Source organism: Aquila chrysaetos, chromosome 7, assembly GCF_900496995.4.
Source record: "Aquila chrysaetos chrysaetos chromosome 7, bAquChr1.4, whole genome shotgun sequence".
NCBI classification, from domain to species: Eukaryota; Metazoa; Chordata; class Aves; order Accipitriformes; family Accipitridae; genus Aquila; species Aquila chrysaetos.
The window spans coordinates 17,217,388-17,289,476 of NC_044010.1; the positions used below are offsets into that span (position 1 = coordinate 17,217,388).

Below are 72,089 nucleotides of genomic sequence, written 5' to 3' on the forward strand. Positions count from 1 at the left end.
AATTAAGTGTGACTGCCTAGCAGCCCATGCTGTTTCTGTCTCAAGCTCAAACACGCAACTTGTGGTGATTTGCAAGTTGTCATATTAATAGTCCTACTGTGATAACTGCCCATGCACCTGTTCTTGCTCCGTTGGCTCCCTTTGCGTACACAACCTCCGCTAGCTTGAAGATCTTATGCACCACATGGCATTAAAAGCTTGCATCTCTGCTGCAGAGATGTCTAGCAAATGTGCTGGGGGGCTGAGGAGATGTTCTTTGTTCAGAAAGGTGTAAGGACCCCATGGGAAATGCTGCTTATGTGTGCTACAGCACTGTGCTGACCGCTGCCAGTCAACGTGGACCTGCTGGTTGAAGCAGGTCAGCTTTGACAAACAGGCGACTGGGAGCCCCGGGAAGGGGGCAGTGGTGGCAACGGAGTTTGGCCCTTTGCTAGCCCCCAGTGAGGGGGGTGTGCATGGGAGAGGGGGCCTTGAGGATCATATTGCTATCTAAGTAATTACTTGTAAGTCCTGGCTTGGTGTTGCCAGCCCGTTTCAGGAACTAATCTCATTGTCTTCTGCATAACATGTACTTTCGCACAGTACAATAATTATCAGCTATCTCCTGGCAATTAATAATTTTAAACCCTGTAGAGCCTGTGCCATTTGCTGCTTGAGCAGCAATCTGATGACTTGTGAAGTGGGAACTGGGTGTGGGTGAGGTCCGAGGCCTCCTGTGGCAACCACAGGGAAGGGGAGACATTTAAATGACCCATGTGAGGACCTGCAGGTCAGATGCTTGAAGGAGACTTGCCATAGCAGGGTGGTTTTATTGAAGGCCACAAAGTCTGTGCTGTCTGGTCCTGCTCCACACTACTGTACATGCCTGCCTTTTGCCCCTAACTGGCACAAAATTAATTTTCAGGTGGATTCAGCTGGATATGTGCGTATGAGTTCGTGCAGCAGTTCTGCAAGGGGACCTGCAGACCTCCTCTCTGCATGGGTATAGGGACAGGGCACACACAGGGTTCCCTCTGCCTTTTTTTTTTTTTTTTTTCTTCTTTTGTCCTCCCTCCAGTTCTTGAAAGGGTTGTTTTCCACTTCTCTCTCCTCCCCTGTTGAGGTCTGTGTCGACTGGAGGCAGGGCAGGTGACGCCTTGGCCTTCAGCTTTGTTTCTTTCAAGGCATTATAACAAATGTCTATTCCCTTCCCTGATGAAAAATGGGTTGAGTTATAGCTAGCGTTGCCTGTTGTTAAGGCTGTCCAGCCCTTTGTCTGATTGTGTGTTGCTAGTGGTTATTTATAGCTGTCAGGCTTTGGCAAATCAGGATGAAATTTTTCATGCTTAGTGGGAGCCTCAGATGAATTTTTATGGACAGTTTCACCAATTCCACTTTTTGCAAGAGAAGAGCAAGGGAAATTACTTCAATCATGTTTTAAAAAAACACCAAAACAAACAAAACCCCCTCTCTTAAATTGTGTCTATTTCTTCCTCATGCTTAAAATTTGGAATATGGAGACGTGTTTTAACATCCCTTTGAAAATTGGCCTGTGCTTCGTCAATGAAATAGCATTGAAAAACTAACTTGCTCCAAAACAGCAAAAGATTTCTGGAGGTTAAAAGGATGCCATAATGAACATTTATGAATCTTTCCTCTTGAAGAATGTGATGAGCAGTGATGATAAGCTGGATGTATGGGGATAAATATGAGATAGGGGCAGACTAGAGAAGGCAGGACAAAAAGGGGTCAAACATATAAAGAATCAGCAGTGAAGACCATGTAAGTTTGTGCCACTAAAGCTTTCTCCAGGATATGTTTATTTTGAAGAGGTTCGATGAAGGCATCCTTCATTTTGAGATATCTCCATTCTGAGTATTTGACTTTGCAGATAGGGTGTGTGCCTAGGCTAGAGCAGATAGTTGTTTTGATCTGCTTGTAACTAGTAGGTCTATGGTAGTCAATAGAAGTTGACCTGTTAATATGTCAGAAAAGTTTCTCTGAAGATAGGACTTACAATTTTTTCTTAAATGTTTTTACTCTTTTACAATACAATCAATACCACAAAGATTACCATTCTGCCCAGAAGAAAATGCAGGTGCATATGAAGAACTATACACTGGAGTGTGCACAGCCCCAGCAGAGCTGGAGGTCAGAGGCTGTATATTAATACGACTGCATCATGTTAGAGTAGTATCTTTCACAGTGGCCGGTGCTTTAGCAGAGACCATAGACCCCTTACACTCCTTGCTGCTTTGCAACTAAGGAACATGTACAACTATAAAATGTTTCAGGTCTGACATATGGCATTGACTTTGGATAGACACTGAATATGTTATTTGAAGGAGGAGGTGGGGAACTGAAAGGAAAGGGTAAGGAAGACCTTGCTGTTGGCCACAGGAGAATGTTATGCACTCACACCTGTATTTTAAGGGTCCATGGGGAGGCAAATCTCTCTCTCCTTTGCTGAATGCAGATGAGGAACTTTTGAAAGCAGTCTAAATAGCTACTACTGAAAGCCTAAAGCTTTCAAAGATTATGCCTTAGTGCCCCCTAACAGCTGTAGCTCACCAGCGCAATACAGTCATCCTCAGACTCCAGTCCCAGGTCTCTAAGCTCTGAATATAAATGGCCCAATTTTAAAAGCTATGGTGCAATGAATGAGACTGCTGAGACCAGAAAGGTGATGCTCTTAGCAGCTCGCTTGTGACTCTGGGGCTGCCCTTGGAGCACGCTGGAACAGCTACCAATTTCTCAGCTTTCAGAACAAATCAACTGCTCCAGGCATGGGCATTATGTACGCTCCTGGCTTGATAGGTAGGAGAAAAGGCATACATTTTTGATCTTTCTTAAATAACAACTCACTTGAAATTAAAATCAAAGCTTTTCACCCTAAGATCAGAAAAATGAACAGAGACCATACTTCACTTTTTTAGGATGGCAAAGCCCACCGTGGTGAGCGGCACTGCACAAGGGCAGCGGTGGTATGGTTTAGTCTTACTCACTCGTGACGTGTAACTTAATGCACATCTCTGCTGTCAGGGGTGAGGTCCAAATCAGGAGCTGCTGCCCCTGGTGAAGCAGGTGAACTTAAGCTATGTCAACAAGCCTCTTAGCTATGAACTAGTAGCACAAGTTCTGCTTTCTAAGAAGTGGATCTGCATATTATGAGAGAGGTATTCAGACAGACTAGCTTAAGTGTGTGTGATGTTGGGAAAGAAAAGGTATGGGACACTTGCTAAGGCAAGATGTCAAGTGTTGAGTGATCTGAGTTTCCATTTCTGACAACTACTCGTTATTTTGTGAATCCTGACCTAAATTCTATAGAGAAACTTGCAACAACTCTTGGGTACCAATTCTTCAAATTGTGAGGTCAGTAGGTGCTAGCACAGCACAAAGAATTTGTTGCTTCTGCCTGAAATGTTAAGCTGACATAAAATTGAAAGAGAAGACAGTGAGATCGACCTGTAATTAAGTTTTATGGTATCTGATTGAGTTTGAGCACTGAAAACTTGCCAAATTATTTTATCACCTGTTATTCTAAAATGAAAAGAGTAATGGTGCAAATGTACACCTTGAATCTCTGTGGGGCAATTTTTCTGGCCCTCTATAGAAAAACTAGATGAAGACTGCATAGAATTGAACTTCGGATTGACAATGAGGGGGTTGATTTATCCACTGTGCTTCAGTTTGAATATAGATATAAAATGCCTGCTGAAACAAAGAAACGTTACTTTTGATTTTTGATGTGCCAAAAATTCAAGCTAATGCTATGGAAAGAGTACAATGTAGAGATTTATGTAGAGTGTAGAGATCAGCTTTTCCTAATTGGTGTCTTTGTAACGCTCAATTCACTTTTATGTTAATTTTTTCTATAGAAAACATTCGGTGTGTTGTAAAATCTGGCATTCAAGACATACTGAATGCTGCCAGCTACTTCTTTTCATGAAAGATGAATCTCAAATCAGTTTTATTGCTCCTTAATTTTTCAATTACTAAAAAAAGTATAAAATCCAAGCAATTCCTTTTTATTAATGTTTCACTTTACTTCATTTAACCCTAATTCCCAAGTTTTTCCTTATGTATTTGATATGAAGGTTTATCTGTTACGTGTCCACGTCTGTACTCTCTCTAGAGGTGATCTTGACACTGCAGCATCTGAGCATCTTCCTGTATTTGATTGACCACTGTGGCTGACTGGTGTTGTTAATGGTGATCGTGTTTGTAACTAATTCATTAAAAAAAAAAAAAAAGTCTTGCAACTATTTAAGGTGTGGAAGAGTGTTTTTGAGGAGCTAAGAGAAAGCTTAAATGTATGAGTGAGTTAGTGAGAGTTGTGATCATTCTGTGTTGAACCAGTTGCTAAGGAAGTTCTGTATGTTACACAAATAACCTTTATTCCTCGGTGAATTTCATTCAAAGGTTATACTCAGAGATCACATTGAACCTCAACTCTTGGTGATTTTTTTTTAAAGGATATTTTGAGGTATTGTATTTAAAGTATGCAATAGCTCTCACTACCAGAGAACACAAAATTATTGGCTTAAATCCATATTCATGAACATACTCTTACATCACTTTTTACTTCCCAAATTTCAATTGAGAAGGTTGCTGCAATTAGACATTCTCAATAAAAACAGACAAAAGCTCAGAAATGGGCATGTGCTTTTTAAAAAAAAAAAAAGGCCTTCATTAAACTTTTTCCTCCCTGTAGGAATTCAGGTTGGCAGCTGAGGAAAGCGGAACTAGCTGTTACGTTAGAACAGACCCATAGTCCAGCTTTCTTCCAGTTATGGAAAGGGAGGGTAATTCTTTTCTTGTTTATATACAGGTTTCAGTGTTAACTTTCCAAAAGTGACCTGTTTGCAGGATGGTGTTTAGGCATGCATGAAGTTTGGAATAGAAGCTCTAAAATCCCCAAACCAACTTGCTAAAGGGCAGAAAACTTTCGAAATGGAAGTTTTTAAACAATATATTCTCTGAAAACAGTAGTGAAAATCATTATTTCAAATAGTATTCCAGATTAAATTTGCATCAGTGTAAGAACAGTGAAAAAAAACTTGCGTGACAGTTAAGCACAAATAGATATTTATATTCTCTACCAGTTATCATACTGCCTTGACATGCCCTGGTATCTCAGTGCTCTCAATACTTTTCAGTCCTGTGCTTAATGATATGACCACAATGTGTCAAAGCATTTTATTTTATTACTCCTACTATGCCTTTTTTGCTACTATTTTGGTTTCTTCAACTTTTCTCAAAATGGCTAATATTCATGAAAACTATGAAATTATTTGTTCGGAGTGTCCTTTCATGGAATTAACAAATATCTTAATTTTGAAAGAGGCTGTATGGATATTAAACAGCTTCTTTATTTCAACTATATTTGTGATGTAAGCACACAATCAGCTCTATCTCTCTGTCCATAGCAAAGCTGTGAAGTATGTGTACATATTTGTACATAAACACATGTACGTTGTTAACTTTTACCATTTTTGCCCATGTATTTCCTATGCTTACAGGATGATTCTTGATCATGGAAAAATTCTGATCTTGTAGAAGTTACCTTCTGAGAGTTGACAGGCCCTCAGTGAGAGCCAAGCATGCTGCCAAAACTACTGTCAGAATAGTAGCCTTATTTATAACATGTAGTTTAATGTAAGAACATGGAAAATCTTACTGGATTATTTATGTGTTTAAATACAAACTCACACTAAAATGGTGTCTTGCCTACCTCTTTCATGCCAAGTATTTTGTGTCAGCATATACCTCCTTTCTAATATCGCTCTAATATCTTTCACTACAAAGGCGATACTTTTGAAACAGACATCACCTAATGTGGTATTTTACTGGTTTATGTCATTCTTAACCATTGAGCAAATAGTGAAAATTAAATAAGCAATCTTTACCTAAGAATGATTATTTAAAGCTAAGCTATTAATAAAATCCTCTGACAGGTGGAGGCTCTTAGTAATATCAATTAGTTCTCTCTTTAGATATGAAGTATTCATTTTATAAATTTATTTATTCTCTATATAAAGTTTGTTGCCTCTTGAAAAATGGCTTGCTATTGGGAATACGTCATGCTATTCATTTAGAAGAATATTCTGTAGATGATATGGACATGCTTTCAACAGTTTGGGGAAAAAAGAACAAGTGGCTATGTTTTGCAAACATGAAGATGAGTCTGAGTGTTGGATTAAGAAAAAGATTAAAAGATGGCTTTGTGGAAATCTTCTGCTCAGGTACCGCATTTGCTATGTGGAGATGATAGGTTCTCATAGGCATTACTAGCAACATATGTGTTTTCTATAATGCCATATTTCTTAGTTAGCTTTCTCTTTTAAAGCTTTTGTGAACTCAAAGGTAATTTGTCTCAGGCTAGTATAAAACAGCCACTGAGTGGTAGAATTTCATTGTAAGGATTTAATTCATCATTTGGATTGCTCAGCTGATGATCTGTATGAAAGCTGTATAGCAGAATAAATAACAATAGCTGTGAATCACATCAGCATGGGGATGTTAAAAAAAATCAAATGTGTTTTTTCTCAGGCATTTGGAAAAGTCATTATGCTCTCAGTGCACTGAAATAGAGACGAGCGATCTGATTTTGCGTTCCTTTCGCTCTGTGTTGGGGTGCACAGTGCAAACAGGGGGGCAGATGCCTGCGTGCTCTCTGGGAAGGAGCAGTCAGGTCGTTCACCAGCTTTTTTTAAACGGCTCCAACAAGACTGAAAATCAAAAGCTGGTGTTTATTCAGATCTAATGAAGCCTCTCTCCTGTGGGGAGGGTAGCTATTTAGTCAGTCTGAGACAATCCAAACGGAAGTTCTGGAAGAAATCAACTTATTGTTTATAAAACTTTTAAATAAAAGTAATTGGGATATGGTGGTATTACTATGATCTGCTTCTAGTAAATGCCAGCTGGCAGAGAAGATGGTGGTGGTTTTCACCTTTACTGTAGCTTTGTGACAGGGGATGTGCTGGGGTTTTCATTACTTTCTTATTTTCATTACTTTCTTATTTTCATTGAGGAAACTGTAATATACCTCCCAAATTAACTTCCAGTTAAATATAAAAAGGTTAGACTGTAACTAATCTCTGAACAATTGTGCTAGAACTGGCTTTCTTTCAGACATGCCAGCTCTTTTTTTAATATATTGTATATTTTTGTTCAACTTGTAGTTTTAAGTTTTACTGGACAACAAGAAAAAGGTGGCGTCCTCTAATGCAAGTGATTTTGCACCATGTGATTGAGTCAACTGAGTAGCTGGAGAGAGCTTAGAAAAGGGAATCGGAGCCGGTTCTGAGCTGGGGGGAAGCAGGGTATGAGAGAAGTAACAAGGTGGCAGAAAAGGAAAAAAATTTCCTTATCTGTTTAGTCAACCAAAGGGTGTTGGGAAGATGCACTCAACTAGATTACATTTTGCAGGGTAACATGTTTCACATAGATGCTTGACTTGAGGTTTTTCTTGTGGTTTATAATGGATTGTGTTATGGAAAGGTTAGTAAAAGTGGCCTTTTCCTTTTCTTTTCTTTTCTTTTTTTTTTTTTATTCTTCACTTGAACTGTTGAAGTCCACAGCTGTAAATATATTTCATAGTGCAGTGGTGGGGATATGGCACCACTATCAGTGCAGATCTCGAGACCATGATGAACTCTAAGACACTGTTTGCCAATCATCTCCCTGTGCTTGCTTCCCCTTTTCTTCTGAAAAGACTCATTCACACTGATCTGAACCAGGGAGGGTGAACGGGGAGCTGAATTCTGTTAGTGTTCTTCCTAGACAGTGTTATGTGGACAAGGAATTCCTTTTATTTCTGTATATTCACACCCCTTGTCCCAGTAGCACGTGTAGGAAGGGGGAGTATTTCCTTGTGTATAACCCTTTTAGAGTATGTAGTCTGCACAGAATCCTCTGTATTACTGACTTGTTATTCAGCATCACACATGGATAATTATTATTCTTGTGAAAGAAACCCAATAGTCTGACAGTGACTTAAGAAGAACACTATTCGTGTTTCTTGGTGTTAAGTTACTGCGATGGTTGGTTTATGTCTTCCTTGCAATAACTTCCTTACTTCCCCTCATCCACTGCAATATCGTGGTAAATGGTGTAAAAGTTGTAGAGAACGGTGGTCAGCTTAGGCGCCCTGTTCCTACCCTACCCCATTCTTGCTATGCAGAGGAGGCTGCAATGGTGAATAGTGGAATTTCATTGCGGTAAAATCCTTCCCCTCATAGGAAGGAGTGCGGGGAGAAAAATAATGTTTTAAGTCCCTAGGCTGTGTGTATTGTGCTCAGTACTATTGGAGTCCCCTGACTTAATGCATCTTTTGCAAGAGTGTCCTAATGGAGACTTCCTTAAAAGCCCAGCACCTGAGATGCTGTGCAGTCCCAAGATGGGCATGGCCTGGCAGGTGAAGGAAAAGGGCATCACTTGGGAGGATCCTTTAGGTTCCTTGCGGGGCTTTTGCAGGCATTGAGGAATAACAAGCTGATGAGTGTTTGACTGCTCTGGAGGGGAAGAAATCCCCCTCCAAAAGGGAATTCCTACAAAGTTATCTGACCGCTACACCTCGCACGTGAAATGTAAGAGTTCGTTGGTGGCCTTGTCTCATGCTGATGCTCCCCAGCTGCCTGCTGGCTCCACAGGCTGGCCGACAGCACTGGGAGGAGGTGGAGACTGGCCAACTGCCTCTTCCTGATGGTGGTGGAACAGGATGAAGGCCACCATGTTGCATGACAGCTTCAGGTATGGTGTGAAACAGAGGAGGTCACCCATAATTCAGCCATGCTGAGAGTCATGCTCCTTACCCACAGCCTACTGCTGCTTTCCTTGTAGGGCTTCACTGCATGGGAAGAAAGAGGGGATTTCAAAGGTCTAAATGCTGTTGAGCTAAACTTAGGATTTCATTTACACGGGGTGATTCTCTGTAAAGACACAGAAGGGCTCCCCTCTTCTGCTTCCCCCCTCTCACATACATGTTTGAGTTGTGCTTGTTTGTTTTAACACCTGGAAAATGGCATAGTATTTTATTTAAATATCAGCTCCTTCAGGCCAGCACACCTGCTGGTACAGTTAGAAGCTTCTCACCATGTGTTACATGTGTATGCTGTCAGATTAAAATGCAGTGCTGTGATTTAAAAGGAAATTTCAAAGCCCTGTTGCGCCTGCCTCCCAGCATGGTTTCCATAAGCACAGTACCTGTGTGGCAGGGCTTTTAAAAAGGACAGTGAGGCCCTAGTTAGCAGAGCAGTGATGTTGTGAAAGGGCTGTAGATGCAGTTCCAGCAAGGAGCATTAAAATACTTGCCCCGGGGAGAAAGGAACACATCCAAGTGCTTTCAAACAATAAGTACTTCTTATGGTCTCCTGCAAATTGTTTATGAAAATCTCTCCATCATTATTGTTTAAGTTTAGCTGTGTTTTGCTTTGGGAAGGTTTCCACTTTCCAACTTTTACCTGAGCAATATTTTAAGAGGGGTGCATATATGAATGAGGTCATTTTACTCTTCACCTTTAAAAAAATCAGAAAGCCCCCTCTCCCTAACCCCCATTCTCACTTGTATTTAACATGAGAGGATGGATCTCCCAGCTGTCAGCTTGTATTGAGACTGAAACAGCTCAGATCTTGGACAGTGGCTTCTGAATTTGGAGACTCGGCAAGTAAGGTGCTTTGCCCTTAGATGCACTCCAGATAGTGCAAGTGGAATTTTTTGAGTCCTTATGCTTTCCCCTATGGTATAGGAATAGATTTAAAAGCTGTATAGTTTTATAAGTAAAGCATTGATTAAAATGTCATTGATAGATCTGGCTGCATTCCATAGGTTGGCTACTGGTTTTGTATTCTCTTGGGCGAGCTACTTAACACATCAGTTTCCTCACCCATAAAATGGAAGCAATACGTTCAGGGACAACAACGAGGCCTTTAGGTGAAAGGAGATATTGAAGGGCAAAGTGGTGCTATACCATGATGATTATTCTTTTACCGAGAAGGTGCACTTTTCAGGTTTAACACTGCTTGGTAATGATTAATCGGGTTGTGTGGATTAAATTTTTAGTGAGAGTTATGAAATACTTTCCTAAAGAATAATGCATTTTAAATGTTATGTGAGATTTAAGAATTAAAATTTTGTCTTGTATTTCAAAGAATTTTAAATGACCTTCAGACTGAGCCAGTCAGTGGTTTGAATATGCTAATGAAATCACTTTGCTTGCAAGTTGTTTTGTTTGGTAATGAAACTCAAAACTACTGACCGTGTTGAGCTGATGATGTTTGTCTGTCTAATACACTAATATTCATCAATGTAGTGTGCGCAGGCAAAGTTCAGGTATGAATATAGATGACTAGGATTTTCTGGGAGCTCGTATAATAGTCTCTCTTAGGTTTTGATCCTTGTAGCCAGCTGATGACCTTTATTTTACACTGATAATGAAGGAAAACAGCATTATTTTATCACTTAGCTCCATGAATACAGAAATAATTGAGTTCTCATCACTAATCATTTTAGCAAATTAGAAAGCCCCATTTAGCCCACATCTTGCCAGCTGTACATGTACTGAGTAGTGTTTCTGAAGTATTTTGAGACTGTTTACTGCTTAACGTATTGCTTAGTGAGGATATCAAAGTCCGACCCTAATATTTTGAATGTATTTCAGAGTCCTGTTTTGGGGTTGTTTTTTTTGTAACTGGTTGTTGCTGTCATTTTCATTAGACTGAACCTAGATGAATATAGGTAATTTTTCAGTATGAAGAATAAACGTTACAGTTATCTTGGTAAGAAAGAGCAAAATGTATCTGTATAAGCTGTGATCTGAAGTATTAGAGTTGTTTAAAAAAATAAAAGACAGTAACCTCAGAAGATTCAAATTAAATTTAGAAAAATCCACAGATTTCTTTATCTGGTTCCTTTACTACTGTAAATCTTATTAAGTAACATTGTAATCCTATAATTATCACAAATTTGGATTAATCCCAAATGAGTGGATGTCTAATGTTGCAGTTTGTCTGGAAAGCTTTCCTCCCACCATTTATTCTATATAAGCTATCTGTACTATCTGCATTAAACAGCACTGGTAATGTTGCAGATCAAAAATCTTTGAATATCTTATCTAAAACAGCCTCCGGTAATTAAAAAAAAAAAGTATTTGATTTACTTTATGAAAGCTCATCAAAGATGCCCAGAGCATTAGGTGAGGCCTTTGATATAGTTTCTGAAATTCTGAATGACTTTTCATTAAAGGTGAAACTTTCCATTTAAATATGTTGATTTCACTTATTTTATGGCAAAATTGTTGAAACTGAAGATTTTGCTTTTAGTTTTGGAACAATTTTATAGCTGAAAAGTGTTCATCAGTTCCGCTGGTCAGATATTCAAATATAATTGGGAACATATCAACCTGTTCCTGTTTCCCGTGACACGCGATGAAGGAGCAGTGGGGAGTAGGGACAGGAGGCATGCAACAGAGGAGGGAAGCAGATGAGCACATCAGAGGGCGATTGTTATGCTAGAGGGAAAGGAAGTAAAAAAAAAAAAAAAAAAGAGGATTCTCATTATTCATTACATTTCCCATGAGTTTTAACTTACCCTTGTCCCAAGTTTCCAATAAAGTTGAGCAATGGGCAGAAGTATTAATCAGCCTCCCAGAATGCGATTTCAGTTGTTACCTGTCACATGCCTCTCATGCTTCCCTAGAGAGGCTTGGGCATACGAGGCATGCATTTGCCTCTGGCTGTGAATCATGTGAAATTGCTGACAGCTTATAGCAAGTATCTAGACTACCAAAGTTTCTTTGGTATTCATTGGAATTAAGTTAATTGTAAAGAGTTGGAGATGAGCTTACATAAAAAATATATGGTAAAACACGTTCTTTCACTATGTGGCATGAAGGTGGACAAGATGCTCATGAGGATTGTCTTGCTATAGCAGAAACTGCTGTGATCCACCAAGAGCTGGAGATGGGCCTAAACCCAGATTATGAAATTCATCTTCGCAGGAAAATACAGAAGGTGTACATTATTCAAAGAAGGCATGTGCAGTAATGCCAAAGGCATCTTGCTGTGATAAATGGCCATGGAGCAATGTTTTGAGCCTTTAAATGTACTCTGATCTTTTCAGGAAATTTCTGAAATCCTTTCAAAAGATAGTGAGGCTAGTATTCAATGCCCTCTCTGGGAACTAAAAAGAAATTTTAATTTTGGAGATATGTGAAGTGAAAGGTAATTTCAAGAAAAATATTTGAGGGTTTGTTCATTGTCATTGTTTAATACAATTGCTTAATTGTATAAGCCCAGTTTCTGAGAAAAAGTTGTGTGTGGTAGATTTTTGTACTTTGGATAGGAGAAAGCTTGTACTGCCAGTTTAGCTTCTGGCTTTTCTGACAGATCTTGCCATCTTTAATAGTCAATGGACTAATTCACAGTAAAGCTGCAGAGATTAGATGATGTGGTCTTAGGCTATATGTAATGTTGAAGAATTTCAGTATTACATCAGTAGATATTCAGATGACCTATCTGAGTAGTTCCAAGGCATTTTCTGGGGAGAGCTTTATGATCTCAGGGATCTGGGCTATCAGCTTTACCCTGGCAAGCTGTCTCTCTTAGGTCTGATTCATTTGCTGTACTTTCTTTGCCCTGGTGTGCTTACGCTCATTCCTTTACATTTTGTTTCCTTCCATCTTTGTGTCACTTCAGGGTATAAAGAGGCATTTCTGTAACATTTCAGACCTGGAGCCAGTCAATTCCTTTTCAATCAAATTATTTTTCTTTACTTGTTTTTTAAATAAACATGACTTTTTGATTGACTGCATTTGGGGAGAAACCATTTTGCTAATGAAAGTATAAACTGAGAAGCAGGGGATTTATATGTTTGCACCATTTGGGGGAATGTGAAGGGACCTTTAAAGTACAAGTGAATGTAAATCATTTCTATGCTATAGTAACTTTTAAATGTTAGAGTTTTCCAAATATTTCATGTTACTATCCAGGAGGCAAAAAAACCCATATCTAACCATTATTTGTTTGCTCAGGTACCATGTTGAGAGTTTTTCTCTTTTTAAGAAAGTACTGTGAAATCAAATCTTAGGAAGTGATACCATTTTACAATGTTTGACCCTTGCAAAACTACTCTGATTTTCTTGTTGTTTGTTTTAATTAAGTTTCAGTAAACATACACTATATGGTATGGATGAATGATCTGATCTTTTGAAAGTGGTTTTTTTGTAGTTGGGCACACTTTTGAATCTGAAAATATCAGGAACTTCTGACTGCAGTAGTTTGATTCATAATTGACAACTCAGATGCAGCTAGATAATGAAGTCAAGTACTTGTGAAGCTGCGACGACTTGCAAGATTCACAGTACCATTTACACTGTATTCAGTGTACGTGAATATTTACAAAAGCTTTGTGAAAGCTCTGTTTGCCTTGTAATATGAAAGGGAAAACTAGGAAAGAGTTAATGGTCTGGCTACTGTAGCAAAAGCACATGTTTGCATGATAAAAACTTCCTGGTGTTACAGACACCCTTTCTGAAATGACATAAGAAAAATTAAAAGAAGTCACTTGGACAGGAATAAGAGTGCTCACTGAAAAGTTAGGTTTTTAGAAATAGCACTGTGTGGATTTAGATTCATACCAGGAATATGAAAATCTTTTTCTGTGTGGAAAAGTTCCAATTTTCCAAATGAAAAATTGCATGGAAAAAATAGACTTTTGCCACTGAAAAGCACATTATGTGGTCCTGAACTAACTGAAAATGAGTCAATGATAACATATCTGAGTTTTAAACCTGGCCTTTAACAATTGTGAAATCATTAGTAGTATTTTGTAAATGTTTTAAAGATGTTAACTATAACTTTTCTTTCCACAGACTCAGCTAAATTCATGTCTGGTATAGGTGTCCACTGTCTGGGCCCAGTCATAACTGTTTGCAGCCTGATCCTACACTGCTTTTCACTGGAGTTACATTGGAATGAGCTTGGGCCACTGCCATGAAGTGTTGGGGTCTCTCTAGCAGTGCATGTGCAACGTGTAACATTTTGAGAAGCACCAGTCTGAGTGGGAGCATGGAGCAAACCAGTGGAACTTGTATATCTGTGTTATTTCAGTTTGTAGATTGTAGATCTTAAACATATTTTATGATGCTCCCTGTATGGGGAGCTGCTGACAACAAGGCTCGCGTTGTTCTTTGAGAGCCGTGGGAACAACACCTTTCCCTGCAGATAACAGATCATGTCTGTGCTGTACGTTCAGGGGCTTTTTTCTGCAGAGATGATCTAAAGTTAAGGACAGGTGGTTCGGGGAAACAAATAATCTTATGTTTTTTTGGTCTTTATCAACTAGTCCCACTTGGTCTAAATCAGGCTTTAAGGCTATTGTTTGCTCTAATGCAATTACACATGTTTTTTACTGAGACTCCAGCGAACCAGACTTTGGCAGCAAGACCAGATAAACCAGATAGGTTTTTAAAAGTGAATTGCATTGTGCTGGTCCCTGGGAAAGTGTCTTCCCTGAAAATGTTTAATCTGCCCTCCCTCCCCATCATTTGTGGATGAAACTATCCATGGCATACACTGACAGTTAGTCAATTTATGTCTTACCTAAGAAAGATTTTTTTTTTTTCCTGTGCACAGTGTAATGTACTTAGAGATGTCTTTTTCATTTACAGTGTGGGAAGTAAAACATAAATCTATGATATTCCTCTGTCTTTTTAGTATTTCGATAACATGGGCATAGCAATTTCAGTTAGATCTTTGTGGATAGTAAAAATAAGGGGAAGAATTGTGTAAACATGCAGATTTTTAGAGCAGTTGTGAACTACTGCAAGTATTAAAATGTTGCAAAAAATTACATAGCATGTGCAGTTATATCACTAGTGCTTATTTCTATCCAGGTCACTAGTTTTGTGTGGTAATATTGGCATATTTGATGCTTATATTCTGAGATGTGCTGAAATCTCTCTCAGCTTTGCCTCAGTACTTCCAATGCTCAGTACTTCCAGCTCCTATTGATGCCACCTACCACTGGGACTGCTCACTCTGTGAAGACAAGTCCTTGAAAAATAAAGTGCACTTGTGATACTGAAGATCAGTTCAAGCATGTGTGTTTAAGGGGCTACCCTCGCCATTACTGTGGGCTTCACAGACCAGCTTTCCGATGTAGCCTGTGCAGCAACGATAGAGTATTTCTGCCTGAGACATGGGGACAGGAGGAACTCTGCACTTGCTGTTCCAATAAGGATCTTTTGGAGTCTGTGCATCTGATATGGCCTCCACTATGTTTTGCAGATGCTCTTGTTAAACAGCATCGAGCAGGCAGAGCTTGGGTGCTTCATGTGAAACAGTTACAATGGACTCCTCAGCTTTGCATGATTGCTGAGCAATGCAGAGTGTGCCAGGAGTACAATGAATTAAGAAAATAACCTACACAGAAGAATGATACAACTGCAAGCCCTGGCAGAGCTGGGACTCTTTGGAAATCTGGAATGTAGTTGGAGCATGTTCAACCTGTTATTATTGTCTGTCTGCAAAAGATTGTTACTGGCAAAATAGAAACAAGTCAGAAGGTAGTTTTCTGTTTCCTTTCTATTTATTTTATAGTTTTTACACAACTTGGTAAAAACTAACCATGAAATTATGGAATTAAATCCTGGGAAGTTATGTATTCTGCATAAAAATGACTCATGTGACAGAGGAATTTTTACATACAAGTACATTGTGCAAAAACATACAGGGGTAACAGGATACAAATTGTAGTAGTATCAGAAAGAGAAAGAGTTGAAGATCTCCAACCCCACCCCATGTGCAGTAAAGGCAAAAGTGAAGCTTACTCTCCAAGGAACCAGTTGTTCTCTGAGATGCATTATTGGGAGAGAGGGATACATGGGTGTGTGTGTATCTTGGAGACCCAGGAGAAGGAATGAATGAATGAGTGATGCTGCCAAGACCTGCATTGTGCCTGGTTTCCTTTGCAATTATGTAGCACTTGGCAAAGGTGAGGCTGAAAATCCATGGGATCATCTCTTAGAAACAGAGATGCTGTGCTCCTGTGAGCAAAATGATGGTGTTTTCCCTGGCTGTCTTACAGCCAGTCCTGAGAGCCTACAATGAGAGGTTATATCTGAGCTGAGAAAACCATGTGAAGGGATCTTTCTGCCAAGAAAACAAATAGCTTAATTCTGTATAAACAAAAACTCAAAGGTTTTTTGAAGGGTCTCTTCAGTATTTTGGGATTCATTCAGAACAGTTTTAGGGGGAAAAGAATCAGTCTCCTGACATGAAGTAAAAATTGGAGATAACTTACGCGAAGAAATTAAAGTGAGCTCAATATTATCCCATAATGGACAGTGTAAAAAGGGGCTCAGTCATTAAAAAAAATCATAATTTTCCCAATTCTCCTTATAGAAGTAATAGCCACTTGGAAGGCCAGTTTCAACTGAGGATTCAGGAGAGTGCAGATGGGCTTTACTGTGACATGTACCAACATCACATCACCATCCAAGTGGAGAATGGGGTCTGTGTCTCAGGGCAGAAAACCCCCACTGAATTTTTGAGACCACTTGCAAGCGTAGGGAAGGGATGATCTCGTTCAGTTGGTGGCAGCAGGTCTGAAATTGCTGGCAGAAACCCTCAGCTGAACTGTTACTCTTTCATTTTTAACTGTTAGGAGACAATTCAGAAATAAAGGAAGAGAGGGCTCTCTGGGTGATAATAACTTCCATGCATATTTATTGGTCCACTTGGGTATGTCCAGTGAAGCCTTTCTCATTCATAAGGCCTTTCTCACCAGAAAATGACACATACATTTGGTTTCCATAAGCTGTCCAAAAATGGGGTGCTGAGTGTTGAGATTCAGATGGTGATTGGGATTTATTAGTACATAATTAGGACAGTCCTGCCTTTCTTTTTAAGATCTGTTCTTAGACTGCAGTTTGGAGGGAGGACAGATACAGGTCATATAACGAAGTGAGGGGGAATATTTATGCTCTAAGGCTGTAGATAAGCTGGCACATCTTGTTAATTTCTGAGGAGGAAAAAAGGACCTTGGGTAGCCTTTACAGTCCTGTAAGATTAAGACTTTTTTAAAAAAACAGCCAACCAACCTAAAAAACCCCCATCACTCCAGGTCTCCCATTTTTTTGTCTACCAGCCTGGAACAACTTGGGTCTTCTGTGGGTGTAGTCAGAAGAGAGAAACTGCTGTTAGTTCAACCTGACTTCTCCAGTCCCAAAGTCTGATTGCTTCTTGACACAGAAGACCACTGTATCATCCTTTTTGCTTATGATTAGCATGTTCTCATGGCCAGAACGGAGTGTCCTTGGACAAAGACCTGGCACAGGTTCCCAGGATGTCAGCATGGGAGTAAAGGAGGTGCTTCTTAGGTCCATGTGGCCCCAGGATCTCCCTAAACAAGCAGGAGAGTATCTATTACTGCAGATCTAGGTAGGAGCTGGGATAAGAAGAACAAATGTTGGCAAAATCCTTGTGAGTTTAAAATTGACCATGAAATTATTATCTACAGAGTCATAGGGTAACTTTAGGTAAGACACAGTCTGAAGCCCAGCCAAATTAGCTGAGCGTGGCTGGCATGTCAGGGCTTCAGCACCAAGGGATTCTTGGCAGAACAGAAATAGTAACAGATTAGCATCCACAGAGGGTTGTAACAAAGCTTTAGGAGAGGCACTATTCTCTTTAGAAAGGAGCTCCATTATTCTATCTGATGAATGGGAAATTTATTAAATACCTAGTATTGGTAACAGAGTCTAGCTATTCAGGATCCTCAGAAATGCAGCCAAATAACTTTATTTTAAACCAAATGCAACTAAAAACTCAGTCATAATCAAAACGAAAAGAAAAATATTGAAGTGGTTACCTGTAGTGAGAAGTAGGCAATGTGGCACAAACACATAAAAATAAAAATCCAAGTATGAAACACAACACTGAATAGCAGTGGCATGAAAAAATCATTTGAGGTGATGTCTGGGATGGTGTCACAGAACAACTTTTTACCATACCCAGAGGCAAAGTTCAATGCCTCGTGATTGCTGGCTGCATGTACTTTCCCAGTCTATCTTGGTCACAGCGTCTGCTGAGGACCAAGAGAGACTCTGTGAGCACCCTTCATGAACCTACTACAACATCCTATAATGAACTGTGTAAGTGTGGAAAGCTTGAGCACCTGGGCAAAGTTAGGTAAGTCTCCTGACCTCAGGAAAAATGGAAATCTGGAAGTGAGCTCCATCTTGCACTTGGGGACAGGTTACAAACTCTTTGCATCTAGCTATGAGTTTGCCGTAGAAATATTACCTGCTGGGATTTGAGAAAAAAAGAATTGTCAAGGACAAGGCTGTAAAGTTATTCTTAGTGTTTCTTTTTCTCCCGTGGCTTCAAGGCCCCAGTAGATAGGTGGACTGAAGCCCTTCATCGATGTATCATGCTCCTTGCTGAGGGAGAAAAGGTCACCAGAGGTGAAAATGCTTAAAATAATTGCTGAATTTCCACTTAGTTGAGTAACAGTTTATGCACTTTCTATTAGGTGTAGCACTCTGGCCAAGTGTGCTACACATCTGCCATTGGAGCTAACAAAATTTTTTCTGTCATAAGAAGGGTATACTATTTGAGAACTGATCATAGTCTGTAAGGTATTATAAGGCACTGCCATCATTGTTGACTTGTGTCCTAGTTTTCTTCAGTACCATGCTCTGGTCTGAGGGTTGTATGGGTTCCAAATACACCCTCAGCTGAATGAAATACAAGAGTTTAAGACTCAGTTCTCATTCATTAGTTAGAGTACTTAATGAGTCCGCAGACTTTAATATATATCAGACCAAGTCCAAAGTAATATAGGTGGCAGTTCATTTGATGACAGAATCTTCCATAATATTGCAAGGATTATTTTAAATTTTTTGTATATTTTGCAGTATGGAAGTGCATATATGGATAGTAGTTATGAGCATAGAGCCTCACCACTGTTAGAGCACATGTGCAATTTGCCATATGCAGTGCTTCTGAAATTTCTCAACAACCTCAGGCACAGCCATCCTCAAAACACATTTAAAGATAACATCAAGAATTCTACAGAATGCCTCAATCCAATACCACTTTTCTGCAATAATCTGTGAAAAAGGACAAAATAACATGTATGATTGCTCCCATATCGCATACCTGAAGTCAATGCTGTCAAAATCCTAATTCAGACATTTGAAACAGTTTGGAATACCAAACACACAGAAAGTATCATCATCTTTGAATAAAATAAATAAAAGGTCCAACCCAACCATCTTTGGTCACAAACCACCAAAAAAACACCACCCCCAAACTCCCCAAAAACCAGACCACAAAAAAAACCCCTCCACATCAATACATTTTACCTCCTAAAAAATAAAAATAAATGAAATAGACCATCTGTGTCATTTTTTTCCTTTAAAATTTATGGCATATACATATAATATGTGACTGTGGTGTACTGCAATAATTTGCATCATTTTTAGGGTAACCTGTACATTCTTCAATGCTCCAAAGTAATTCCAATCTCATGCCAGCAAATCACTTAGTAAATTCTTTGAGAAAAGATCCTGCTTTTACTTAGCGTGTAGCACAATAAAGACCAGGACCTTCTGGATGAGATTGTAGATGCTGAGGTAGCATAAATCAGTAATAGGAACTGTGAATGAGTTTTACGTGACACTATGGCTCTTTCAAGAGTTTATCTTGGATAAACATTTAGTGCATCATGCTTATGTAAAGCTACCTGTTCAGAAACTTCCTCTTGGATACAGCTGCTCCATATTACACATCTGTGATTTATACTAGTATATGTTAAGACAAATGATCACTGTGCAACTGCTGGGAATTAGGTTAATTTAGATTATTTCGCTATAGGTTCTTGACTATTGCAGACTTTCGATTGAGCTCTCAGCTGGGTTGCCTTCCAGACAATTGCCCGTATGAGACTTTGGGGGCAGGTGTTAACTGTGGAAACCTACTTAGCATTAAACGTACCTGTCTTATTGCTACTGACTTTGGAGACGATACTTTTATATTTTTTTTTTCTGGTCATTGTTCTTCACAAAAGACCTAATTGAAAATATCTGTCAAATCATGTCTCTGGTTTCCCTCTTCTTCTCCCCCCATTAATTGGACACGTATTGTGTTTGTGTGGGAAGGAAGGAGGCTCTATAGCAGTATAGCAATATTGCTGGGAAAAGAACATTAAAATGGATAAAGGGATTTCCTAGTGGTATAAATACCTGCACACGACGTCCCTGTGCTCTGGAGCCCTCCTGTATACCTATATGCAGGTAAAAAGCCTGGAATAGAGTTTGAGCTGCTGTTAATCACACAGGATCTGTTCTGTTAAAAAACAGGGGCAAGTGGCTCTTTTGCCTGTTGGAGGGTATGACTTGCCAAGCATTTTCTTCATCTGACACCTTTGTGCCCTTGAATTCTGACTCTTCTCCCTCTCTGCCTCTGATAATGCATCACAGCGCCGCAGAGTGCCTGCCGGTTTCTAACCATGCCACCAATGTTGTGTCTACAGGTACTTTTTAAAAATAATCTTGCTCTTAGTATCTCATTTGTAATGCTTTTGGATGATACGTGTTCATTGAGTTCTGCAATACTGAAAGTGTTTGGTATCAATGCTATGTGTGATTGGGACTACATTTGAGTAGAAGCATTTTCACAAAACTTTGCATGATGAGTAAATCAGGAAAACCCCAACTGTTTGTGGTTTAGCTAAATTTGTAGCTTTAAGTTTGTTACAGGATTAAGATGAAGTATGCTACCAATGCATTAGCTTAGAACAGGCTCAAAAGCTGTCACTGTTGTTACGACTATACAGTCTTCAATAAAAAGTGTCATGTAAATTAATTGAAAGTTTATTTATTATGTAACCACAATTTAAAATAATATAAATTACTTTAAATAGGAGTTGTATTTAGAACAGGTCAGGTCTAAATACCATTTAGGGGAAAGTTTTTGGGGAAGTTTGGGGACCATTTGGGGAAGTTTTCAAGAAAGAAAAACACTGCTTTACAAAGCATATTGCATACTGAATCAAGACTAAGATTTACATGGGATGTTCAAAATTGGTGGCAGAGGTCTCATCAATATTTTTGAATTTTGTGTGTTTGTGTATATAATCCAATTAATTGTATTTAAATACTAGGACTATGTAATCATTGAACTCTCTGAGAGAGAGGCAGAGAAAGAAAGAGAGTTTTCTTGCAGCCTTAAACCTCCAGAAGTGGGATTCTGGAATACAGGAATTGTTGATGGAAAGCTTTCAGGAACAGAAAAAGAAATAGTTTTATTTGAAATTACATTAAGGTAAGAATTTTATTTGGAGTCTTAACAAGAAACTAGCCTTCTCCTGAAATGCATTGGTAATAAAACATCTTAGTAGTAAGGACAAGCATGTAAGTAATGAAAACTGAGCATTGGTGATCGATAACAGGATCTTATACATTAAGCAGGAGACTCAAAATATCCTAATATGGCTGTTGGTTAACAGTGGTAGTAGGCAATAGGAAAATTTAAATTTTGTATGAGGCCAAATTTATGTATCTGTATCATAGTAGTATTTTCTAGATTCATCTGATTCGTAATAAAAAGTATATGGTGACAGCCAGCCAAAAGCATTTGCTTATTTGCTTCAGCTTTGGGTTTTGATATTTTGTAGTTACCACCCAAGGACAAATGCCACTGTAGTCAGTGAGAATTTTGTTCGCAGGATCACATCTAGCAGGTGATGCTGTGAGAATGGAAGCAGTGACAGAGGGTGCTAACTATAATGAGCAAAGGTTTACAAATTTCATACATAGATTCAGAAATTGTAATGAACAATGCCATTCTGGTGAAAGCATCTAAGGAGAATTTGTGCACAAAGTAGACGTGAAAGAATTTTTAATAATGACTTATGTAAAATGTAAAAATTTTTTAAAGTGCATGCAACAATTCTGCATCACAAAATAAAAGTGAATATACTTCTGTTCAAATACTATACCATGTCATACAGCTGATGTTCTGCAGTATCCTTGACAATTTGATTGTTATTTAATTTAAATAGTATCATCCTCACTATTTAATTTAAAATCCTTACTAGCAAGTTGAAAATGCTATTTTTATGCATAAAAATTATAGTCCATGGATTATGAAAGAATAAAAAAAACCCCACCAGTAAACGCTTAGATCTTACCTCAACAGAAAAGTTGCATTGCTCTAAATGCATTAGTATTATTAATGAAATCTTTGTTTTGGGTGCATTTATACTAGTATAAGCATGCCTATTTAAGTAGGTTTTATATCTGTATAAGTGTATCTAAACAGGACATTTTACTGTTATGATTACAGTTGTAAAAAAGATTCTAATCTCTAATTAATTATATTGTTTTGAACAACTGGAATGTGTGCTCTAATGTGCAGTTTCACATATCTGAATGCTCATGAACATGAATTTTTAACATTATACTTTATAGTAGTTGTTAGAGGGGACAGTATATGCATTTCAGTGCCTACTTATGCATGAGAAACAGTCATATCTCTCATTTTGCATTCAGTAAAAAATTGACTGATTCTTCAGGCACTGGCAATTACTGAGCATGGATCTAAAACATCCCTGTGAAAACGCTAGAGATAAATTAATTGTGTGTTTGTTGGTGCTGATCATAGAAAATGTTGATTTAGGCCTAACTTTTTAGAAGAGCCTAGACTCTATCATTCTGTTTCCCTACCACCCTGCCAAAGCACTCTAAAATGTTTTTGGTGGCTTGGCACTTAAGAAAATGCGACTTCTGGATGCCTCAAAGCAAATGTCCCAAACTGCTGCTTTTGGAAACCCAGGTCTTAGGCATGCATAAAATATTGCCTTCCTTAATGTGGGGTTTGCACGGCAGTGAAGCCAATCAATTTTCTGGGAACATAGAGCAAATTTTTATGTAAGATTAAATGAAATGGTGTGTGGAAGTTGGGTGGGGAGAGGAACTGCTCTCCTCCTGGAGAATTCAATGCTTCCCTTGCTCAGCAGTGTATGTAAACTGGGTTATGCCCATAGATTATACTACAAATAATGCATCGAGACCACAGCTTGACAATTTCTGGTCTTGGCTCAGAGGGTATCTCACTATTTATACTGGCAGTTTTGTCTGGTGTCACCTGTCCAAGTGTCTGGACTTCCAGCAGCGTTAACCTGACAGTTATGGCCCAGAGTTAAACGCTTACTGAATGCACACAAAAACTACATACAAGGATGCTGTCTGTCTCTGAACTTAAAGGCTGTGTCTTGAATCCTCACACATTTTCTTACCAGTCCCGTCTGTTTTGTCTTTGATCCAAACTCCTACATGCTCCCATATCCGCTTTGCCATGACAACTCTGGGAAACGCTTCGGCAGGCCTTCATTACTCTGTGCCTTCCTGTCATTATGGAAATCAACCATCTACCTATGGGGTGATGGCAGGTAAGAGACATACGCTCAACTGTGCGAGCTATTAGCATGTTGATTTGGGTCAGTTTTCCTTTAGAGGGACCGATTCAAGACAGTTGCTTAAAGAAGACAGAACTGGGGTTAAGGCACTAGAAAAGGGGTTAGGAAATTAGGGGTCAGGGCCCAGAGTTTCCCCAAACCTCTGCATCTCTTTGGAAATCACTCTGTATCTTATTTCTCTTTACAAGACTGGGACAGTGCTGCTCTTTTTGCTTACCTATGTCAACTGCCCCTGGTGATCACCACTTTTTGAGGGACCAGGAGTGATGTACCCAATATACCTGTATATTACCAGTACCTGGGGTGATGGAGCCCTGACTGGAGCTATAAAATAAAATGGTGACATGGTGGAAGGGTAGGCAGATCATACAGATGATCGTGGATTTTTACACTTGTGAATGTATGCTAGCATCCTGCTCAGTTTTCCATGTCCCAGGCTGAGTAAGAAAGAGGAATTGTTACTCTATGCAAGTTCAGGTAGCAGTCAATGAGATAATGCCAGGAACCAAATTAATACAACCCCCAGGAAATTATCATGACTCAGAGATAATCCAAAATCAAACTCAGGATTTTATTTCACTTAAGAATGAAGGAAATATTAGAGTAAGTCAGCACAGATGAATACATCTGTATAGGGACTTTTTAGGGACAGAGTGTAGACTTCCTTCACGGCGTGCAAATGTCCAAATGCTCCTATTTCATTGTGCATCTATGTGTCTGTAGCAACCTTTCCTGGCATTGTTCACATCACCAGGAAAAGTTAATAGGTATTAAATGAAAAGTATTGCTCAGAAGTTCATTTTGTTTCATTCCAAAATAAATACATATTAATTTTTCTCCTTTTTTTACCCCTACTTTTTTTTTTAGGCATCAAGCCTGCAACTCCAGAGATGCTATCAGCAAGTCTCTCCCAGAGTCGCATCTTACAGACATGCAGCATGCCACATCCCAATGTGGTAAACGGTGTCAGCACCTTGCAAAGCAAGTCCTTCTCTTTTTTAGTCTTTTCCTTTATTCTTTGAGAAAATCTTTTTTTTGTTGTTATTCTGTATGAATATACATAAAATATTCCTATGGGGTTAGAACCTCCAATGCTGGTGAGAGCAATCGGGGCAGTGAAGACAAGAAAAGTAAATGGAGAAAGGTGTGGGAGGTTAATGAAGTTCTGAGTTCTGCCACAAAGTTTTATGTAATTTAGAAAACTGGGAAGATTGTTCTAAGAACCTGGAATTTACTGGCTGCTCCAGATACACTGAAGAGTGTTAATATTTCTACAATGATTCCCGCTCCCCCCCATTCAGGTCAGAGACTCTTTAGCTCTATGTACAGTATCTAACAAAAAACCAGCTTTCACTCGTAACTGAATTTCCTTGTTAAGTCTGATATTTGTGAACAAAAGGTAGTATGAGATAGTTTTGGTTTGTCCTTCAGCAATTTCTTTTTAAGCCAGAATGATCACTCTGAATGTGTTCTGGGTTTTGGTTTTTTTCCTTTGAGCTCTTACCTGTGTACTTTCCTCAGACAAATTTTATGCTGAAGCTAAACCAAGATATTATCTTGTCTGAGCATCAAATGGTATTTACATGGAAATATACTTTGTACCAGAAAATAGAGACTGGCACATTTTATGTGGCTCAAAATGACATACATCCATCAATCTTGTTGTGCCACTTAATTCCAGCTGAGACATTGGATTGTTATTTGTTTAAGTTTGGACCATTTACCATCTTATTTAAGTGCACCACAGTTTGCTAAGAAATAGGATGGCTGTGGCCTGTGAAAGTGGCTGTTGGTCATTTTTCATGTATTGGGATGAGAGAGACCATATCTCCTAGGAGATTCTCACTCTTGGATACTTTTCCATATGTTATATAATAAATATTACAGACATGGATTATGAGATGATGAAGGCACGTTTTCATTGTGTAGCAGTAGAGAATGACTATACTGAGTTTTCTTCTTGGTGTTGCTCAGGTAGCCTGACCCCTTGCCTTTACAAATTCCCGGAGCATGCCCTGAGCGCCAGCTCCTGTGCCCTTGGCCACGGCTTCACACCCATGCACCAGTCCCTCCTCACGGACGATCCCACTGCCGCAGACTTCAAGCAGGAGTTCCGCAGAAAAAGCAAGTCTGTCGAAGAGCCCGTTGACATGGACTCCCCTGAAATCAGGGAACTGGAGAAATTTGCTAACGAATTTAAGCTGCGGAGAATTAAGCTGGGTATGTGCTTCATGACTGGGAACAAAAGGCTGAAAAATTCCTGTGAAAGACCAATTATTTCTGAATGTTTTATGATCTAGCCTCTGCAGTTGTCTAATCATAACTCTAATCCTGCCTTGCACTGCCAAACTTTCTCCATTCCTAGAAGACTTGTGCGGACTTAATGAACTTCAGCTTTTTGCAACTTAGTACACAGAAAATTACTTTAAACTTTCCTGCCCTTAAATTATTTGTCTTAAGTGCAGAGAAAAATATTGCTTTTCATTAAAGCACATTCAGTAACAGGTACGTTATTTTGCACAGCTCCAAATTTTCTGCAACTTAGGGCGGCACATGCTCTAACTTCTCATACCCATCCTCTTCCCCACAAAGTGCTTCATCTGACGGTGCAATGTCATTTCAGTATACAAGATGGGTGACATCCATGGCAAATCTTTCATACTAGTAGGAAGCTTCTCTTCCTGGTTTATTTTCTTGTGCCAAGACACAGGTACAGCAGCAACTGATATTTTTGTTGCTGTCTGATAACTATTGAGGCTGATGCGAGATGGATTGCATTAGAGGGTCTCCAGTGAGGTGCTTGTCTTTCACTGGACAATCATAGCTGAGGACAAAAGTAGACTGAGCCCTGTCTTTCTCACCTGTAGGGGATAGAGGTACATTGCAAAGTAAAAGCCTGTCTCACCCTTGTTTGAACTGTACTGAAAAAAAATAACATCCAGTGCTGCAGTTTCAGCCCACTTTATGAATATTGGGTACTCCGAATGAAGAGTTGCAATTTTGACATTATCACTTATAACATTACATTGTATCATTACAGAATAGGGCATCCTTCTAGCTTTATAAATGTAAAAAAATTACAAGGTTATTACAGGTATCTCTGCATTACCTTAACAGCTAGAAAGCTAGTGTGTTCCATTTGCAGTGTAAAAATAAGGACTGAAACAAAAATTTAGGGTTTAAAATAGTTTTGCAACTTGGTCAGTTTTGCTGTATATTATGTATTTAATGTCAGTCACAGCAATGGAAATGTCTGCTAGGTCCCACGCTGTTAATCACTGTAATTATTACTTCACTTTCATCCTGAATTTGAGGGAACAAAACTTCCTCTGATGCAAACAAATGAGACAGAGCCTGTAAGACTGGGCTTAATGCTCTGATGGGAAAAATGCAATTTGCACAGGAAAACTAATCTGAGGTTAGGCTTTACAAGGGAAGACAGAGTTCATATGGGCTGTGTGTCTGAGACTGAGACACACAGAGTTAGTGCAATCAAAATGGAGGTAAAAAGCTGCCTCGTGAGACATTCAGCATCTAAAGAGATCCTGCCTGTTCTGATGCAAAGACAGAAAGCAAGGATGATGAGCCAGACCCGTGAACATGGCAGATACACATTCAGATCACTGAACGGGGAGCTGCTGTTACGAAGTCAGTGTCTGCATGGAAACTGCAACATTTCTCTGATCGCTTCAACTTAGTTGTTGTAACAAATAACAGGACACCAGCGGTGCTGCCAGGGATTAGCTTATTGCCATTGCACCATCTATAGAAAGAAAGATATGGGGTGTCTGGATCCTTGGGATGTCTAAAATCCCTAATCTTGGAGTTTAAAACTCCACTAAATCAGGGTAAAACTCCACTGAAACCAACAGGAGACTGAACATGTCTCTGAGGCGAGCTCAGAGTCAGCCACAAAGACATCTGCAGAAAGCCCATCCTGAAGACACTGCAGGCACACACTGTTCATAAGAGTCAGCAGTGAAAGGCTAAGTGTCTCAAGGAAAGTAACCCTTTCTAGAAAGCTCCAAAGTGACTTTTTTATCTTTGTTTTTGACAGGTTATACACAAACCAACGTTGGAGAAGCACTGGCTGCTGTGCATGGCTCAGAATTCAGCCAAACTACTATTTGCCGGTTTGAAAACTTGCAGCTGAGTTTCAAGAACGCATGCAAACTGAAATCAATACTGTCCAAGTGGCTGGAGGAAGCAGAACAAGTAGGAGGTAGAGAATTGAAATCCTCTAAATATTGATTTGCATTTAAACCAGAATCCTATATATATGTTGAAGGACTAATACACATCTTCCATAGACTAAAGTTTTTGGTTTACCAGCTTTAAATACTAAGGTGTGCTTATATTAAATTTTGGTTATCGTTTTTGGGTGAGCAAGGAGGGGCAAACTGAAATGCATGGAGGGTACAGAATAGCAGAAACTTCACTTGGCCTACTGGAAGTAATTTCTTTCAGTCCCAACCCAGCAAACTAGCTCCAGTCCTGTAGCGTAAGTCAGATCCATTATTAGGATCTGCAGGACAGCCCATTTAGCAGTGTACAGGGGTTCTTCACTAGCAAAGGATTCTTCCTTCCAACCTCTGGCATATGAGATATGGCCATGGAGGAAAGGATCTGTGTTCAGCTGAGGCAGTGGTCTTTAAACCCTGAAGAAGAATAGCATGGCATAGAGGTTTTTGATGTGACATTTTGCTACTAGTGGATTCCCTTCCTTTTGCCCAGTTACTTTCCAGTTGCAGGAAGAGTCATGGGGTTCACTGGGTGAAGTCTACTTTAGAACAGGTTGGCTGGTTTAAAGGAAATGGGTTGCCTTAAAGAACAGCCTTTTCAGCTGGATGAATTGCAATGCTGGGAAGCAGTATGCCTGGAGGTGACATTGAAAACCAGGACTTCCACTGTGCAGCACTCACCTAGCATAGGAAGAAAGACAAGATGATCTTAATGCTACTTTTTGGATTTGCTGTTGCATTCATCATTGGGAAATGTTGTTAAACAGCTGCTTCTGCCACACACTTCAGTTTCCTTTGAACAAAAGGCGGAAAGCTTACTTCCCCTGTAACTGCACTAGAAACCGGAGGCTTACCTAATGTGGCCAGCACATTGCAAGAATCGCTTGTGAGGGGGTTGTGGTGGGTAGCAGCTGCTGACTGCCTGAGCAGAGTTACAGGCTTGAGCTGCAGGGTAAGATCGTGCATGCAGGCAGCGTCCTCTGAGAAGTGAGGGGGCAGTTGTCCATCACAAAGTGGGGTGGAAGAGGCAGATGAATAAATGGGGTTGGGAGCCAAGGCTGTATTTCTGAAGAAAGAGGGTGAGGTAGCCAAGGGGTATGGAAATGGACTCCATCTCCCTAGACTGCACGCTGCAGGGTAGGAGGAACAAGGTATGTCAAAGGAGGGGGCTGAAGTACAGCTCAGCAGGTACATAGGCACAGAGCCAGTGCTGTTTGCAGCTTTATTGGTGGCACACCATTTCTGCTTATAAGCATTTACAGGTGGAGGTAGAACAACGACCAACCATCCTAAAGAAAGAAGTGCTCCTATGTGGGGTGCTGCTCTTATTCAGCGGCATTAGCTGTTAGCTTTCTTCTGTCTTCAAAGAAAGGCACTTTTTTTCTGGAGATGATTCTGCTGCTTTTCCATTCTCTGTGGAAGGTAACTGCTGGGTTTTGTTTTGTTTTTAATACAGCTTTATACAATGAAAAAGTTGGAGTGAATGAGCGGAAGAGAAAGCGCAGAACCACCATAAGGTAATAAATATTTAGGGTGTTATATGTTAGAAACCACTTTGGCTAAGATGCTTCTTTTTGTTGGGTTCAAAATCAAAATGTTATTTTCTATTAATGAATCTCTATAGCTAGCATTTAAAAATATTTCACTATTTTGAAACGTTCCAGTGGAAAATAACAGCATAATTTTCCAAAACCCCAGTTTACCTCAAATATAATCTTTTTCCCAATTAAAGACTTTTTTCAACATATGACAACACACTTTAATACGAAAAAAAGAATTATTCCAATTCTGCCCAAATTTTATGGTATCTATATAGTGAATAAGGTATCAGAGCATTCTCATTTTCATTTTGGGAGGTTCTACGTTATACCAAAATAAATTACATTATTCTGCCAGAGAACTGAGGTCTGGGAAGTTTGAGGGCAAATTTTTACACGTAATACTACATCCCTGTCCCTATCCTCTGTCACTGGCTTCTTTGGAGTTCCCAGAGAAACACTTTAATAAGCTGAAGGGAAAAAACAGGGAGTTGTTCTGGGAACCTCCTTCTCCTGTTTCTCACATCTCAGGTGGCCAACATCTACCATCTATCTAGCCTCAACTCCCCATGGAAATCAAGTAGGCTGGTAAATCATATTACAAAAAAACAAATAGCAAATAGGCAAAATGAGAACATGGGGTATTTCCTTCTTCTTTAGATATCCCAGACTCTGATAACCTCTGGTGAAGAAGAATTCACTCAAGGGGGCCTCCAAGGAGCTGTAATATTCTTCCACAGGAAGGGAATTTGTCTGACTCCCGGCACACCCCTGGTGCTGTCAGGCCCTACCTGTTACAGTAAATTGCCTGTTCTTTGAACAGGGAACCTTCCCGGTGTGCAGTGCCACCTGCCAGAGATGTAAGCTGCTTTATAGTCCCACAGCCACAACATGTACCTTCTCCTCTCACATTCAACTTGAGACTTGTTTTTTGAGTTATATTGCCTTTAATATAAGGAATAAAATGAGGATGTTATTTCTCTCTGACTTTTTAAATAAGTATTCCTCTGAGGGGATGCTTCTCAATTAGGAGTGAAGGGGGGATGGGAGATGCTTCATAGCTCATTTGCTAATCACGGCACCTCAAAAGTGATGAAGCTTTACTCTTGGGAGGCCAGTTTCTCCTCTCAGCTTCTCTACGAGCCATTAAGGCCTTGAGCAGCCATGCCAAGACCTTGCCCAGTTTATGTATTATGGCCTGCGTGAGAGCTGTGAGTTGAGAGCATCTCTGTCCTAGGTGTTTTCTCCTGGCTAGAGGAGCCCGCTGAAGTCTGCTCATCTAACATTGTGGGTTTTGGTGTTGTTTTTTAACAACTATTGAGGAAATCAGTCCTCATATTAAGCATTTTTTAATTATTCCTGCTTTTACATCTAACTCCACTGCACTGGGAGTATCAAATATGGCAGGTTGTCAAGGGCACAGAAAATTGAGGTGAAGTTCAGGACAAAATCTCATGATTTTGATGAGTTGTTGATGAATATGAATTGTTCCTTTGAAGGCATATAGGACCTCAGTTTGAAGACCTCAAACTAATCAGGACTTTATCCAAACTGCAGCCTTACTCGTAGCAATTCTTAATGGATGTTTGAAGGCAAACTAGAGGTAAAACAAAAGTCCCACTAACCAAATTAGGTTACTCATACCCTGAGCAAAAACTACTTAATTTGAATTTGTGGAAGCTATTTTATTTTCTGCTTTGATTAAAAAGCCTAAGAAACTGTTAGTCGAAACTAGTGAGGGTTTTATACTTCTGTGTGTGCAGAACATCATGCTATTAATTAGGGAGTTCTCATAATGTTACTAAATACTGCAAAATAGACCTATAAATGAAAGACCAACAACGTATTACAGATGAATTAATGAAATAAGTAGAACTCCAGCAGATACTTTGTATATTTCTGTAACAGAAATACCTGCACCTCATTTCCAGAATAATGCATGAAGTGCCCTCTTGTGTCCAAAGAAATTACAGCTACTGGTGAAGCCAGTTTTGGATGCATCCTGTTGGCACACAGAAGCATGTTGCAGATACTCTTTGTTTCCTGAGAATATGTAATACAAACGTTAAGGAAATTCTATCTGACAATAAGAAAAGATAGGAGTCTTAACTTATTTTGTTTATTGAACCACTCAACTTTGGTCATTACTGATTGTGAGGAATAGACTAAGGCAGACTTTTAGAAAATGTGATGATTGCTGTAATCTCTGTGATTTCTAGAAATACTAGTGCCCTCTCCATAACAAAATGAAATGCAGAACTTGAAACAACATACATTTCCCCAGTTGTAACTGATGGAGCTCTTCCCCTTTGTAAGCCCAAATGATGTGACACAACCAGGTAACCCCACCGATGTGCATTTGCTTAACCCTCACGACACTGCTGTAACTGGGGCAGAATGGGTGGTCAGGCTTGTTCCAATTCCTGTGATCCTGTTCACATCTAGCTAGTAGCTGTATCTCCTCAAGAACACCAAGAAGTGCAAACATTTCATGATTACCACTGAAATTGCACTGAACTTGATGCTGGTTTTGCCTTTAAATTACTCCATGCTGAAATTCTGCATGATGTCATGCTGTTCATGTCAGCAAAGGAATACAGTGTACTTTAAGCTCTGGGGGTTTCCTTTGCATAGAAAAAGAGGAAACAAACCAAGTCACTATCTTCTGTGCTCTTACTTGACCCTTCTCCTGAACTAGTGGTGAAAGCCTGAATGTGCCAGAGAAGTTTTTGAAGGTGACATTTTATCCCTTTATCCAGTATTGCTGCCAAAGAAGCCCTAGAAAGACACTTTGGAGAACAAAATAAGCCTTCTTCTCAGGAAATTATGAGGATGGCTGAGGGGCTCAATCTTGAGAAAGAAGTTGTGAGAGTTTGGTTTTGCAACAGAAGACAAAGGGAAAAAAGAGTGAAGACAAGTTTACATCAGAACACCTTTAGTTCTATTATCAAGGAACATCACGAATGCCGGTAAAACTTTCCATGTATAGATGTGGATTCCTGTTTTGCTTTTTGTAAGTATTGTAAATACTATGTTGTTTTAAAAAAAAAAAAAAAAAAAAAAGAAAAATCAGTAAACCACTTGTTTCTCTTACAAGCTAGTAAGCTTCAGATGAGGTGTGTTGTGGAAGACCTGATTTTAATGTAAAAGTTTGGAAACAAATTAAATGCTACTGCATATATTTAAAGATTTGGAGGTCTCTGCTTAACTGCAAGGAACCTATTATGCATTATTCGACTAGAAATGCTTTCCAAGTTGCACAAGTAGTTGCAGGTTCCCTGTGCTGTGCCTTTCTTGCATGTGTGGTACATTTAATGATTAACGGAGAACCCCATGTAGGTACCCTAACCATCAGGAAACAAAGCCTTCATGTTGTATGCGAAGAAAGGTTACAAAGCTTGATATCAGCAGGTATAGTATTGAAAGTATTTTGCCTCTGCATGTCTATGGATGTGCTTTACCACACCCTCCACCCCCCCCCCCCCCCCCCCGCCCCGTGCTAACTAGCTAACTGCGCTAACCTTTGAGAGATTGTAAGCCATTAGGCACATGGCAGGGTCCCATCTCCAGTGGTGAACACTGAGCATCAGCAAGAAATGAGAACTTCAAAGAAGAGAAGGCTGAATAAGTGACCTTAAACAAGCAGTGGTGACACTGCAGAATATCTAGTTATGGCCAAGAATGGGATATATCCATGGGATCTTATGGGACTGCCACTAGATCTGGGAGCCAGGTAGCAGAATGGTACCTGAAGACCTGCCTTTCCAAAGAACGGCTCAAACTCAGCTACCCGCTTACAACAGCTGTACACCTCTGAGCGAATCAGGTAAATTTCTTGTGTAAGTTCAGGACAAAGCTGTTAGAAATGTGCAACAATTGTTGTCATTGTTTACAGTAGAGTAAGCTTACCAGTACAGAGGTGTCACCACTGTTTCTACTGTGTGCTCTGTCTCAGTGTACCATTTGACTGCTTTTGATGGGTGTCAGGTAGAAGTGACTTTTTTTTAATGCTTGTTATCAGAGGTAATTCTTGCTAATTTATTATATGCCTTAAAGTTTGATTTGGATAGGCTTAGCTATAAAAATTGGGATACAATTTACCTTACCTTAAGACTTTGTGACCTGTGGGGAAAAAACTAGAGAATTATCAGGGGTTTTATTACTTTGGGCTTTCTCTGCATTGTATTTTTTTCTGATTAAATCCATGTGTGGACATACTTACACCAGAGATAGTGTGTTAAGCTAAAAAAAGAAGGCCCTTGAGCTCTGAAATAAGTACCCACACAAAGCATTTATTGCACTGCACATTCCCACTCTCTTACACCCCACTAATCGAAAATAAACCCTTTTTCATCATCCTCTAGCCTAGAGAGATAACTGGGGGGGGGGGGGGGGGAACAAACAGTGCCAGAGCTCCACCTATCAGAAAGACAGGCACTGAGAAACTGAATTAATGACTGTAGTACTCACTAGGGATATATTATCCAGCCATCTCATCAGCCCTGCTCATTGTTATTAGAATAGCCCATTACCATATATGTATTTTTGACTGTTTTCCCAGGACTGAAATTGAGTAACAGGCAAGTAGTAATGGCCAGATACATGTTATTTTTCCATAAAACAGACCTGATGATTTAGAAAATGTCTCGATAATAGGCCCACAGAAAGCAAAAGGAGTTTAATGTTCGAGACCACTTAGAAGCAGTGTGTACAAGTTAAGTGCTCTCTCTCTAGTGTACGTTAAATTATCTCTGATACCTATTACAGTGACCATAGGCATATTCAGCTATGGAAATCAGGCTCCTGGATTTAAAAAAATACATTTTTATGGATGAATGCATTGCTATAACCTTGATTTAGAAGAAAACTTCAATTTAATAACTCAAAGGGGAGAAATTGTGCTAAGTACTCTCTTCAGGCTGTTCTCATCACCAGCATAGCTCACCCACTGCAGCAGACCAAGCTGTAGCCTTTATCCACCACATGTGTATCCACAGATCATGACTTTCCAAAAGGATGCAAGATAAATAGTTAGAAGATTAGCACTCAGTGAAGGTGGTGGCATGCATTTGTGTACCTTTCATGTTATGTGATCTAATGTTATGTATGTTGAAACTACTATCCGATATATATAAATTTTATTTATATTCCAAATTATTTTCTTAATTATAAAAGGCTTCCTAGAAATGCTACAAGCCTGTACTTCCCAACTCCCACATCCAATAAAGTATTCTTATACATTTGGTATTTCAGGTAATGGTTTGTAGTTCTGTTTTGGTTAACACTTTACTTTTTTAGTTGTGTATCATGCCGATGTGCTTATTCATTTTAGCATGCTGTAATAATTAATTCAAGAGCTGACTTACCGTAACATTGTCATTTCTAGTCTTATAAAAAGTCTCACAAGTGAAGGCTAATTGCAGAAGCATAGCAAAATAAAATGAAAGGTGACACATAATGCCATTTTCTTGCAAAAGAATGACAACAGGCTAAGTGGAGGAAGCAGCCACCACTTAAACACATCTAGCTGTTGCCATGGAAATACAAACAAATTAGAGAGAATTGTTTAAAGAAAAAAAGCTGGATGAAATCAACTTAATGTGCTGCAACTGCAGCCATTAGACTTAAGAGAAAGGGGCAATTCTTTTTTTTTTTTTTTTTTTTTTTTTTTTTTTCTGTAGGAACAACTTACTGGGTAATTGCCATCAATCACTCTTGATTGGGGAAAAACCCCTAGATAAGAGTTCTGAGGGGTAGCTTTATAAACCTGCCGGTAAGAGTTTAGCTGGCCATTTGACTAACATGGGCTGCACCATTTTTCTTTGAGATGTTTGTGGGTTTTTTTCTTGCTCTTACTTTTCCCAGTGACTTTAGGCAGGGTGTTAAAACTAGGACAAAACGACATTATGATGACATTTAAATCTGTGGTTCACCTGTCTCTGAAATACTGCGTAGCATTCTGTCCCCCTCATCTGAAGGACCTAGAAAAGGCCCCTATACAGGCAAAGCTGAGGTCAAAGGTAAGCTAAATAGCTGTTTAAGCTACTGCCTCTCTTCTAGATTTAATGTGTGTGCATTGAATGCTACAGAGGTCTACTGAATTATGAGCTGTATTGAAAGGCTGGATGGAAGCAGGCTGTTCACCATCTTGCCTAATGTAAGAACTAGGAGCAAACATGTGAAGATGGCAAGAAGCTTAAGAAAAAACAAAAGTGGTGGTTCTTAATATGGTGGGGGAAAAAATCTGTGGAACTCCTCTACTAAAAAATGTGGGTGCCAGAAGTTTATTTATATAGACAAGTTCACAGATGAGAAGGCCACTTAAAGCTGTTGAGGAACTTACATATGCCTCTGGAAGTGCTCCAAATTGAAAATAGTTAGAGGTTGGAAGAGTATTAGGGGAGGAAGTGTCATCTACATTTATCTTGTTAACATATTTTCCTGGGCATTGCTCATGGGCATTTGTGGAGTAGGATTCTGGGTGAGATGGACCTTGGGCTGCCCCAACAGAGCCATTCTTAGGCATATGTACAATTGCGTTGTTGTTCTTGGATTGAGGACTTTCAGATTCAGTTGCTAAGGTGTCAGCAAAGATAAAGGAGTTTAAGGATTGAGTGGGGTTTTTTTTTTAGTCTGCTAAGAGTGATTTAAAAGGAATTTGTTTCTAAGTAGGAGATGCAATTTTGTTAGACACCTACAACATACTAACTGTAATTGAAATAAATATAAGCAAACCTGCAAGCCTACAACACTTCTCACTCTACTACTGAAAGATTTTTATACAGATTAGAGCTGCAGGGCTTAAAAGGTAACTATTAACAAAAACATTGGATAGATATTGACAGCAGCCCTAGTTCAGCAGTCTTACTGACACCAAAAAGCAATGCTTTTATTCCTGTTCATCAAAAACCCCATAGACAGAGGAAAGAACTTGTAATAGAATTACACCCAGGTTTGACAGTCATTAAAAAGATAAAGCGCACACTTCATTCAGAAAGGACATAAGCCTTGGTGTTCAACCAAAATACAATCAATCAGTAACATTTTATACCTAACTATTTCACATTACGGTTTCTCCTTCAATGCCTACGAGCAGTACTTGGGCACCCAGTTACAAACAGAAGGGAATGTAAATTTGATCAAGTCTTTACTGAATGTTGAGTTTAAGTCAAAGGCCCACAAGCAACTACAACAAATATTATGCTGCTTTATAGCTCAGATAAAAGGAAAATTTATCACAGCTAACAGAAGTCCAAAGAAAGACCACTAAGAGACAGATGTGTAAGACTAACCCTACAGAGGACAAAGTCATTGTGGAATAAAAAGCCTTTTATTAGATTTTTACAAAATAACTTGTAAAAAAAAAAAAAAAGAAAATTCACCTCATATTGGATATATGCAATATATAAACTTACACATATTGGATATATGCAATATATAAACTTACACATTCCTACCCACTACCTCACAGACTCATAGTTTGTCTATTACTTCTTCAAAGAGAAAGAACACCTGCATTTCTATGCCAAAAACAGATGAGGGCTCACCTATGTTTTTTCTCTCTCTGTTGACATCAATCCTAAAAAGCAGATGGTGCGACAACAGTAGATTCATAGAGGTTATGGTTTCCTGCTACACTTTCTCTAGCAGCAAAGTCTCTTCGTGAAGTTTGTCCCCCCACAGTTATCCTGGTTTCACTCTTGGGAGGTATTTTGCTTTTCTCTTTTCAAAGCCAAGATGATCTTGTTGTTTCTGTTCAATGAACAGCCCCACTAAATCAGCACAACTGAGGGGCAAATAATCTCCAGCAGGCTAAGGGCTGAGGAACTTCACACCATCTGGGAAGTCATAACTGGGAACTGCATTCTCAGAGTTTGTCATCTATTTAAAATATGAACAGTTCTTATTTCACTAGCCCGATGCGTTCCATTTAAAGCTAGAACCATGCTGATGCAGTTCAGAGACCATAGAAAAACCTTCACAGAACCAGAACACTTTTATTATAGTGTTTAGACAAGTAATTATGAAGTATCATCCAAAATCGTTCTCAAAACTAAAATTTAGATTTAGCTTATCAATGTGATCAATTGCATCTTAGTAAACAATACAATTATGCACAGTTACCTTCCATTAAGAAATACTGTAAAATATATACAAATGTTGTTTCAGGCAAATGTCCTTTTTGCAAGTGCGCTGGTTGCATTTCTGAACAAGTGCATTTCTGAACTTCAGCAGAGTCCCATCAAGTGTACACAGAGGTCACGCCATAGTGTTTTGTGAAACCATCTTAAGTACAAGTTTACTCACCTTTCAAAGACTCATTATGAAAAAAAAAATCACAAAGGTACAAGATTTATATACATAAAGGCACAGCAATTCTGTTGAAACCAGCTATGTTACAGTACAATAGAGTTCAGTCAGTGCCTTTCATGCAACAAAGTTCACTAGCAAATTTAAATCCTCTTCCAGTAAAATTAACTGCACAAGGACTATATCCTTCCCTTTCAGTGAAAAGAATAACCAGCTATTATTTAATCAACTCAAAGTTACTACAGGAATTTGAAAGAAATACATCAAATGCTTTTTCTTTCTGCCTAATTTTGCTAGACTTTCAAGGCTATTTCTCATCAAAAGAAAATAGTTTCCAACTAAGAGCAAAGGTGAAGTTTCATTTGTGCTAAGATGACAGACTAAGAGTTCTTCTATAGCGATAGTTTTATAAAAATGATATATATTATATAGGTGCTGTCCTAGGAGGCATCACCACCAGCCACAGAATAGCCAATTCTAAAGATAGATCAGGAAGTGAGATAGAAGAAAACTTTGAATTCAGAGGACAGATTCAGATCAGGTATAAATGAATCTATCATTAGAACTACAGCCCTGGCTGGTCCAGTGCTCAAAAAGACTCCATGCAATGGATACACCAAGTGTACGTCTCCCTGTAAATTGATTCAAAATAATCTCCCCTTCTCCTTCCCCCAGTACCAACTTCAAGTTGTCATTTCTGAAGCTTCAGAGTTTTCCTAGACATCAGTTGCATTGAAAGAGTATTTGCACTTTTTACATCTGTCTGCAGCTGAATAATTAGAAGGCAGATTGCATATTGCCATCCAGCTAATCAACTCCCAAAGCTTTGAGCTGTCGTTCAATCTCTTCATCTGATATGGTAGCAGCTTTTGATGTTGATGCAGATGGTAAGCCTCTGGCAGCTGATGGAGCTTTGGCCATCTAGAAGAACACAGAAGTTTTCTTCACTCAAAATAATACATATTATGACAAGCTGACTTCTAGAATAAGACTGTAGAATAAAGGCTGCTAGAATAAACTGTTAAAAAAAGGGAATGAAGGGGAAGAAGCACATGAACTGGGTAAAAATAGCCATACCTTTCCAGAGATTTCAATTCCTATCTCATCAAGCACTTGGTTAACAATATCTTGGCTTTCTTCCTCTTCATCAGAAGCATCAAAAATATCATCCAGAGTATCATTAACTTAGAAGAAAGAAAAAAAAAGTCCACGCTGCTTTAAGCAAAAAGGTTACTAAAATTACCTAGTACTTTCTATCCTCCCAGAATGTAGTAGTAATACTACTGTGTAAGATACTAACAGAAAGCACCTGTATATTGGAGAGGCTTTCTTACCTCTGCCTTGCAAAGCCTGTGAGCACAGCTAGAGCAACAACAGGGTAAGGCATGACTGCTTTTATAAAAATGTTTAGTTTCACCATAATACAGCAACTGAACTATCTCCCCCTCTACTAGGTTTTAACTTTTCTTAAAAACATCTTCTACAGTTTCATAAAAATCCCCTTCCTCTTCCTCCTCCAAGTAAGTTGCTAAATTGTTAACTACTCAGCTAATTTCTGAATTGCAACAATACAGTTCTGCACAGTTGAGGTGTTCACATCTGCTCAACAGCATTGGTTTGAGTCCATACTACTTACTATGGCCAACACAGTGGCAGGGATTAGGATAGGAAGGAGACTGTGCGAGCAACACCAGGAAGTTTGGTATTACTTAGTTTACAACAGACAGATGCAACTGGGAACAAGAAACTTGCTACCCCCCAAGAAGTTTGTGGCTTAAATAAAAAAAGGAGACAAAACCATCCCATACCACTGTGTTATCAATAATTTCTAAATTAAGTGTCCATCCCCAGAAGAAAAAGCACATGCAGAACTATCAGCTACAGAAAGGGCAATTTTTCAAGTTCCCCTACCAGTTATGCCAACAAGATTTTGAACTGGTCTCAAACCTTATTCCCTTCCAGTATGTTGTTTCTAGAAGTATGATGGGTGTTATGCATGAAGATGGGAAGGAACAGATTCTAGATTTAGTATCTAGAGCTACTAAAAAGCCTAAGGCTCAGCTCCCCTGCTCAGACGTGCATTGTTTTGTTTGCTCTTCATTTTTGCTGTCAATCTCATTGTAGAAGTAAAACTTCAAGCATCAGTGTTTCTAGACTGGTTCTACCCTTCCAAGAGCACTGTGGGCTGTAGCTAGCTGTTCCCTGCAGTGCAGAACTTACTCATTTCTTCAGTCATTTCCATCTTCATGTTTTCCTTCTGGAAATTCTGCATAGTTTGTAGTGTCTTTTGTGGATCCATTTTCTTATTAACTGCTTGCATTGTCTATTAATATTGAAAAAACCCTTAATCACACAACGAGACATTAGTAAATACCAATATATACATTAAGAAGGAATAAGACTTTTCTAATAAAAAACACTTCAGTCCAAATTTCACTTTCCTTGTACCTTTACATCCTGTGAGAACTGTAGACACAACAGATCAACAGTACAGTCTGTACCTAGTAAGAAATATTGCTACCTACTACCCTAATAGATATGCTTTTAAATGTATGCGCCTGTCTTGCACCACGACCATTCTCCTGGTCTTATATTAGGAAAAATCTGCCTGATCTAAATGAAAAGAATGGGACAATATTACCTAACTTGCAGGCTATACACTTTAAAGAGGTAAATGGCTGCAGGTTTTTCTATTCAGTAAGGAACATTTATTTAAACCACCACTAGAGGACAGGCATTAAATTGCAATTGTTTCTTTATGTTATAATTTAATGGAAAAATTACTTTTCTCTGAAAAGCAAATATCAAAGGGTTCAGGAAGTACATATTAGCTTAGGGTGAACCTTTGTAATGGGTAGCAATCTTTCTGTGACAGTGTAATAAAACTTCACCTGTTTTACTACAAGCATATAGCACTGCCTTTGCAGGCACCAGTATTTAGTACTTTCTTCTTTCCTAAGAAGCAAGCTACTGTATCTCTCATGGGACACCAAAACCTAAATATAGACATGAGCAATTCAAACGTAAAGTCTAACCATCTTTAAGAAGATAAAAGAGTTGATTAATTAAAAGGGATGCTGTCAAGCTACTACAGTTGCTGTTGGCTTTGTAGAAGCTCTTCTGCCTTCGTCTCTGAGTTTGTTTAAAGTGATAATGTATTATGCTTCTAATGTTACTTGAATTTCAAAGACTGTGTTCATAGTCACGATATTTGAATTTAAAAAGTTGTTCTGGACTTAGAGGGTGTTGGTTCTTTAGAATTCTTTTACAAGAGTTGTAGATGGAAATAAAAAAATATTTCCACTAAACTCATACAGAGTTTATATATCTTCAGAAAATAAGGGTTAGATGCATGATTAAAAGAAACAGGTAATTATTAACTGGACTTTATTATGTCCAAATTTAGTGCCATACATGCTAAAAAGTATATAGAAAATACTTTGAAAACTTTGCATTCATGTATTTGTCTTGCTTGTTGAGGCAACTGATTCCATATATTTTTCACTGATGGTTGTGTGAGATTAAGAATAGTTTATGATCTTCAAAACGAACAACTGAATACTTTTCTTTTTTAAGCTCCCCATGTTGATAAGGCAAAATACTCACTTTAAAAATTAGCAGAAGAATTTAACACCTTCCTCTCCAATAATGTTACACAAACTAGTCCATAGAGGTACCCGCTGTGTTTCAAAAAATATCGCTTTTCTGGATGCTGGTTAATTTATTTTTTTAATATTTTTGTTTTTTCTACTGACTTACCTTCATAATTAGTCTAGTGACACTTTGGTTTTGAGAAATTTAATCCAAGATGTCTCATAGATAAAAACAAGTCAACCATGTAATAATTAAAAAGCCAGACCAACTTGTTCACATGCAACACTGTTGTACGAATACGGAGTAAGCTGTTTAACTTGATTGCTTGTACAGTCAGACGAGCCCCCCCTTTGTGGGTTAGTCACGGAGGACGGAAAGTTTGCCACAGAGACACAACTTTGTATCACTGAAGGGCTGATACTGCCAACACACTGCTTCTAAAAGACATCTGACAGCAAAGCCTTAGCAGTCGTTACTTTCTGCACCAAGTTCCATTGCATTACTGTGTTTAACTGGCATGTAATTGGATTTAACTTGGACTATGATAAAAGCACAACTCGTCTACAATGATGCACGCTAATTCTGTTTCCTACACCTCAAGCTGAACAATCCTCCTTGCCAAAAGCAAACTCCCTATTTATCCATTCAAGGAAATAGGGGAAAGTTCACAACTAGCTCAGATAAGATTCTGAAAAATCTGAGTTTATGAGATGAGATTTGTGAGAAAACTTAATGCAATACTGTTTCCTTAGAGCATGGAGAGTGAGAATGACAGGGAACTCCAGATTAGATTTCCTTAGGAACTTAAGATCCAAAGCAATAACCTACTTTTTGCACAAGCCATAGAGCTACTGTGACACACGGCCTTGATTTCTAGATGAAGCATGCCCTACTTTTTCCCAATAAAAACTGCTTGTGACAAGGTATACAGGCCAGACATGTAGTGACATGGTTTGGGTTTTTTTGATGTATTAAGAGTTCTTCCACTGGCATTCGAGTTTATTTTTTATCACGCAAACATTTCACAGATGTCTAGCCCAAGAAAATATGCTTCGTTAGGTGCTAACTGGCTGGATTGACTAGACAAAAATTTCATTATATGAATCAAATTACATTTCCCTACTGTATGCTCAACACCATTTCGGATATTAAGCAATAAGTATTATCCCTTCAATCATCTTACACAAAATAACACAACTTAACTTTTGCAACCTTATGCTGCATTTTAATGTAAAAGAATATCTTGTAATGCCTTACTTTTGCTGTAGTTGACATAGCTCCTGCCATCTTCATCTGAGAGTTCATGACCTTTGTTTGAGTTGACATAGACGTGACTTTAGAGCTAACAGCGTATGTTCGATTTTTCTGCTTCCGCAGTTGTACAAGCTGTTTTGCTAGCACTTTACAGGCTTCTTTGTTACCAGTCTTAGCCATTTTCTTTATTTCCAGTTCCTGTTAAAAAAGATATAAGATTAATTCTACAGAATTTTCATTCAAACAAAGACTATAATTAAACCTTAACACTAATAATTAAATTCCAAAAGTGTAATATCCTCTCAATTTTTATTTTTTTTAAGACATTTAAAGTTATGTAAATAGTCTTCCTTGCTTTTCTACCAAGGCTATTTAGTAGAATAAATGCAATGCTGTTATGATTTGACAAGAAGAAAAAAACACAACAAAATTGAATTATAGTATGGTAGCACACAGTTCCCCAAAAGACTTCAACTTCTGCATAATGTCACATTCACTTATATGCGCACATTAAATTCCATGTCTGGATAGGGAGTAACACTTCAAAAAAAACCCCAGAAGTGAAGAAATTATTATGGCCAGCTAACTATTAGTGTCATGACTCTAATCATCTTTGATTTCTTGCATTCACAGGCAATCAAGCCACATCACACCCACGGAAGAAATGCGGAGTTCATAGGTTCTTTTTAATACTTTTTCAGCCTCGAGAGAATGTCATAACCTTTTGGGGGAAGAAGTAGATGAAGTTAGATAAGCAATAATTATAGGCTGTTTGGCCACATAATTTAGCTGGACTTAACTTAGCACATAATAAAAGTGGTATAATTTGTCTACAACATGTGCTTAAACCTTAAGAAAGACACTTCTGTCTTACAAAAAAACCCAAACCCCAATCTATCAATTCAAGGAGAAATAGCAAGCTATTTAGCCCAGAGGCACCAGGGAAAATTTTGGCACAAATAATCTTATCAGCTGGGATGTTTTGAAGTATGCCTTCTGATTTGTGACTTGGTCATGTAAACTTTTCAACTAATTTTTCCTTTTCAGCCTTTTTAAGGAGGGCTTGCCATAGTATCTCAGTTCTTTGTACATCTCCAATTGTACATTTTGATTTTTATCATCAAGTAAAAGCAGCCTTTAAAGACCAGCTTTCTCCTGTGATTCTTCAGGAGAATATACCTGCTACAGGAATACAGTTGCTTCACTTTATGTACACTGGTAGTCCAGATAGTCCAGAAAACTGCACTTACAAGATATATTGCTCTGAAAAAGTAAATACTGGTCACCAGGATATGAAAACAGTCATGTTTAAAGCAAGTATAAACTGACCCACTGCATTAGCTTTACTACTAGGAAAGATCATGGTTTACTATAGAGATGGCACCGGCCCAAGATTTTTTCTATAAATCCATAATTTCTGAAAGGCTGTGTCACACATTTTTAATCCAAGAAGGTACAGATCAGCAAATAAGGAGCATGAGACAGTTCAAACATTAGAGGCTTGAAATATATGTAAAGCTGTCCTCTTTGTAAGTAGCTCCCAGAGACCACAAAACCAAATATCTATAACATGCCCAGAATATTATCTCCTTTTCTCATACCTCAAGTATTGCGAAGGATGGGAAGGATTAGTTTGCACACTAGCAAACACTAGTTTGCACCCTAGTTTTAACAGCAAACATTTGAAAATAGGACTTTTCTCATCGAAAGGAAATACTTAAGTAGCATTTATAACCTGATTTTCAAAGCAAAATGCAAACCTACACCAACCATTGCTAAATCATTGCAGATAACCCAGCCGCAGAAATCAAACCCTATATATAGGTGATTTTATTCTTAATTAAGAAGAATTTGGGTAAAGAGCTGAAATACCTTATTTGCTTTTAAGAGGTTTGGGGCAAGTTTATTAAAGTCAGTTATGTTCTTCTGGAAAAAAATAATCAAAATTCATACAGTCATATGAAGTTACTGAACTGAAAAAGAACTGTCTGCATACTTTAAGGTATTTTTATACATTGAGTTAGTATAACTAGGTTTTCTCAGGGTAGTACCTCATAGTTAAGGAAAAAAAAAAAAGTCTTTCCGAAGAAAGTACAGAACGAAATGTTCTGAGATTGACTGAGAAGCCCTTGGTCCTTTTTCACCTGATCTAACTCTGAAAATTAATATTTATTGTCCATTGATTCTCTCACCATAATAGCAATTTTTAACTTTTCAAAGACATATTTCACTTCTCCTTTCTTATTCTCAGAAATCCAACACTTCTGAAACAATTTACTGTAGTAATCAAAACTTCAACCTGAGTATTCAATGAAAATTAAGGTTATTTCCAAGTCAAAATATTTCATACTGAAAAACTCCTTACCTATGAGTAACCTATTATATCTTACATGTTCAAGGCTTCCAGAAACAATTTCTGTGACCTCTTTTAGTTTATTATTATTCCCACCTCTTGGTACTCATGCCACTTGCTGCCATGAAACACCACCTCAATAGCTGCTGAAAGAGTGGCTGGATTCCCATAGCTTTTCCCACAGTCTGAGCATGTCTTCATGCATCAAACCCCACCATCTGTCACATCCATTTATCCAATTATACTGCCACACAGGTGCAGCATCCGTTCACTGAATGCTCGATAGCTCACACACACTAATTTTTAAATAGATCTTAGTTTAGGCAGATAGTTTTACTATTATTAGCTAGTTTTAGGGAAGTTCTATATGAATGAAAATAACACCCTATGGGGTATTCATGATACCCTATGGTTTTTCAAGTACTCTCCCACTGGAGAATCATGGTAACATATGATAGCACTGACACTTCTTTTAGATTTTCCACCACAAGACCACTGATTTACAAGCCTGTTAGAAAAAAACATTCTGAAGGATAGAGAATGCTAAGAATGGAAGGGAAAAATGAATGTGGTTATTTTATCTAAACATATTGTTTCAGGCTTTTCCTATTTAAAGGCTGAGAATCACTTTTACATAGTATATTTTTTCCAACACAGTTTTAATAACTGAAAAGTTAAAAAGGGGAAGACAACTTTTTTAGTGTTCAATTATTAGACATTGAGTTGTATCTTCAGCGCTTTGTAAGTTCTCTGTTATATTGGGGGTGTACCTTTGTTTTTAAAGAGTAAAATAAAGTTCCTTGTTCTACTTACCAGTTGTTTTTCCTGTTTTTCGAGTGCTGCTCTATCTCTGGTTATAGCCCTCTGTGTACCTCTTAACTCTCGATTTTGCTCCTTTATTATATCTGGAAAGAAAATATTTATAGCTGGGAAAAGTTTTCAATACTACATAAACATTTTATCTGCTAAGCACTCTGCAGACATGCAGCGTGTTTGGCAGCCTCCCTTTGTTCAGAATGAACTGTCAGCATTTCAAATATATGAAATATTAGCAAAATACAATTTTACGTATACAACATGATTGTGTTTCAGCAGCATAGGCCATATCCCATAACAAAAAGGCTATTTTACCTAGTATGTTTCTTTGCACCCTAGCAATAGCCTTAACCACACAGTAAGTTAGGTACACACACTTTTTTGCAAGTTCAACTAACTTAGCAATAACATCCACTGCGAACCCACTGCTTTTCAACCAGTCAGGCCTAACTGCAACAGGTAGACCAGCTGAAGAAACCTTATATATGAGATCTGAGAGCAGTTAAGGAGTTCTCAAGTCCATTAAAACAGTGAAGATACTCCTAGATGCAAGTCCTGGATCCTGCTCTTCTCTGTTCTTATTCTGGTTTGACAGAGATTACTCTCTTCCATAAACATACTGCATCTGCACAGCCCAACTTCAAGTCAGACTATAGAGCAATAGTGTTCAAACTTTTTCCATTAGCAGATGCTTAAGAATATTAAGATATGAAAGTGGAGGCCTTTATAGCGAATTTAAGTTTCCTAACCACTGACATAGCCAGCAGAAGCTTGAACCCTGTCTATCAGGTGAAACGTATCATCATTCATAGGAGTTTTGTCCACTGTACTATTTAGAAATCATTTACCACTAACATCCACTTATTAAAGCAAGTATTATTTACAATATAGGCATCAATCATGCTAGTTGCAATTAACTTTTGTTAGAATTTACAGCATGCGCTTAGGTGTGATTCACCTGGGCAAAGGTAGAGAGGTCTGCATCTGACTCAGCATCCTCTGACCTTTATAGAGGAAGTAAGTTAGTACTTCAAGGAAGATTCACCTACTCCTAACGTATGCGTCTACATGACATTAGATAAACTTTGGGTGGGAGTTTAAAAGGAGCAGACTGTCACATAAACTTTGTTTAGAGCTCGCTCTTCTGATCCACAGAAGTAACATGGCAGGGTACTGCTATTGTACTTACAAAGTTTGAAGCACATGAAAGTCAATACAAACAGGCAGAGTTGCTACCAGAAATAAAGGCATGAAGGATAAATTCTAGACACTGCAGCCACCCTTTTAATTTTTTAAGGCTTGTAACAATTTTTCTACAAAAAGAAAGAAGCATTCACATTCCTCATTTCCACAATCAGAAATACTGTAAAACATCCATCACCGAAATTATTTCGGCCTTAATAGGTTTGAACCAGAAAAACCCAAACCTTCAGTGGCATTCTAAAGAAAGCATATACACTAACCCCTCCCACCAATTGTTTTTGGCCAAATAAATACATATTCCAAACAAACTCCGTGAAAGAGAGACCTGTTTTTACAGTGCTACTACTGCTCCAAGAACTACACAAAAAGCATCTTCAGATGTAGATTTTTCAATGGACAATAATGAAGAGCTGAAAGATGACACGGAATATAACACTGCATTCTTCACACCAGCAAAGCAGCAGTGAAAATTATACTGAAAACAATGCTACAGGCAAGTAATTTTGAAGGCAGATAAACGTATATTACTTGCACAGCTGCACTTGCGAAAATGAAAGAAAAACCTTAATAGCTACACACAAGACTGTCTTTTCAAACTACAATAACTATTAAAAAAAAATCCCTTCATGTAGAAAGCTTGAGAAATAAGATCTTCAAGATGTTAAGAAACAAGAACTGTACTTGTCAGGAGACAGTAAGTGAGCACGATGCTTATTTCTGTTGTTTCTGATCTCACACGCTCAAACTAAGGATAGCAATAAACCGAAAACAACAACTATCTGCAGTTACAGGCCCTTTCATTTGTTTTTGCAAGTGAAAGCCAAGATGAGACCTTGGTTCTTGTTTCTCTGTGATAACTGATGCAAATTCTTTACTCCAGCAGACAGAAGAAGACGGGGCATTCCTGAGACAGCCTTTTGCTGATAGCCAGTCCCGTGTGTCAGGCCACTGCCTCCCACACCAGGGTAAGGAGGAAGCACCTCCATTCCTTAAAACAGGTTGGACAAGAGACACCCAGTAGGGCTTGATCTGGCTCCTACAATCCGCCTTGGTCATGGGAGAAGCTCAGTGCCATCTCCCCCTTCCTCCCCTTCCAGGTGTTGCACCAAAAATGGGAAGAGACAAGTGGGAAACGTACGTATTCTCCGTTGGTGACACACAATTGGTTGACGCACGGCGTCATTTTTGGCGAGCCATTTTCAAACGAGGACCCACCTGATTTGACACAGGGCACCAACATGCCAGACAGCCAGCTCTGGGGCTCGCCAACCCCCAGCCAGCCTCTGCCCACCGCCACGCCTGGGGCACACCGATTTGGAGGCCTGAGCGTTGCCCACAGGACTGCTGCCAGGTAAGCGATCTTTTTCGGCTTTATTTTGGAGACCGTTACTTCTGTGTAAGTTTAAGCGTTTTGTTGACAGACCGACTACGAAAACATCAAGACAAACTTGTTTTAAAACCCGCGTACAAAGCCAAGCAAGCGGTGGCGGCTCGGCAGCTGCTCTGCGCAGCCGGGCAGCGGCTCCCGGAGCCTGCGGCCGTGCTCGGCCGCCTTCTCCCCGCCGCAGAAAGCCGGCTCCCGCAGACCGGCACCGCTCGCCTCCCGGCTCCTTCTCGGCTCCAGCAACTCTTCGCCGGCCTGTTTTGTCCCCTCGCTGCCAACGAGAGACGTTCCTCCCCCTCCTCCATCACCCACACACCGGGATCACCGGGGCCCGGCTCCCACACCTCGCCCCGGCCCGGCCGCCCCGCAGGGCCCGATGCCCCGGGAACCGCCCCCCGCCCCGCCTCGCTGTCCCAGGGAGCCGGCCCGGGGACTCTCCCCGCCGCCCCGCCTGGCCCGAGCGCCGCCGGTGAGTCACCCCGGCCGGGCTGTGGCCTCCTCCTCTCCCTGCGAGTTCCCGCTCCGCCAGGACACAGAGCCCGAGGCCGCCGCCCCGCAGGCGCCGCCGCAGCCACCCCCGGGCTCCCGCTCCCCCCGAGCCCAGGCCGGGGCCAGCTCCGCGCCCGGGACCGTACGGGGGCTGGGGGCAGCCGCCCCCGGGCTGCGGGAGGGGCGGCGGGGCCCTCCGCCGGGCGCCGGCGGCCCGGCGCCCCACTCACCGTCTACCGTCTTCTTCTTGAAGAGCGAGGCCATGGCGGCAGCCAGACCGGGAGCCGCCGGACCCCCCACCGCCGCCTCAGCGGGCTCCTGCCTCCCCCTCAGGTGACCAGGAAGCGGCCGGGCCGCGGAGACCCGCCCGGCTCCGCCTCCCCGCCGGCGAGGGGCGGGCCGGGCCGCCGCGCTGCCCCCGCCTACCCTGTGATGGTGGCGGCGGCGGTTCGGGGCGGCCGCTGGCCGTCTCTCCCCGCCGGGGTCTGCCGCAGCAGGGGGGTCCGCGGGGTCGCTTCTCCCCCCGCGGGAGTCACTGCCCGGGGCGGGGCGGGGCAGCGGTAGCACCTCTCCGCCGGGTTTCTCTCCGCGCTTGGCTTTGGTCGCCCCGAGCGGCGGGAGAGGCGCCCCGGGACCCTCCCGGGCGCCGGGGTGACGAGCCTGGGAGCCGGCTGAGGGGAGCACCGGGAGGCCCCCGCCGGCGGTGCGCGGCCGGGCCGGGCCGGGCCAGCGCGCCTTCCCGCCAGCTCCAGGCACCGCCGAAGGGTTTAGGTTTTCTTCGTGTACGTTCAATTATTAAAAACTAATTCACTTCAGCGGTGTAGTGCTCTCGGGGCTCGCCGCCCCTCGCCGTGCAGCTTCGCGCGTGAGCAGCTGTAGGGATTTGGGCGCCGGGCGCGGTTCGCCGGTTTCCGCCGTGAGGCGCGGGACTGGCGCGCGGGGCTGGGGCGCGGGCGTGCGGCGGCGCGCGGCGAGCAGAGCGCTCCGGCCGCCTCGGCAGGCGCGGCCTGGGCTTGCGGCCGGGGGGGGGCTGGCCTGGGCTTTTGCTAAGGGGCCCCCCGGCTCTTGGGCCCTCGTCCCGAGCCCTTGCCGTGCCGAGGGAGCTGGTAACGCGTTCGTCTTCTGAGATAAGCCTTTGCCCGAGGATCGCGGCTACCGCGGTGCACAAGATGTAAAAGAATGGGAAAAGGAACGATAATTTTCTTGGGTTTCGGTGTCTAATTGCAATCCTTAATTTTTAATAAGGTAGTTCGTAATGTAGCTGTGGTTTCATCACTGGCAATTACCTACGTACACATCACGACCTTAGAAAATAAAAAAGGAGCTACGGTAGAAAATACGGAGCTATTCGTCTGAATACTAGCTAGATATGCCTTCCCTCGCTTTAAAGCATTGCGGGGGGGGGGGTGTATGTTAATTTCCAAGAAAAAAGCAAGTGATCGGAATGTAGTAATGCATTTTGATAGCTAGATGTAAATTTAACCTGAGGAAGAATTGTAAGTTTATGGTGGCAGTACCCTAATAAACCACACTTTTATAACCTTGCATGGAAAACCAATCTATTAGAATATTGTAATAGCAGTGTGGAGATGTATGTGGACACAGGAAGGTATATAAACTGTGTATTTGGTGTAAGTATTTCTTGATTTTCTGAAAATACTTACTTTATTGCAAATAGTAAGTTTTCATTGTTTTTCACATGGCCTTTTAGTTATTTTTCACCAATGGTGCTAGACTGAAGTCCAGATCATGTGTGATGACATAGATACTACGGAAGTTTAGCGATTCACTATGAGATAAGTTAAATAAAATACCCTTTACAAGTTTACTCCTGTATGTCTGTACTGTCTGTTAGGTCAGATCGGTCAGAGATGAGTTAGTAAGCAAAACTGAAATCCTGGCTTTGAAAATGCACAGGTGAAGGGGAGGAGAGTGCTTGTAATTTAGATTCAGTTCCCCTCTTTCTTTGAGAGAGAGGTTGGGCAGCTTAACTATGGGCTACTCTTAAATTGTGCTAATTAGCTATGACACCAGAAAAGCATTTTTCCACAATATTTCTTCATGAATGTTTACTCGTGATGAAGTAAGCAAAGATGTCTGTAGTAGGCTTCATGATTGCGATGTATAAAGTATGTCTGAGCTATTGCTTGCCAAGACCTCCTTTTTTGTGCTATAAGCCTGAATGCTGGGGTTCTATCGTATACTTGATTTGAATCTTTTTGGTAGTAGTGATAGGATAAGAGAAGGCTTTGAATTTATCTTTTCAGAGAATAATGCTTAAACTTCAGTGTTTCTCTTAGCTTCTCAATGTCCTGTTTCAGGTTCTATTTGCAAATCAAAATATAAAAATAATATCTTAGTCCTTTATGCTATGGACAAACTTTAAAAATCAATCAGATGGAATAAATAGCCTTTCTTTAGTGACTGTATGCAAATATCAGTAGCAAACAAAAGCAGTGACTGTATTTTCTGGTTGTTGGATGTTGAGTGAAAGATGACACAAAAACTGGTTCAGAAGGATGGTATGATATCCTGTATTAATTTGAAATTGAGCAAAGTATGAAAAATTAATTTGGGTAATAAAAGCACATTAACAGCACTAAAGCTGGTCTGTGTTCTAGAGTTGTACTTAGAAAAAGGTGGTGTTTGGTTTTAAAGATATATATATATATAGATATATATATATATATATAAAAGCTACTCTAGCATTGGTCCATTGAAGTATTTAGGCACATTGTTAACTAGGTTCAGTCTGCTTAAAGCTAAACATGTTCAGGTGCTCAGATGAAATGGCTGCTATGAAGAAACCCTTGCAAATCGGCACTTTCAGGTACTGTTCTTTAGAACAGCAGATAAAGTGGCTGATTTGGAAAAATACTTTTCTGACACACTCTCAGGAGAAAAAGAAGTGAGCTTTCAGGCATGTGAGTCTTCAAGAAACTCTTAAGGTTATGCTTTAAATCTTTTCAAGCTTTCTGGCTATGTCAGCTGGTCTAATGAAACTTATTAGTGTTCCATATCTCCCTTTCGAGGGTGAGGGAAACATTGCAAGTGAACTTTCGCTGACAAGCTAAGGCAGACTGTCTTGGGATGCTTTGTGGATAATGACCCAAATTCAGTGCTCTGTTTGATCTATTCTGGGCCTGTCTAATTTCTCAGCTGCAGATATAAGGAAATTAAATGAAGCCATGTGTAGTATAGAATGAAGTGGGTAAGTTGAAAATTACAGGAGCCTGAATGAGATAAATAATCAAAGACTGGTATAAATGCATTGTTATATGAAATGCACAGCACTTAATGTGTAAAATAAGGTTATGAGAAGTGTCTTTGTGGCCTGAGCAACTGGCCCTCTTCCAAATCCTGCAAGGACTCGCTAACACTTTATCCTGGAGGAGCTCCACTGAAATCAAATGACATGGCACTTACACGTGTAAGAGTTTACGAGATCATGTTCTAAAGGCTACGTGACCTCATACCTTGTTGTGTGAAGGGAGGTTGAGCTAAGAGGGGGACAGAAAGGAAAAGGGAGGGAGAGAATTGCAGGCCCTGTAGAAGCTCAGGCTGTAGTTCAACTCAGCGCTTGAATTTCTTTCCTAAGTAAGAATCTGCTGTGGCACAGGCTCAGTATTATGATTGTGTTTAAATGTATGGCTCCGCTGAAGTCTGTGTGTGTGTCATGATGTTATCTCTAATTGCATTCATTAGTAATGGTACTTGGAAATTGTAGCGTGCTCTCCAGGGTGGAGAGGTGATGGCAACGTGCTCTGTGGGCAGAAGATGTGAGACGCTGGAAAGAAGATGAAGCGGAAAGGGGCAGGGGATCGGTGGCCATCACAAAAGGTGTGTGTGGAAACTTTTGAAAAAGAACAAAGACTTAGAAACAATAGGAATAAATGAAGGCGGCCCTAGAGGAGAGGATAAAGAAGGTAGAGAAAAGCAGTGGAAATGGTGCAGCTGTTAAGATGCTGGAGGTTCCCTCTGGTGCTGTGGTTCTGAAATTCATTTTCTTTGCTTTGTTCAGAATGAAATCACTTATTCATGTGTACAAGTATTAAAAAGTGTTTTATACAGCATATCTCGCCCCCACCTTGTGGATTAGACAACTTTCCAGCAACTTTTGTGGAAAGCTGATGAGAACTGAAAAATACCTTGTTCGCAGGAAGAAAGGGGGAAGTCGCATCTAACAAATACACAGGTATGAAATAACCCTTAGAAACACTAAAGTAAAATTATGCGAGAGATTTCGTAAGGGAAAACTATTTAACTGTCTACAAATAATGGCAGTAGTGAATTGCTGTCAAGTACGAACAGTGGCAAAATAAATGAGGTTGCAATGGGAATCAAGTCAGTGAGCTACAGGGCAATCAGTGGATTATCTATTTGAAAATAGTTTATAATTCTAAACATTTTCATTTTCCAAAAAAGGATATTTTTCATTAATTTAAGAAAATATTGAGGAATGTGGTGAATCTGAAATATGAGTGACTGTCTTCCCTCCCATCTGTTCATTATTTAAGTTGAATTGGGCGTGTATGTGAAACAGAGAGAGTGTATTGTGGGATTTATGAATAACTTAATTGTTTCTTTCTCTGCCTAAAAAGGATCAATTGCCAATAGACTGCTACTCATCTATGCCTTAGAGCATACAAGGTGTACAGGATAGAGAGAAATACACATTCAGGTGTGGAAGCATGGTTTGATTTAATTTGTTCTTGTGAGGACTGTGTGACATCTATGAAGGCTGCAATTGTCTTTTTATGTGAGAGGGGCTTTGTGATGTGCATGTTTTGCCTGATAATCCACTGAATTCACTTCACAAACTTCTGAGTAAGTAAAAAATTGCAAGAATGAGTCAAAGAAAAGCTGTAGTTTCTTAAATGTGAAATGTTACTGTAGTTTGCCAAAGAGCTTTTGGTGAACTGGAACCCTGGACATTTAAAGGATGTTGTCTTCATCTTAATTTCTTACTCTTGAATGTGTTTGTGAACAATTCTGAAAAAACAAAACAAAACCCCCCAAAATCCAACCATCCTTAATAGATGTGAGAGACTAGGCAAGTTATTTTTTTCTGTTGCAGCATATCAAAGATAGATACTTATGTATGCAAGATTACACCTTAGTTTCAGTCACTTTCAGCATCTTCTTAATAAAGTATAAGTACTTTGCACCATTTAGTATGTGCATGAAGTTCAGTGCTTTATGAAACCCTCTAAATGCCTAACCCCTCCTTACAGAAATCTGGTTTTAATTATTACCTTGATTGGTGATAATAAGATACTTTTTAGTTGCAGACTATGTCTTTTATAACCTTCACATCTGATTGCAAGGTTATTCCTTGGTGAAAGAGTGAACACTCCATTATAAAATAGTGCTATTACTTTGTACAAGCAGATTTAGTTTTGCTTCAATAATCAAGTACAGTAGGACATCATATTTCTGTAGGGCATTCATGAAATCAAGGGTTATACTTTTAAAAGCATTTGCTTGCAAATATCGTATCTTTAAATGACTTTGCCCAAGGAGAAAAGGAAATCCAGGCTAGCAACAAAATAGGTAAATACTGTTAGCATTTTATCACAAGCTTCAAGAACTCCTCAAGGCATCAAGTTTAGAAAAAAGAGCGAGAGATTATGGGGAGGATATGTATTATTACAAACCACAAAGTCAACAGGGACTGCTAAATGTTCTTACAGTCATAATAGCCTATCTCATGTTAATTCTAGCCTGAAGCTCAGTGACTCTTTATGTGCAGAGATAATGGGGGGTAAAACTGTATTTTTAGTTTAGCAGCAGATTCCTCCCAACCGCAGAAAATAAATTAGAGAGCTTTGCAAACTGAACATGATTTGGGCTTTGAAGGAATTCCCAGCAATAATATACAAGACTTATTACCCTGGGTAGTTAAAGGGTCCTGTATGTTTATGGCTGATAGTAGTAATTTTGATTGAATATTGCCTCAGTAACTTGTTTTCCAATAATTTGCCTTTAACCCAAATCTGTTGATCCTAAAGAGAAAACCTTATTGGTAATGTTCTTATTGTTTGAACTTCCTATGTGTATCTTAGATAATATTTAGTGTACGTTGCCCAGGCAAAATGCTGCATTAATGGTAAAGTTGTTATGTTTAACTTAGCTGGAATTCACTACACATCAAGATTTAACACATCAAGACCTGTGTTAAATAGGTTCAGGTTTGAGAATGTGTGTACAATTTTTTTTTCAGGTAAAAGACACTACAAGTAGTTGTTCATAAATAATGCATTACAAACCTAGGAAATTCAGTTTGAGGTTATTACTGTTCATTATTTGTTTTACATTATTATCTAGGAACATGACTGCTTTGGGTTAGGAATGCTGTGAAAGTTGGAGGGCAGAATACACCCCATCCCCCAGAGAACATATTGTCCCAATATAGTAAGAAATAATATGTCGACACCAACAGACTGGACAGTGCAGAGAAACCAGAATTTCCTTATGTAGCTTCACATACTGTCTGTGCGTGGTGTCAAGGTAAAAAGATGTTAAGCATTTGAAAAAAGATCTTTGCGTGAGTTTGTGAAGAAGTCAGTCCAACAGTGATGAGTAGGTAAGGAGAAGATGAAAGATGGTTGTCAGAAGCAAAACAATAACAGGTTGCTAAAAGCTAAAGTTAATGAGAACTGAAGGAGGGAGTCAGTGTGGACTGTGAATGGGTGGTGGTGGTGGTACGGAGACTGGGATAGGCCTTGGATAGAGGGCCTTGAATAGAGATGCACTGTCTGTGGTGAATAACCAAAGGAACCACTTGGAAGGAGGCAATCAAAATGGCAACGCGGTCAAAGCAACCATCTAAGAAGATGGCCTTTTGCAAAACATTTTGAAGGAGTTGGGTTGGATTCATCAGGGACGTGAAGAAAAATATTGTACTCATCTTGCACCACAGTAACGAGTATCCGGACTAAAGCTTCAGCCTTGTGCCTCAGTTGGAAAGGCTGGTCTAGTAGAACTGCCCTGCGAGAGGGAGTGCTAAGAGTTTTATACAGCTAAAATGATGTGGATCTGGAGATGATGCTCAGCTGACCATCCTCAATAATGGAGGTGAAGGTGCTGGTGATTGTACTGATTAGGAAAGGCAGAAGGTTGGAAGCACTGCCTTGTGGAGCTGAATATCTATAAGCTAATGGTAGACAGAGACTGACACTTCAATTCAGATTCTTCAAAAAGAAGCCTGAAGTAGAGAAGCAGAACTATAAGTTATTAGAATAAGTGGGATAGTGGAGGTTTTGTACTAATGAATGAGACTCTTTAGAAACAGAATAGAGAAAAAGGAAACCAACGACAGGGCCTCATGAAAATGAAAGGGTGCATCTTTAATGTATGCTTTTTTTAAAAGCATTTTTGTAATTATTGTTATGGAGGGGATTTTTTTTTTTTTTTAAAGTTTGATAAAGTGGAACCATTTACTTAATTTTATTCTAAATAAAATGCATGACATTCTTCATCCCTTAAGAAGGTAAGATTTTTTTGTTTGTTTGTTATGATGATTTTGCAATACTTTAAAACATTTATTATTCAGTCTTTTGATAGCTGTGAGAAGAAGCAAACACTTATTTAGTGGAGTTGTGATGGTATTCTTGCATTCACATGGAGACAAATTAATTTTAATATTTTTAGAAAAGTTAATGTTTCTTTGAAGTATAAAAGGAATATAAAAATATCTCTTGATACTGGAATTGTCAAATCAAGGATTCCCTGTCTTGGTCTTTTTGTTAATGATTTATATTTTCACTGGGGTTCAGAATGCTGTCCTTTGAGAATAGCTATAGCTACCTAATGGTCCAATCCAACAAAAAATATGTTCAGTTCCTGTACTGCAAAAGTGTATATAAAACTCAAAATCACTAGAATCTGCTCCCAAAGCATATACTGCCAGAAAGCCAGATATATTTTATATTGCATTGGACCCTAAAGTGTTATAAAAAATGGCATATCCCTTTTTTTCATAGCTTTATGACCAGCAAGACAGCATCAAGCAGTTTATTGCAGACCCTGTTTATGCCTTGCAAGAGTGCAGCGTAGTAGGCCCTTGTGCATGCTTTGTTTTTAGCACCAACTCTGGAAGCAATTTTTAATCTCATTTGATTTTAGTTGAATCTATGTTCTCTTTGTTGTCTGTGTGTGAATCAGTATTGAAAAAATTAGACCAGTGTTGTTTTCACTGTTTAAAAAGGCATTCTGTTTTATATTGGATTAGTTAAAACTCTATTTTTACATCATGATTACAATTTCTTTCTTAACTGTGTAATGCCATCGTCACTTTGTACAGCTAGGGTAAAACGTGTCATTTCCATGGATGGGGGGGGGGGGGAGCTCAGCCACATGTAAATGAGGATTCAATTCTACAAAGCCAGGAAAGACATTTGGCCACATTAATTTCAGTGGGAATTCATATGGGTAATCCCTTTATAAATTAATTGGGATGTTTCATTGGTAGACGAGGTAGCCAGGATCCACATACAAGTGCCTGTAACCTTCTGGGAGACTCAGCTGTCACCGATGGAAGTGATGTGGAGCAGCCTCTCCTTTGCTCATACAACATCGGTCTCCTGAGCTGAGCCTTTGGATCTAATTAGATCCCTATTCAGGGGACTTACCTGGCTTAACCTTTAAATCGTATCTGAAAAAATGTGTGTCTGGTGGCTCTTTTTTTCTTAACTTGTATCAAGTTGTTGAAGTGACTAATGTAGCAACTGTTTGCTTGTAAAATAGTATCACTATGTTAACTTGCTCCTTGATTCTGATACGGCTATAGTTGCCAAAAATGTGTGTGTGACAATTGTGTTCTTGGTCCGACGTTAGAGGGAGAGCATGGACCACAGGTGGTTTTGATGTCCCAGTTCAGCAAAGTTCTTCTGAATCTGTATGCAAGCCTGTATGCAAGTGCTTGATCCGCCTTTCAGCAGAAAAAGTCCTTTTATCAGGACTTGCTCCAGTTTTGGAGATGAATCAGAGATACAGTTATTCTGCTGAGAAGGAAGACTTGGTCTGGTTTTGCTGGTTTGTATAGTGCGCAGCAAACTGTGTTACGTTGAAGTCTTGCTCTGTGGAGCAGAGGGGAAAAACTCAACTGTATTTTTCTCCTGCTGCCCAGGAGAGCTAAGTCCCTCCAAGTAGGAGGGGATCCTGTCGTTGGGGGAAATACAGCTGGCTGGGAAGTCAGGGAAGAGCAGCTCTGTTATGTGCCTCTTTTTTTCAATAGTGGTTTCCGATTGTAACTGCTCCTGGGAATTATGGATATTTTGGTTTTAGGAATAGTCCCTGTACAGCAAGTATTTTACATGATGGTGACAGAATTCTGAAACAGGCTGTTTTGTTCAGAGTTCTGCTGACTACCTCACTTAATAAATGAGGTATTTTGTTATTAAGTGCCCGATCAGAACTACTGAAATTTGTAATGTTAGCCAAATCCACCAATTTGCAATTTAGCTCTCACTGCAGTATCAATTACAGCTGGTTCTTGTGTTCATTGTTGCCATTCTTGTTCACAGAATGCCTCAATAAAGGAATAGAAAGAGGATTATCATGTACTTGCCTCTTGTACAGAAATAGATGATACAAGCACAACAATGTTGTCTCACTTACAAATAGCTCCCGGAAATAGTGGCCTGTGAGGGAATAGAGCTGATTGACTCATTTGTTGTGAATAATTTAGCCTGAAAAATTAGCATTTTTGTACATGCATTATCCATGGAGAACTGAATTTACATTCATCTATTTGTTATTCATAATCTTGCATTTAATAGTTTATGAATTGCTGTCTGAATTTTTTTGAGATGTGCTTAATTCACTGCTTTGTTACATGTGATGTGTGACGGTCCTCCGAGTCATCTTGATAGTTCCTGGGTCCTCACTGGAGGACAGAAACTTCCAGCTAGAGAACAATTACAGCCATCCACAGTTCTTTGTGGTCACATGAAAAGATGGCTCTCCTCTATGAAAAGGACTCATGCCAGTATTTTTTTAGGAAATGGACGTGGTCAGAGAGGGCAGCTGTTCAGAATTGCAGAGGTAGTGAAGTCTGTTTCACAGTGATTTTTTTTAAATTCAAGTTTGTGCAAGACCTTGTAATCTGTCTTTTTTTTATCAGAGCAAATTCCCTGTTTGTGAGAAGGTGGGGTAGTGCAGAGTCAGTGTGGGACTGGGAAATGGGATGTCCATAGCTACAGCTCCCAAGCATGAAGCAGTGCATATAGAGATGATGGAAAGCCACTGAGTAAAGTAGTGCAAGTGCCAGAAACAGAGTGTGTACATGAGCATGTTATTCTACCCATTAAAAAAAAAAAAAAATCTCAGGCTTCTAGTTCAGGAATTTCTTGGATATCTCCACTGAATTGTGTTTTGTGTATGTGTACTTACATGTGTGTATGCCCATTGTATACATACACACATATGCTGTTCACATGCCTCAGTTTCACTCTCTTACTCATTTCTGCTTTGTGCACGAGTGGCCTTGCACAGGTCTGTTTCTCATCAGCAAATAGGAATAGCAATCATTTCCCACTACTTTCTCAGGATTGTTGTATTTTATTAGTCCATGTTTCTGAGGTGCTGTGAGCATGCAGACCATTTGTATGGAAAACCCAATAGTGCTGGATTGCCAGGGTGCACTAATGAGTGCCAGGAGGAATTAATGTTATAATCACAGAAGCAAATATACAAAGTCACTGAATGTTAGTTTTATGCATGGTTATAATTGATGTCAAAACTATAGGATGTTGTATAATCAAATAATTTATTAGGCACAGCTGGTTAACTGCTTACAGCAAAACAACCTGTAGCTTAATTGGTCCTTCTACTACACTGGTTTTATGCATGGTCTTTCTGGCCCCAATACCCAAAGCAGAAAACCCTGCCTTGGGCTTCTTGAGAGTTGTGCAAGAAACAGTGGGTCATAACTCATCCATGTCACATTAATGTTGTTGTCATGGGACATCGATGGCATAATGAAGGGAGAATAAGGGCATTAAGGAGAGTTAGTCCTTCAATAGGACTTCCCTTCTGATTTCATTGATATGCTAAATAGAATTGTATCTTCTCCCCCCCCCCCAAATAATGATAATGTCTTTAAATAATTACTTTGAGGAAGAAATATGAATCTTGTTGTTTTTAAGTATTAATAATTTTGTTTCCATTCAAAATGGAATTTTTTGATACATTTAGGAATACAATAAGGGAAGTTGCCATATGTTATCAATCCTAAAATGTCTTCTCCTCAGAGGTAGTTTTTGACTAGTTCAACTATTTTATTCTACAAAGTACAAAGTTAAATGTGCCGCCCTGAGCCATGTTCAGGAATCGCAGTTCACTATTTTAATTTTATTTTCAGGATATATAGCCAGGTATGTGAAGGGTACTGATTCTTAGTTACTTGCATGCTTGGGGGTCATTTTGAACAAAACCAAGAAGGTTTCTGTGGGTCATTGATTGTAAATGAGAGAATTTGAAAAATAGTGCTTCATTTAATCATCGAAGCCCTTCACATGAAGTGTTGGATTTTCAAAATAAGCACCTTCATTTAGGGGCATGAGTCTATTGGGGGGACAGGTAATGTTCAGTCACACAAGACTTGCCTGTGTTCAAGTTGTTCGTTTACTGTATGAACACAAATAGCTGTTCAGTCCTATGGTCTAATGGTACATATTTGCTTATTTCTGTTTTGAGGAGAAAACAGGCACTTTTTGCTGCTTTAATTACGTCTGTTCACCCTCTGTGCAGACCATTTACCATCTTCTTCCCGTGTGTCCTTCTGCTAGCATGTGTGTGATGGCAGCTGCTCCAGTGTAATTCTTAAGTCACATCAATTATCACTACGTTCTTGTCTCTGTAGATCTAGAGGTGAGAAGCCATGAATTCTACTGTATCTTAGCACTTGTGCAAAAAACCCCTGAAATTCCATTTCATACCTACTGCTCTGACAGAGGTGTCTACCTTAGCAGAACTTGGCTGTCTCCTTGAACATTTGGTGGGTTCCTAGTTTTCACATGCATTTGAAGGGAAGAAAAAAAAGTTGAAAATTTGGTTTTCGGTTTGTGGTTTTGGCTATCAGATCTTGCTTAAACTGTTGAATGTGGCTAATGTACTTTGTCATATACTTCTTTCTGCTAATTTCTTCCAAGATAAGTAACCAGATTCACTTCTTTTATTCCTGACAGGTTGGTTTGTTTATTTTAATCAAGGGCAATGGGAAGCTGGAAACAATCTTTCTGTTCACTTGCATGGTGAGCTGTCACTGGAGGGATTTTGTCAGAAAAAACCTAGATATGTGCATATAAGTTTCCAATTTGTTCTACAGAGCCCTCAACAAACTTAAGGCCTGTTTCTAGCAGGTCCACAAAAAGTCAGTCAGAAAAATAAGCTCTGCAGTGGGCTTAAATTAGTTTTGCAGGTATTCCACACTTCCACGGTAAAATTCTTAAGGTGGCTTCCAAACAAAAAATGGTTGCAAGCCAGCGCTATAGGGTGGTGATACACACAAAACGCTCTATGCATATTATTTATCTGTATATTTTCTGTGGCTAACTGAATGGCAACATCAAACAGGAATCATTTTCCTTCATGCCATTCTTTAACCTTGAACCTTTCTCAGTTGGAGCATCAGTTTCCCAGTTTTTCTAAGTACTTTACCAAGTGTACAGATTTCAAGGAAATCCAGCCATAAATCTTTCAAAACACTTGGCTGTTTTTCCTGTTCCCAATTTCTAAAAGGCAAATTGTTTATAGAGCGCTAAACTCAGGGTACCACCAATGCAGCTCAACAAAACCACATTAAAAATCACTTGAAAGGGGAACTGCGCTTATTCACTGTATACATCAATCTGCTCTATGCTGGGAAGGAGAGACAAGGCTAACAAATACTATAACCAGTCCTGAACAACCATCTCTGTGCTTAATGACATTTAAAGCTAGATTAGAGAAAACACAGGGAAGTAAACAAGAGCTAAAGGGAGCAATCTGCTGCAGAGGGAGGATGGGGCCACATGATTCTTCCCCTCCCTGGTATGAATGAGTGTAGGAACAGTGCGATATATTCAGTGCACTAACATTTGCATTACAAATGCTTGTACTGGGTTTAGAAAAGAGCTAACAGATTGTCATTGCCCAGAGCACTGGCATTACAATGATTACTCCAATACAACATGGCTGTTAAACTTTTTCTTAACCCTTGTGCGACCTTCACCCAGCTTGAAAGAGAGTTATTTGCCTAGAGTTAGCCTTCCTAGACAAATGCACATTTTAATGCCTGCAGAGATCTGGACAAAACAGTTATGTGTTTTAATCACTAGCATCTGAGATATTGCATGTTTCAAGATGTATGGATTTTCTGAAGTGCTGAAATAATAGATGATGCACAGCTCACTCCTCAGAGCACTGCTGAGATTGCACCCTTGGCTGGTGGGAAGATGAAGTATTATGCAAGGCTTTTCACACATTCTGTTTTTCTTGTATTCTCTACAGTTTTCTGAAAGCTTTAGGCAATAAAATTAACACCCTTTTGTCATTTATACCATTGTTACAATGCCATCATTCAGTTTAATTTCAGTTGTTCTAATTTAGATTGGTGGAAGCTGGAAGAGAACCTTGTCCTCTGGTTACTCGGTGAATCCTCTATAAATGAGAACATCTGGAAAATTGTGAGGTTTTGTTTTGTGAATACGTTATTTTTAAAAACTCTTCTGTAAATGAAAAACATCCTAAATTTCATTTGTCTTGAGGTTCTACAGCTAGTTGCAAAACAGTGAATGTCACAAATTTTTGAACTTGGCTTTTTGTATCTAGGGTTTCACATCAAAGTTATCAGTACCCCTAAAATGACGTTAACATTGGGGCAAGAATAATGGGAACTCTTGAGGAAAAAAAAAAAAGGAGGATTCTTGGCACTCTTTTGCTAAATATAGTCACAAAAACTATTTGTATGACATTTGAGTTTTATTATATTCTTGTCTGCTTATTCTTACTTGCTCATGGTCATCTATTTTTATCCAGTTAATGCTTCAAAGGTTTTTACTGGGTAATTCTTAGTGTTTTCCATCCCACTAAAGAAAAGCAGATCTGTGTAGATATATATCAGTCCCAAGTGTGGTTATAAAAGTTATTATCTCAGCAAAGCATAGCTGACAAATGCTAAAATGTTCCTGTTCGTATTAGTGCAAAAAGTGTGTATCTGAAGGAATAGTCTCACTAAAGTAAAATAAGACCAAGCTGTACTCCATTCTGTAACAATATATTAAGGGTAACTAAATCAGCTTATGAGTTGGCAAAGGAATTTCTATTTCAGTGTTAGTGAAACTACTTCTATCTGTAATAGAGTGCATCAATGGGAAAAGGTAGTGATCTTAATTACAGCCTGCAAACCTAACAAAGGTATATAAACTTTGTTGCTTAAAAACAGCTCCTTGGAGTCTCATACTGAAACAACTAACCAACTAGTATTAACACACTTGCATTTAAATCAAATTTCACTATTTTTTGCCTTTTAACAAGGTCAATTCACATCTCTCTTTCAGGAAACATAGCCTGATCAGTGTGGTCTGTGCCAGGACAATGTCCTAGCATTTTAAGTTTTAACAGAATTTCAATTTGCTTAAAATAAATAGAAATTGCTGATAAATAAATAAATATCTTATGCTTTTAGAAACCCCATCTCACGATTGTCCCTGAATTATTAGTCATATTGCAGAAATGTCCATGTTCAGATGAATATATATTCTTCTCATTCAAGATCTCTTAGAAGGTGAAAGACTGTTTTTTCCAATACTGCTTCAGTTCAAGTACCACTGTCATCTTTCCTTTGGATCAAAGGTGTCATAGGATGGTTTTAGTGGTGGCACCAGCCCAAGAACATGTAGGAAGTTCACAACTCTTCAACTTCCTAGTTCCTTTGCTTTTGTCTTTTGGTCAGGAAGATGTAAGAACATCTTTAGAGTTTTACGTCACCTGAGACATTAACTCAGCTCCAGAGACGTTTTAATATGATGAACAACAACAACAAAAAAAACCCACAACAAACCACCCACAAACAAAAACCAACTCCTCTTTTGCTATATTCATTCAATAAAATAAAACAAACATTTTGTATTTGAACAAATATTAGTCTTTAAACTTAAATAGTTCTAAATTTAACCAGTTAATCAGTGTTTTGTATTGCGATGTCATCTTCCATTTACAACTGATTATATTACCAAATACCCTCTTCTCGTTAGCATACAAAATATCCTTGATGTTGATATAAGCTGCATCAAATAATTGTTATATGACAGCTTGCAACTATATGTAAATTTTCTTAAACAATTATCTGAAAGAAGAGTATATCACTTTAGCATTTAGTGGACAACAAAAATGTGTACTTTGAAGTAGAGACATAGAAGTAGCCAATATTATCTGGAAAGTATTGCCCTTATATAAGGGATCTGTACAGCATTCAAAGAATGAGAACTTTAAAAAATTTGCAAAACAAAACTATTTCAAGGCAGATACATGAATCTGAAACAAAGTTTCTCCTTGACATAAAGAAAGGCGTGAGGTCCAGTTTTATGACTGGATAACACATCCAAATTAACTTTCTTTTGTTCAGATATCCTGTACAGAGTGTACCATCACATTGAGGAAGCTGAATGTATAAAAAACCCCATAGGTATTCGTATTCTAAGCAATCTTTTTCAGGATAAAAATATAATCTCTGATAGGCTGCTGTCTTGTATAAAGGGGTGTCATTAACTTCTTTGAGAAGATAGTATTTTGTGGGGGCTGGGTTTTGGCTCTTGGTGTTACAGTCTACCATTATTAATTCATTTATGACTTGCAGTTAAAATCTTCCATAAATATTCTATGTAGAGCACAAAAGTGTCTAATATGCATATGTTTCAAAACACTGCATGAAAGAGGATATAATGGCATGGTCGAAAAAGTAGCATCGTAAAGCTGCATTCCAGATTTTGTGCAAATGTCCTAAGAAATAATAAACAGGATTTTGTGGTTGAGGGACAATCATTGTATCTTTTTTTGCATCTGTGAGAGAAACAAGCTGTTTCTGTAATTATCTTGGCTATTTCATCAACCTAAACCAACCTATCATTCTGAATTTTAAGAATGGGTTTTTGGCTGAAAGAAAAGGGCAGATTTGTGATTATCTAAATTGTGAAGAGACATAATATTTTATTGGCAGTCTTGGCAGCAGTACTCATGTATGCACGCACAATCTATGATATTTGTTACAGTAAAATCTAATTAAAATTTAAACTAAGCTGGTGGTATTCACACTGCCATTGGAGAGGGATCACATTCTATGGGTCTCTTTTTATATATGCGTGCATTTGCCATTTTGTTCATTTGTAGCCAAGCAGCTTCTGTCTGAGCTCAAAAATGTGTTAGCCTGCAGATGTTTTGTGTGCTATTGTCAGAAAGCAAATACATAGCCTGTTATTTGCCACAGTTTTGTGTGATCCTTGATAACTTCTCTGGCCAGGCATTTTCAGCTGTCAAACACTGGAGCCCTGTTTTGGTCTGCAATTTTACTCAGTGCCATTGTAATGAAGATTTAGGTATGCAAAATGGGTTTTATGTGAGTTTATTAGATAACAGCTAAGTCAAAATAGTTAACCACCCGCTGTTGCGATTGCTCTTCTAGTTCACTGAGGATGGCAGTAGTGAATCTTGTGTTTCATTTTTTTTTGTATGAAGACTGACATCTCAGTACAATGTTTTACTGTACAACATGTCAGTCTGGCATATAAATGCGCTTCTCTTCTTATGTGCACCAAAGGCTTGAGACAGGATTACAGAAGCTGAATAAAGAGCAGTATGTGCCATGCCTTGCTTTTAGTGATGAATGCAGCTTGGGCTAACTGTCAGTAGGGCTTAGAAAAAACTATCTTTTAAGTCGGGACTGTGCTACGTATCTAGTGAGCCACTTGCTCTTCTGAAAATTAACAGTTATTCCATGCAAGTTTCTACATTGCCATTTTACTACATTCAGGTCCCACTGTTTGAGCTGGATGCAATCAGCAAATTGTCCATTTCCTTCCCTGTTTTCTATAATATTTGTTTTAGAAAACATACCAGTAATGGTGGAAGATCTGTTTCTTTGTGATGTTTATTCCTTTTCTTTGGTACTTAGCCAGAGAAGACTAATCCAAATATACCATCTGGTGAATTCCAAATGGTAAGTGAAGGCAAATTTTGTGGCAAAAGCAGTGAATCTGTAAAAGATCAATTGCTTGATTTTATGTAGGTGCGTAACAGATTTTTTTTTTCTAATTCAAAATTTTTTGTATGTGTGAAGTTTAAAAGGAAAAAAATGCCTCTTAAAATCTACAGGATTCTTAATACATAATACTGCGATAATATCTGTAACATCATTTCACTCTCATGTCCCTGGTTTCAGTATGTGCAGAGATGCAAGAAAAGATAGAGTGTTTCTGTAGTTGGTGACGGTGTCCTGTAGACACTGGAAAAGTGAATACTGAACAAAGATTTGAAACAGTCTTACACCACAATCTGAGAGAAAATTTGTAAAGAAATAGTGAAATAATACAGGCATATCTTTTACTACTGATTTTTTTGACTGCTGTGGTTGGTTTTCTCAACCTCAGGGAAGTTTTCACGCTACAAAATTCTTAAAGTGCTTTCATTCAGAGGGGGTGTGTGTTTATGTTTTAATGTTTTCCTGTGTAATAGAAGAAAAAAGGTTTGTTCTGTAATAATTAGCAGATATAGTAGAGTGATTGGGAGCAGACATGGACTCTAATGGAGTTTAATGAAATTATGATGTAGCCTGAAATTTTTTCCAATGGAAACTTCTTATCAAATACAGTGAAGCTGTCTCCTGGTGTCCCTCAGGAGCATCTCCATCTCTCTGGAAGTATATGAGATTTTTGCATCTATTAAGGTGATTGGCAGCATTTTCAATACATTTTCCAATTATCTCTGCAAACACTTTGGAAAAGTCAATTGCCTAAAGCTCCTTCTTCCCCCCACCCCCCCCCCCCCCCCCACCCCCTGTTATGCTAGTCCTTATTTAAATAAGTTAAAAAAAGAAAAAATTGTTTAGTAACAGAGCATGTCTTTGCTATGGCAAACATAAAAGGTCAAATCCTTATTGAGAGCAAACTGAATCTGGTGAAACTGTAAAAATATTTTTACAGTCATTTATGTCCTTTGATGATCTGACCAAAAGCTGTTATTGAGTGTAACGTGCTGCTGTACTCTTGCACTGTCTGGAGTAAATACTTTGTCACAATAGAGTACATTGGCTGTTTCATGTGCAAGACACCATATATATATGGAGTAAATAATCCAGAGATATGACAGTGTTTTCAATTCTCAACTCAAAACATATGCAGTGAAGGGAAAGTTTTATACAGTGTTTTCCTCCCCCTCTCCCTGCAAGGACTCCATTATATATAGACAAGCCTGCTAAGTCACTGAAACATTATTGTTCTAAAGCAGAAATCTGCTTTTTTGTGAGTGGACGTGAAATTCATAATCAGTTAATGTCTGTTTCATTCCCCTACTACCCCCTTGGTCAATGGCTTAGCTGCAAAAATTAGCTGTGAAACAAATGTAAATCTAAATATATAAATGTATTTCAAAAGTGATGTCCTTGACATTAAATCTATAAAAGAACCTCACTCTGTCTTCATATCATGCTGTTGCCCAGCATCCTGTCTAAGCCTATTACTGCTCCTACTTGCTGCCAGCATATTCATTAGCTATTTAATCTTTTAATTCCTATGTGAGGATTCATAGAGAAATGTTTGCCTGTAAGTCTGTATGTGCATGTGGGTTGTATGCCCATGCAAATCATGTTTTATTTCCATTCCTCCTTGTGCTCTTGCTGTACTTCTATCCCTGCATCTTTACAAATGGCACTGTGGTGCCTACTGCCCAACCACCTTCTGATGCTGAGTCTTGTCACTGGGCAAACAGATGTGCTGTCTGGAGAAAAGTTTCTTCCTTCTGACGCTTTGCAGCTATTCTGGGAAGACACCCCCCCGCCCCAAGAAATGATTCTCTCCATCCTAGATGTCCTGTTGTCTGACGGACACTGACAGTCTGGAAGTCCTTGTCAAGAGACTATTATGTCCTCAGTTGGCAGGAAGCTGTGGGCCCAGGCAATGTATGTACTCAGTCCCGGGGCTGTGGGGAAAGTAGCAGCGTGTGCAGAACTGTATGTCAGAAGGGCAGAGTCAATGCTGTCTCCTGTGAGCTGGCACTGGAGCTGGAGCATCATCAGATGAAATTTCAGGAATCCGTTTTTGAAAGACTGGTTCTATGGAGTGTTGTGAGCCACCACTCCCAGCGGTCAGCAGCTAACCAGTTTGTGGTGGGCAAGAGCATTGTGGGAGAAGTCTGATCAAAATCTCCGAAGGCATGCACGAGTCCATTGTGTTCAGATAGTGTACGGGGGAAGTGCTGACTAGAGCTTTACTCCTCATGGTTTCCTGAGTTGTGTAGGATTTTCTGAAATTGTCCACAGTTCTGTTTTATGGCTAGCTCAGGGCACCTATGATGATGTAAGCATCAAGGGCTACCATGTGAGATTGTCCTGAAGGCCATGGTACACCAATAAAGCAAGGTCATGGGTATCTCAGGAAGATATGAAAATTCTCTAATGGTTGTGTTTTAGTCTTTGGACTGAAAAGGGCCTTCTGCATCTTCATTTCAAGTAGGGACAGGGTCACTTGCATTATTTGGGTGCTTGGAGAGTTGTCAGAGATGCCACATACCTCCTGGCCCACTGGGTTTATGAGTCTGTGCATAGAGAGTGACTTATGGTCTTATGGCCAATTAAATGGCCTTTTTTGTATGTCATTCTGAAATGCAATCAGAGTGTGGTTGCCTGTCTGTGAGACGTGATGTCTATGACAATGTGCCAACAGCCTGTACGGATGGCTGATTGTGAATGATCTTTTACTGGCCAAGCTTTTCACACCATTCTCCCATGCAAAGATTAAAAACACCTATTTGGAAAGTGAATGTGCCCTGCCAGCCTCATGACAGCCTATTCCATTACCCAAAATCCCCACTACTTCATTAGAAAGAAAATACCTGCTTGGTAGAGAGCAAAGGCCAAAATATGATTGGGAGAAACTGGTCGGCAAAACTGTTCAAAGGAAAAGAAAACTTTATATTCTGCAAGAGCCAACATGATTCATAACGTATGTGGAAATGAACAGAGAGGGGGCACAGGAGGTAATAGGACATGTGAAGAGAAAGACAGGAAAATGGTGTGTGAAGCAAACAGCCCAAACACAAACATTTCCATATGTGTTACCATGGTCCACAAGAAGCCAACTGTAATGACCTAGGTGCCATCTGACTTTTTACATAGCGTAAGAAGTACTTTGGGATGTCATATGAGCTCTCGGTAGTTTGAGAGCAGTCTGTTGCTTCAAGCAAGCTGGGAACGTGCTGGAGGACTTTGCGGTTGTACAAACTGCTCATTAGTTCAGACTTTTTTTTGCCCCATTAGCCACTGGAGTGTGCTATGTGTGCACCTGGAGCACATCGCCAACAGCAATCTAGTTCTTGTGCACTGCTCAACTGTCTGAACCTGTGTAGCCGTTAGCAGGGAAGATCAGAGGATTTGCTTCAAGTGCCCTTCTGCTTCACAGTAAAACAGTAACGAAGCCCCACTCTGAAAAACTGTCTTCTGGTATGTACCATACATGATGCATTGATTAAAAAAAAAAAAAAAATCCAATTAAAAGTCTCTTAAGGTCAACTGCGCGTGTTTGAGCAGTACTTCAATCCCCCGGCTCTGTGTTGGGGTGTTGTGCTCCACACACACTACCGTGAAGCGAGTACAGCGTGGTTCGCTATTAAGACTAGTGAGGTGGTTAACCTCGCTGGTGTTACATTAAGCATGACAGCTATTACTTTAGACCACAAACCTCCGTTAAATGATGTCCATTTTAAAATGACCAACAGATGGCACTATGAGTCTCCTTTTCTCTTGTGGCTTAGAAACAAATCTTAAGCAAATTGTTGTCTGGAACTCTCTGCTGCTAAACTCAGTAATTTCTTTCTAATTAATATTTCATTTAAATTCCTAATGTCTTATAATAGTGCTTAAAATCTGTGCACGCCTACGTGTGCAATGAAACAAATTATAAGGATACATATTCATAAATTTAACCTATAATGTTCCTGCTAGTGTATTAAATGACTCTTGGTTTTCAGGGAGTTTATAATTCAATCCTGAATTTGAATAATTTAAGTAGAACAGGCACCGCATGTGATCCTTTCAGTTTAACAGATGTATACAATAGTGGAGAGCTAAAAGGCACTTTGAAAATTTATGCAATTTAGCTTGTTCCATCAAAAGTATACTGCACTAATTTCTGGAAAGTCTACCTTTGTCTTTTCTCAAATTTATAGTAAGTTTTGACTGTGTTCTGTAACTTTAAGATGCATCTTCAGGATACATAGAAAACACCATCAACCGATAAAAATGATGACTTAGAGCAGCTACATTCTCCTATATTATCTGAATTGCTAATGAGATTTTCAGAATGAGTCATTACGGAGAAAGTGTCAGGAATAAGACCTGCCTGGACACAGAGAAAAGAAAAATAAAGTCACAAGGAAAGAGAGAGCAATGTAGAGTTTATAGGAAACATTATATAATTTTGAAGGGATAAATGCTGTGCAGTGTAGACAACTAGCTTTGATTAGCTACCATGGAAGAGAGAGACTGCCGAGGCTACACTGTGTGCGCTACCACCCTCACAATAAAGGAGGAGTTTTTTCTTACGTTTAAATGGAATTTCCTGTATTTCAATTTGTGCCAATTGTCCCTTGTCCTTTCACCAGGCACCACTGAGAAGCGTCTGCCTTCATCACCTCAGTCCCCTCCCCGCCCTTCATTTATATTGATAAGACCCCCCTTGAGGTTTCTCCAGGCTGAACAGTCCCAGCTGTCTCAGCCTCTCCTCATACGCGAGATGTTCCAGTCCCTTAGTTGTCTTTTGGCCCTTTGCTGGACTTGCTCCAGTATGTGGGGAACACAGAGCTGGACACCACCCTCCTGCTGTGCCCTCGCCAGGGCTGAGGGGAAGCATCACCTCTGTGTGTTCACAGGCAGCACACCACTTTTCTTTCACAGTAGTCCCAGCTACCTTGGCAAGATGATGTCACTTTAGGAAGATATAAAGGTTGCTTTTGTGTTTTAGTATTTATTTTTTTTATCCTGAAGGGTGTTAACTGCTCTTAGGCTATAGCCTGTTTGCTGAAAGGCCAACCCTGGTATAAAGATGTTTATCAGTCTGAATACTTTGGACAGACCCAGGCCAGTTTCTCCACAGTCGTCCTCCCTGGATGGTCAGTATGTAACTTGTGCAAAGCATCTCTAAAATACTACTGCTCTGAATTGCTTGGTTTCACCAGTTGTTGACTGATTTTGCCCAAATGTATGTGACTAAATAAAATGTGAGTAAGGTTTGGAACCAGGTTTTATTTTCTAATAAGAGAATAACAGTATTATTCCAAATTCCTTCTGGTGACTGAGTACAAATATATGCTTAGCTTGCAGAGCACCAAGACAAACTCTGCTGTGAGGGTGCAAGAAGGAAGCTGTAGGATCTAGTAGAAACTCACTTTACATTTGCCTTTATATTCAAGGCTTTTTTTTGTCCTAGAGGTATTTTTATCACCACAGGTATTTCAGTTATGTTTTAATTAAGCTGTATGATTATAGGTGCTTGTCAGCAGAGGACATCTATCTGGCTAATTAGAATGACAGTGTAAGGGATAATTATAGAATATAAAAAGTAGCTAAAAATGAATCTGTTGCAGTGCAGTTAAATCCTGCACAGCCGCTCTGTTTTCCTTGCCCCACCTCACTGGCTGCTTAAGTCACTGGCTTGCTGTCTGCTCACACTGCATCGCTTTAAACTGGATTAGGGAACTGTTTAATGTTAAAACTTAATAAGTTTCATCCAGCAAGGATGTGAATGCGGGGAAAGCAACCAACACGCCATCCAAAGCCTCTCCTGTATCATAATACAGTGTGTTCCATGACAGACTGAAATCCTTCTTCAGCAGATGCTAAATAAATGTATTGTTCCACAATGAATCCTGTTTAGACATCCCCAAGGCCTGTATCAGCATGTTGCTTAAGCACATGCTCAAATCCAGTCAGATTTCATGAAGTACCTAAGCTCTAGTCAGGCTGGGTTATGTGCAAGGCAAGGTTGCAAAATTTAATAAATATCTACTTTATTAAGCTAGGATTTGTTAGCCTTTTTCTATCAATGCTTGCCTTTGGTAGGGTTTAATTTATAAGTATAGATGTTTTTTCTCTTTTTGATTGGCTTTAAGCTGCTGGAAATCAGCAGTAATAAATGAACAAATTATTCTTCATTTTAGGTCTGATTTCAAAGACACAAAGGAAGTTAATGGAATT

General features: G+C 39.4%; 2 protein-coding genes across 2 annotated transcripts; one reads left to right on the plus strand and one right to left on the minus strand.

The window, feature by feature from the left end:
* Positions 1–20,376: 20,376 nt before the first annotated feature.
* POU1F1 (POU class 1 homeobox 1) lies at positions 20,377–44,435 on the plus strand. Its single transcript, XM_030020440.2, has 8 exons — positions 20,377–20,518; positions 23,288–23,437; positions 24,332–24,445; positions 25,439–25,684; positions 27,522–27,686; positions 29,162–29,222; positions 32,003–32,256; positions 43,035–44,435. The coding sequence occupies exons 1-7, from the start codon at positions 20,377–20,379 to the stop codon at positions 32,214–32,216; spliced, it is 1,092 nt and encodes a 363-aa protein (XP_029876300.1). The 3' UTR covers positions 32,217–32,256; positions 43,035–44,435.
* On the minus strand, positions 37,221–49,031 carry CHMP2B (charged multivesicular body protein 2B). Its single transcript, XM_030020441.2, has 6 exons — positions 48,877–49,031; positions 45,568–45,659; positions 42,405–42,599; positions 39,774–39,876; positions 38,631–38,737; positions 37,221–38,474 (listed from the first exon to the last, which is right to left on the minus strand). Exons 1-6 carry the CDS (start codon positions 48,908–48,910, stop codon positions 38,361–38,363), a joined length of 645 nt encoding a protein of 214 aa, XP_029876301.1. The 5' UTR covers positions 48,911–49,031; the 3' UTR covers positions 37,221–38,360.
* Positions 49,032–72,089: the final 23,058 nt, after the last annotated feature.

Excerpts from the sequence above, each read along its gene's own strand:
- CHMP2B (XM_030020441.2), bottom strand. The coding sequence starts at position 48,910 with ATGGCCTCGCTCTTCAAGAAGAAGACGGTAGACG. Across the intron at positions 39,877-42,404 it reads CTATGTCAACTACAGCAAAA|ACAATGCAAGCAGTTAATAA; the intron begins GTAAGGCATTAC and ends CAATATTAATAG. Across the intron at positions 38,738-39,773 it reads GGAAATGACTGAAGAAATGA|TTAATGATACTCTGGATGAT; the intron begins GTAAGTTCTGCA and ends CTTTCTTCTAAG.
- POU1F1 (XM_030020440.2), top strand. The coding sequence starts at position 20,377 with ATGACTTGCCAAGCATTTTCTTCATCTGACACCTTTGTGCCCTTGAAT. Across the intron at positions 23,438-24,331 it reads TACCTATGGGGTGATGGCAG|GCATCAAGCCTGCAACTCCA; the intron begins GTAAGAGACATA and ends TTTTTTTTTTAG. Across the intron at positions 27,687-29,161 it reads GGAAGCAGAACAAGTAGGAG|CTTTATACAATGAAAAAGTT; the intron begins GTAGAGAATTGA and ends TTTTTAATACAG.